General features: G+C 45.3%; 2 protein-coding genes across 11 annotated transcripts in view; both read right to left on the reverse strand.

Moving 5' to 3' along the window:
* Positions 1-936: 936 nt before the first annotated feature.
* Positions 937-40940, reverse strand: Rgs10 (regulator of G protein signaling 10). 4 transcript variants are annotated; one of them, XM_076911326.1, is made up of 7 exons: positions 40668-40940; positions 40295-40469; positions 30166-30226; positions 27383-27501; positions 26197-26283; positions 12945-13088; positions 937-1360 (listed from the first exon to the last, which is right to left on the reverse strand). In XM_076911326.1, exons 2-7 carry the CDS (start codon positions 40370-40372, stop codon positions 1214-1216), a joined length of 636 nt encoding a protein of 211 aa, XP_076767441.1. In that variant the 5' UTR covers positions 40373-40469; positions 40668-40940; the 3' UTR covers positions 937-1213. The 4 variants fall into 4 exon arrangements, with proteins under 4 accessions (XP_076767441.1, XP_034366056.1, XP_034366064.1 ...); XM_034510165.2 differs by lacking the exons at positions 30166-30226; positions 40295-40469; positions 40668-40940 and adding exons at positions 30927-31094; positions 35032-35053; XM_034510173.2 differs by lacking the exons at positions 30166-30226; positions 40295-40469 and having other exon boundaries at positions 40668-40815.
* Positions 40941-64696: 23756 nt separating this feature from the next.
* The window catches only part of Tial1 (TIA1 cytotoxic granule associated RNA binding protein like 1), a 21044-nt gene continuing 13952 nt past the window's right edge, over positions 64697-71788 (reverse strand). For 4 of the 7 annotated variants that reach the window (XM_034499336.2, XM_034499335.2, XM_076911346.1 and 1 more), the window contains 9 exons: positions 71592-71646; positions 71368-71455; positions 69439-69514; positions 68436-68544; positions 67588-67683; positions 67390-67474; positions 67066-67189; positions 66591-66730; positions 64697-65074 (listed from right to left, as the gene is read on the reverse strand). In XM_034499336.2, coding sequence (XP_034355227.1) covers positions 64948-65074; positions 66591-66730; positions 67066-67189; positions 67390-67474; positions 67588-67683; positions 68436-68544; positions 69439-69514; positions 71368-71455; positions 71592-71646 — 900 coding nt within the window. In that variant the 3' untranslated portion in view covers positions 64697-64947. Of the gene's footprint in view, positions 65075-66590; positions 66886-67065; positions 67190-67389; positions 67475-67587; positions 67684-68435; positions 68545-69438; positions 69515-69971; positions 70040-71367; positions 71456-71591; positions 71647-71788 lie in introns of those variants that run through there. The other 3 variants (XM_076911362.1, XM_076911357.1, XM_076911354.1) reach the window with 3 other exon arrangements.

Consider the following 71788-nt stretch of genomic DNA (forward strand, 5'->3'; position numbering starts at 1 on the left):
ACCCTCCTCCCTGCAAAAGGTATTTAACCCCAGGCCTGCCCTGAGAAAGGAGGGTACAGTTTCTCATTTACTTTCCGCCATGACAATATCAGCCTTAAATTGTTTCTCTTTCGTTGGGATCTGCCTCGGGAAGCAATGGAGAAGGGCTTCACCTACAGAGCCGCTGTCTAGTCTTCCTCAGACCTCTCAGCGTTCTCAACCCCAACAAGCTGCCCACGACCAAGTCAAGGATCTCCCTGCGAGGCGCAGCGGGAGCACTCTCCCCCTCTCCCCTTCCGCCCTGGGCCAGTCCAACCCATGGGCCCCACTTGGTTCTCAGCTCTTCCACGGCTTCCAGCAGTGCCTGGGTGCCCAAAAGCCTGAGAACCAGACAGTCCCCAGCCTCCCTGTAGGCCCAAGGATTTTCCCCAAGTTAGCTCTGGCTCCCCAGGGACTTCAGACTGTGCTCCCCCACCCTACCCCGTTAGCTTAGCGTTAGTGGTATCCCTGCAGTGGCTTCTCACAGCCCGTCACCTGCCAGACACCAGAACACAGCACAAGAACACAGTCAAACAAGAACACAGTCAAACTTCTCGAATCCTGCGTCCTGCCTCTCTGAGCAGTGGCCCTAGCCCCATGGCAGGGCAGACACAGGACCCCCCCCCACTCTAATCCAACAACTGGCGCCCAATATGAGGCAAACCCAGCTACAAGTATACCCCCAAGCTAGCAACCCACTTTAACCCAACAAGCAACTGTCAGAGATTTGCTTTGGACGGTACTGAACTTTTCTCAAGAACTATTTAACCCCCAAACAATCCACAAACAACACTCACCACCCCTGTGATTGTCAGACCAACTTGTGCTTCAGATCATTAGCCAAGAGGGTCTGTGGACACACACAACCGAGGCAGGAAGGGCAGGGTAAAGGCTTACAAAGTAGAGGTAACTAAAGGCTTCACTTGTAGCCTCATGAAAACTTTAATCAAGATTTAAAGGCTCTGAGTGTCCAGTGTTGGAGGAATCTCACGTGTTTTGTGAACTGAAACTTCAAGGCTACTTTTGTTTTTAATGGAAGATTAGCATAATGCAGAGATTGCTGTTCAAAGAGTTAATAAAATACATATATCCCGAGGGAAGGTCTTGCACACTCCAGTCCTCAAACACAACAAAGCATTGACACCCTGAACATTGAGAGTCCATTCCTCCGATCCATGGGGGCGAAGGGCTCAGCTTATGTGTTGTAAATTCTGGAAGCTCGCTTGGCTGCGGTTTGAGCGTCTGGAGGATCCTCTTCCTCTTCTTCAGTCCGTTTAGGTTTCAGAAACAAGTCAGACTTCAAGAAGCGGCTGTAGCTGTCATACTTCATGAGATTGAAGATCTAAAGAGGAAAGAGAAGAGTCTGATGGTCACCACCAACACAGACCATAAATCACCCTGTCAAATACCTACCATGAGCCAAAGAATAACACACACAAACACACACACAGAGACACATGCACACGCAAGTGCATGCACATGCGCGCACACACACTAATCCGTGCTGGCTCAGCAAGTAAAAGCACTCACCACACACACCTGATGACCTGAGTTCAATCCCCAGAACCCGCAGTAGAAGGAGAGAGAACGGACTCCCAAAAGTTGTCCTCCAACCTCCACCCACATGCCATAGTATGCACCTACCCACACTGACAGACACGTCACGTGTGCACACACAGATAATAACAATAATGAGAAGAACAACATACAACACTTGGTGTAGGGCTGTGCTGGACAAGGCAGACTTCCTGTATATCATTGATCATTGTGTAATCATCTCAATGGACACTGTAGATTAGAGAATCACATATACAAATGTATCTTTCTCCCCTCACAGGATAGATGCACACAGCCTGAGTCATGCCTTTGCCTCAAATGGTCCTTTAAGAATTTTCTCTGGCTGGGTATTGTGGCACACGACAGTAACTCTAGCACTCAGGAGTTCAAGTTCAGCCTCAGCCACATAGTGAGTCTGAGTCCAGCCTGAGCTACATGAAATATTGTCTCAAAAAAGAAATCTTTTTAACGTGTAATATTTAGACCTAGTCAGGCAGATCTAGTGAGGTAGAGGCCAGCCTGGTCTACACAGCAAGTTCTGGGACAGCCAGGACTACAGAGAGGAACCCTGTCTTGAGAACAAACAAACAAACCCAGTAAACTTGGTATTGCAGAGCTCAAACTTGTTACCAGGCCAAGAGACAAGGAGATGTATCTAATGCAAGGGAGGGTGCACTGAATCTATTAGGAGATACCTTGGGACCAGGGCTCAGTTACAGAGAATGAAGCCAGCAGCAGAGACACCTGCACAGCCAGACAGGTTGAGGTCTCAAGAAAGCAGTAATTTTGAGGTACAGTGGGGCTAAGGAGGACCCCTGATGGAGCCCAAGACCTTGGGACTAGAGAGAGCTGCACCTGCCGGCACATGCTCCAAGGGCTGTCTCACACAGAAGCCTCCTGTCTTTGGGCCACATCCCCTGGATCCTGGGTCCACTCCTGCTCGCTTCCTTACCTTACAACATGGAGGAAGGAAGGAAGGAAGGAAGGAAGGAAGGAAGGAAGGAAGGAAGGAAGGAAGGAAGAAAGAAAGGAAGGGCACACCCCCTCCTGCTGTAGAGAATTATCTTTTCAAGACATAGTCTGTCTCTATGTCACCGTCTCTGTCTCTGTCTTTCCTTCAGATTAAAGGGCCACAAGGCACACCAGGGTGTTTTCCAGTATAGCACTAGCTCATGCCTGGCTGAGTGAAAAGTTCTAAGATGCCACTCACTGTCAGGTGGGGTTGTCACATAGGTGGTAAAATACTGTCATCTTTTAAACATGTTTTCTCCCAACACACACATGGGCTGGGGCCTTGGGACGTTCCTCCAGAAAGGATGGGAGCCTTCCATCTTTCGCCTTCATGTTCTCAAGAGGGCTGCAGGAGAACCAACCACCCATTCTGCAGAGACTACAACCCAGGAAACCTTTGGCACACTGGGCTGCCCATAAATTGTTCAGCCAGTGCCTGCCATGCCCCTGTACCCGCCAGTCCCCTGTGCCCACCATGCCCCTGTGCCCTCCAGTCCCAATGCCCGCCATGCCCCGTGCCCGCCAGTCCCCTGTGCCCACCATGCCCCTGTGCCCACCATGCCCCTGTGCCCGCCAGTCCCCTGTGCCCACCATGCCCCTGTGCCCGCCATGCCCCTGTGCCCACCAGTCCCCTGTGCCCGCCATGCCCCTGTGCCCACCAGTCCCCTGTGCCCACCATACGCCTGTGCCCACCATACGCCTGTGCCCGCCATACCCCTGTGCCTGCCATGCCCCTGTGCCTGCCAGTCCCCTGGGATATTTCCATCTCGACCAAGCTCTGGAGTAGTTACCTATTTTGTATCAATTTTGTAATCTTTAAGAGGTGGGTATAACTTGCTATGGTTTGGACACATCACTTTTTAAGAAAATATAACACCTCTGAAATTTAAAAAAAATATATCAGGAGGAGGGTGAGGAGGGTAAGGGTAAGGATAAGAGATGCTATTCTCCTCACAAGACTTCCCACAAATATGCTAAGCAGGTATCACCCCCCCCTTAGGCATCCTTTAGCCTTTCAAGTACACGGACCCCCCCCCCCGGGATCTTACATGTGTACTCGGACCCCCCCAGGGGATCTTACATGTGTACATGGACACCCCAGGGGATCTTACATGTGCCCACCTGGCTCAGACTCTAGAACAAATGCTCCAGGTGTGACTAGTGGAGCCAGCTCTATGAAGACCTTTCCTGGCATGTAGTCCTGTATCCTCCATCACTACCCCCAGGTCCTTGCATGCAGCCCTATACAACACTCCCACCCACCCCGCCCCATCACTTCCTCAAGTCCGTGGCAAACCCAACCAGCACCAGGAGCAGGGGTAGGGCCTCTCATCTGAAGTCTCTGTGGGTGGGAGTATCCTGTTTGCCTTCTGTGACTCTGAGGCTCACAGCTCAGAGAGAAGAGAAGGGGTGCGCTGGGGCACCCAGGGTAGGAGGAGGTGGGAGACTAAATCTGGATTGCTGCTTCATTGGGAGATGGTACTCAAGCACCACAGAGGCTCTGCTTGCCTCTGCCAACTCAGCTCTTGGATGTAAACTATTTTACTTTTCTTTTAGAAGTATGTATGGAGTGGAGATGGCTCAGCAATTAAGAGCACTTACTGCTCTTGCAGAGGATCCAGGTTCGATTCCTAGCACTCACAATGAAGTGTTTGTCGCATTATTATGGGTTTGGGTGGAGAAGACTTAAGTATGGGCGCACATATACCTACATCAGAGGGCAACTCTAGGGAACTGGTTCTCTTCTTCTACCACAGGATCCAAGGATCCAACATAAGTTTGTGTCACAAATGTTCCAACCCACTGAGTCATCTTGCTGGCCCTGCCACAAAATTTATCAAGGGCACAGAGCCATTCTCTGTGGTATGCAGGTGTGAAATACCCAGCCAGCCCCGAAGTCTTTAGGCTGTGGTTTCGAGATGTCTGGCTCTTGTCAACTCTAGGTGCCAGAGAGACTGGGAAGCAGCTGTGGGCAGCAGGCCCAGGAAGACTTCATCTTCCTGGATGTCCACAGCCCTGTGGCTCTGCTTGAGAACCAGAGAGCAGCTTCCCACGGCTGCTGGCAAATTATGAGCATAAGAGTGTGTGGCCCTGGGAATGTCCACCATAGAGCCCCTCGTGGAAGATGTGCAACAAGGTGTCAGAGAGCATGCACAAACTGACCACGAATCCTTACAAAGCCACAGCCACCATAAGGCAGAAGCCATGGAGGAGCCTAGCATGTTTCCCATGTGTTCTGCAGACATTCAAGCGAGGACCAACATTGCTGAGAGGTCTGTGACCACACACTCCAGGCATCCGATAGAGCATTCTCCCATGACACTATCACAAGGCCCCGGGGACTGTGGTTTCACTGAGGAGGAAAACAGGGCCTTGTGGCTCTTGCTTGCTGGAGAGCAACGGCTGCTCTGCTCTGTCTGACAAAACAGAACCATAGACAACTTTCCCTCATAGTTCTGGAGGCCAGATTCTGAGGTCAAGCTACCAGCGGCCTGATTTCTTCTAAGGTGTCTCTCTTTATCACAAGACCACCCTGTATATGTCTTATAAAAACACATATCGGGGGCCTATAAGATGGCCCAGCAGGTAAAGCTCAGATGAAGGTATTTGTCATGAGAGCCTAGTAACTAGAATTTGATTTCCAGAATTCACATAAACACGGAAGGACAGAAACAACTCCTCAAAGTTGTCCTCTGACCACCACATGCATGTTGTCTCTTTCACACACATACACAACACACACACATGCACCCACACACATGCACACATATATACACAACACACACACACGGAGAGGGGGGGGAGAGAGAGAAGCAGATAAACATAGAGAAATAAGATTTGCAAAGAGTTAAACATAGAAACTTGCCCATAAGCATTAAGTGATTGAATATTTAATTTCAAAATGTACCGAATTTTAACCCATGATCCCGAGTATGTCAGAGGGAAAGGAATAGTCCTCAAGTCTCGCAGCAGGTTGGTAGTGTCTTAAAAAATGTATATCCACCTAGAACCTCAAAATGTGACTTTATTTAGAAACAGATCTAGTGATATCTATCAAAATAAAATCACCCTACAGGGTAGGGGGACCCAGATCCAAAGAGGCAGGACACACAGAGAGATCTGGAAAGAAGGAAGCTGTATGACAACAGTGACAGAGACAGGAATGACATGGACACAGTTTACAAGTTCCCAAAGGTGCCGAGCAAGCAACTGACCAGAAGCTGTAACTACGGCAAGTTCCTCTTCTAGGCACTTCATCAAGACCCCCGACTCTGCCCATGGCTGATTTCAGATTCCTAGTCTCCTAGATAGGCAAGAAGTGCTTGCTGTTTGAAAACGTATGAGATTGACTGACTAGAAAACTGCTAAAACAGAAACACAGACGTGAGCCCCTCAGAGTTCTGAAGACCTGCAGTGCAAGGCCTAGGTACTAGTAAGCCTCAACACAAGAAGAAATGAGCTGGCCCCTAGACCTTAGTCGGTTCTATAAAACCAGGCCTCCGACAGGCAAAGCTGACCTGGACCTAAACAATGTGGTCAGAATCCTAGACGTCCGCAGGAAAGAGGAGAAAATGGAAACAACCCAGGGGGAGGAAGAGGAAGAAGGCCTTTGAACATGAGATTTGTCTTCAGCAGGCGGCAAAGCAGAAAATTTGAGTAGGCAGCTGGGCTGCTTCTGGGCTTTTTTTTTTTTTTTTTTTTTTTCCTTTTTTTGGCCAGGACAGATGTAGCTTAGCAAGGCTCCTGGTTTGCAGACCCCACATCTGCATGCCTACACTATAAACTGTTTAGCTGGTTGCCTGGGATTCCCTGCTGTGGACTGGGAGGAAAAGAGCAGCGATGGCAAACCCTGCGCCTGCGCCTGTGCAACTGTGCCCTGCGCCTTGCTTCCAGGGCAGAGGCCCTACATCAGCCAAACACCCACCATGCTTTCTCAAATCCCGGATGGAGCTTTGATTGGAGCAACAGGGGGAAAACACTTTTGCAGTGCCCAACAGGCTGCTCTAGGGAGGAAAGGACTCCCCTAGAAGCACTCAGCCTCAGAACGATGGCCACTCCAGGTTAATCCACTGCCTCCACCCACTGCATTTGAGCTTGATAAATATTTGATCACTCAGAATCAAGTACATTAGAAGAACTAAATGAAATACACACCTCCCTTTTTTTCTAGGTTACTTCAATTCGCACAAGGAGAAAAAAAAACTTAAATCCTTCAATGTAACATAAAGTGTGGTAATAAGATTTCTCTGACTTGTCATTCTAGAACATTCCCACACACAAACTCTGTGTCTCTGTCTCTCCCCCCGCCCCACTCCCTAGATTACAGAACTGATTACTGGCTGTGTGAATATAGAGCTGAGAGGAAAGGAAGCCCCTCCCTACATCCCTCTCGTGATTAATTGGTTTGGCAAGCTGATTTGCCCACCCTGTGAATGGAGGCCCTTCTCTGTCTTCTGAAGAAGGAGTGGGGTGCACCCAGGAGGTCTGAGAAGAGCTAGCAGACAGTGGGACAGTGACAAACAGAGACTGCAGATCCTGCCCTTAAGCATGAGTGGGCCACTAAAAAGGTTTTGTCGATCTGGACAGCACTTTAGTTCATAGGCAGGCCCACTGGGGATGGTGAATATGCCAAGGGTGGGATCAGAAATCCAAGAAGAGCAGAAATGGAGTCAAAAAGACCCTCTGTATGAGGCAGACTATATCCCCTCAGTGTGGGCTATCCAGTCTTCCCTAGAGTCTGTGAAAGTCAAGTTCAAAGTTCAATGATGCATGTCTGCCATGACTCCAAGTCTAGTGTTTTTCTGGCACTTCTCCACATGCCCCTCCCAGCCTGCCCGCTGTCTTAAAATCATAAGGTCACTCTGAAAGTCCTGCAGAGAGCAGCCTTCATGCCCCATCCTGCCAAAGGTGTCTGACCAGATAGATGTGAGGGAACCTTTTACTTTCATTGGAACAAAAATTCAGCCCTCCCTGGAAACTACTGATTTCTGAACTGGGTTTGACCCTTGGAATTGAATGTAAACAGGTCCTGTAAGCCAGAGATGGGCTCCACCCTGGCTCTGATTGCTAACCGGCAGCCCAGTCAGAGGGACCACAGTGGTGCAGAAAAGCTCATACTGAGGTCCTGTGTGGAGAAACAGGGGAGCTGGGGTGAACCCAGGGTCACACTGAGAAACAGAACCCATGTGGGGTCTGAGGCAGGATGGAACTCTGAGTCCCTACTTCCCTCTTCTGATACCAAGAGCCAATCTACCACACAGTGATCATAACCATGACTCTGAGCCCAACATCCAGGAAGTGACAGGCTGAGACAGGAACGGGGCGGGCGACTGGCACCCAGGCCAAGGGCCAGTGATAGCCATGGTTGGAAAGCCAAGGCCAACAGTTGACCCTCTAGTGATTGAGGTGGCTCCTCACCGAGCCATTTGCTCTCTCTAGCCCAGCTAGGAAAGGTCAGGATAGCCAAGGCTGGGCATCAGAGCCAAGCGGCCCAACTTTCAAGATCAAACCTACTAGTGCAACTGACCTACTTGACAAAAAGCTAAATTTCAGCCAGGCAGTAGTGGCACACACCTGTACTCCCAGCACTCTGGAGACAGAGGCAGGCCAGCCTGGTCCACAGAGTGAGTTCCAGAATAGCCAAGTCTACACAGAGAGACCTTGTCTTAAAAAACAAACAAACAAACAAAAACACACTAAATTTCAACATCCCTCAGTTAAACTGGCACCACAGCCCCAGAATCCAGCAAGCTCCCCTAACCATCACTTAGTAGGGACACTGACCATCCTGACATACAGTAACACCTACTTTTACACTGGCCTCTCCTGGAACACCCTGCCTCCCAGGTCTTCTCTTCCAGCACCTGCTGTCTTCAGGCTCTGCAGGGACCTGGTGAGCCCCAGGAGCCCCTCCCACATGCTCTACATTCATCTCTGGGCTGTTGTGTTTCCTTCTGCGCATTTATCTCTGTCCTTGTGGATGGACAGAAGCTGGTTTCCTTACAGCACAAATAGCTCTTAACATAGCCATTGAAGTGACTGAAAGGAGCCACCTTCCTTCCCGCTTCTGCCTCCCTCGTTGCTTCCCGCACAGCTCAGCCTCCAACTCTAGACTACAGGGCCCAAGAGATGTGCTCAGTACAACCTCCACCCCTCCCGAGTCACCACTGGGCACACAGACGGGCCAAACTTATAAATTAAATCAGGGAATATCTCTCCTCTTATTCCACAGGGGACCTTCCTAGATAAGAAGGATAAGCCCCTAATGCCTCTGGCTTTTGCTAACGTGTGCAGTGCACCCCTCACACACTATACTGACCACCCCTAGCTTTTGCTTGATGTCTTGTGAGTGTTGTTAGCTCACCAATCAAGTTAGCATCCTGTAGTACAGAGAAGCCTATACGGCCGTGTGTGGGAACATAGGCCCCGAGTGTTTCAGCCCCAGATCACTGTGCTGTGGTTAAGTTTCAGTACCATTGTCTGCGCCCTTCCTGGCTGTTAAACCCTGATTTCTGCCATCCAGCCCCTCTGCCAGCACTTCACTTCAAATCTGCTCTGAACCAAAGAACCTGCTAGACCAGTGTATATACCGAGAGTTAGCAGGACCTGAGCAGAGAACCTTGGGGGCTCTTTTAAGGGTGTGAGGATGTGGGGCCATCTAATCTGAGCTCAAGGAGGTTTGCTGTGCTTTCGGCTCCGGCCACTTCCCACGAAAGCCATGCTGCCCCACCAGCTTCCCCTAGAACAGCAGAATAAGGCCACATTATGAGTGGCTGGGCCACTTAAAGCTTTTCTGGTGCTGATGGTGAAGCTGGAGCTGCAAATGGGGCTCAGTCAGTCAGTCAGTGTGGGAACATAGGTCCCGAGTGTTTCAGCCCCAGATCACTGTGCTGTGGTTAAGTTTCAGTACCATTGTCAGACTGCCAGACAAGCATGTGGACCTGAATTCCGATTCCCGGCAACCACATAAGAGTTTGACATGATGACACATGTCTGTAACCCAGCACTGGAGGATCCCCGGCCAGCCAGTCTGGTCAAACCCATGAGCTCTAGGCCAATGAGAGAGACTCTTTGAAAAAAAAAATGAGGTGGGAAGCAATTAGGGAAGGCACACAGTGTCGACCTCTGGCCTCTAAATGCAACACATACACAGGTGTGCACGTGCACACACACACACACACACATACACACACACACACACACAAGTAAGTAAACGAATAAAAACTTTTTAAAAACATCTTGGGGTCTCCATCATGTTTCTCTCTAATTTAACGTCCCTCACTTAAGAAAGCAGGGTCCTCGAAGGAGCTTTGTGGGAGCAAAGACTGCAGGTGATGCTGAACCTCTTGGTGTCTAGGCCCTCCACAGAGGTTTCCAACGTGATGCCAAACCCAAGTGCCTTCACCACTCCCCCACCTCTGGGAAACAAGCAAACACTGCATAAGTAGGCTGTGCTGTGCATCTACAGGGGCAAAAAGCTGAATGTGTACCGAGCTTTCCTTTCCCATCACAATTCCCTAAGAAATATAATGTAACTACAGACAGTGCTCTGTCAGGGCAAGCCACCTATGGAGGAACCTTGTGGGGAGACGTATAGGTTATACACCATCTAACACAACTTGAAGGCTCTTCAGCACATGCTGTGTGTATCAGAAGTGTCTGCATCCAGTCTCCAGGGGTACCAAGGGAGGGAATGGTTGCAATTTTTTTCTCCTCCACCCACCTATACCGTAGGAGGACAGTTTCTGTTTCTCTCTCTCTCTCTCTCTCTCTCTCTCTCTCTCTCTCTCTCTCTCTGAACAGTGCTTCACAACAGGATATAAAAGCACTTCCTTTACAGTCAAGCTCTGAACCGCATTGGTGACGAGTGTGGGTCACATGGGTTATTTATAGACCACGGAAGATGGGCAGGTAGAGACGGAATGCTGCCTAGTGGCTATCTCCAGGTGAAGTCACGGGGGCGAGCCTTCAGTAGATTTTCCGTTTCCAAGAACGTTTTACTACCAGGTAGATTAAAAGTAATTTTAAAACTTTTGTCACTCAGCCAGGTGTGGTGGCACACACCTGTAACCTCAGCATTTGGGAGACAGAGGAATGAAGTTTGAGTTTGAGGCCAGACTATGTCTCAGAATAACAACTATGATGTCACTCAAATAACAAAAACAAAAACCCTCATCCTGTCTCTGTGTGTCTCCTTTCTGTGCCAGCCATCCCTCCACCCCAGCAGACACTTGTCTCGGCTGTGTGCAGACCATAGCAGATGCCTCTGTTTTGATGTCTTGTGAGGATCTTTGGCACTGCATGCAAGCCACTGTGTGAAGTCCTACCAGACTCTCTCAGCTCACTTCCACCTTGGTCTCTGCAAATCCATAGAGCAAGCGTCTGTGTCCAAATGATCCCTCTACTCCCTCTAGCCCAAGGACATCATGGCCTCTGCCCAGCAGAGAAAAATTGCCCTTGAGCAGGAAGGCAGTGAAGGCTATGAGGGATACAGAGTGCCCCTGGTTTTTCTGAATGACTTTAACTAAGGAGCCATCACGACTCCTTGGGCCCTGTTTCTGCTGTCAACAAAACCAGGATAAGACATGCCAAGTGAGACAACAGTTTTCAGGACAGCTCAGCATTGGCCAATGTTACTGCAGATAACCTAGAACCTAGTAGCTGGCCAACTTCTCAACATCAGATGTATTTCAGATCATCCATGGGAGCCTTTTAGAAGATCCTGAGGGCCAGAATAGACAGGTGCTCCCACGTGTCTACAGTCACAAAAACTGCCTTCTTTCTTCCTCTCCCTCCCAAACCTATGCCTATTGCTCAAAATCACCCCTGCAAAGGCCCCTGATAAGTCTCCCCAGAGACCCAGACAGCAGTCCCTCGACACCCAGATTTTATTCAGAATTTACGCGGGATCTACATTCCCTACTGTGTCGGTTGGAAACTGTTCTCAGAATACTTCTGTTCGTGTTTCTGCCTGAGTGTTTTGTTTTCTATCAGATGAGGAGCAAATATGGAGCCTCTTGGATGCTGGGACATCCTGTAGCACAGTGGTTCTCAATCTTCCTAAAGCTGAGACCTTTTAATACAGTTCCCCAGGTTGTGGTGACCTTCAACTATAAAATTATTTCATTGCTACTTCATGATTATAATTCTGCTACTGTTATAAATCATAACATAAATGTCTGATATATAGGATAGCTGATGTGTGATCCCCAAAGGAGTCTTTGCCCAAAGGTTCAGAAGAGCTGTTCTAGGCTCTATGCACCAGGTGATCAAAAAGCCCCTCCACAAAAGCAAAGGCTCCGCCAACACACAGACAGCACAGTCTCCATGGTGTATAGCCTGAGCCCTGAAAAGCCAGCCTTCCCGAAGAAAATGGGGAAGTGTTTCCACACCATGTATGACTTACAGTTCTGAGAAGTTAGCCCTGGGAGTGGGCTAACCATCTGTTTTAACACACCCTTCAAGAGACTGGTTTATTCAAGTTGGAGGGCCTCTGTGTGAGTGGTGTCCTCAGGGCAGGCGGTGAGGAAGATCTTTGGGCATCTGTACAAAAACACGGCCAGTTTTCCTGCTACTTTGAATCCTCACGGCTATTTCTAGAACCTTTTCTTTCTACCTTCAACAGCTGTTCCATGTTGCTTCAACATGGGTCTCTTAGCCTCAGTCTGCCTTCCCAGCAGAGGTGCAAGCTTGACCCAGAGCCTGTCTCACATCTAACAGAGGAGTGCAGATGTGCACACACATTTATAAATTCAGGTCTGAATATCAGGTCATGTCCCTTTGGTCTAGTGACATTTATTGAATATTCCTCATAAGAAATTCTGCCAGAAAACTTAAGGTTTACCTCTTTAACATGTCCGTTTTTAAACCTACCTCTTCTGGTTCTAAGTGGGATATACTGCAAAATTTTCACTTTGTCGTTATGGCTGAGGGGCTACATTTAAATCTGCTTACAGCTTTGGGCCACTGGCAGTAAGGGAGTTGTTTGGTTATTTTAACAAAACCAGTCTTGGATTCCCTGCCAATGTTTGTCGGGCTCCCTAACTGCCCCTCCTTTCATGACTGCCGTGTTTCTTTAACTTGCATCCCTCAGACAGACACAGCCTCTCATCCCATCTGGATGGAAATGGCTGTGAACCCCAGTAGTTCAAATGATGCATAAAATAAGAGTCAACATGGTCCAAATTCAGAACCTGGGGTTCCCCAACCTTCTTCAATCAGAGCTCCTCAGTAAGCTTGGCCTGAACAGCTGGATGAGGTATTTCCTGGGGAATGTGGCATTTCCCTGAAGAATTCCCCCAGGCGTAGAGTGAAGATAGATAGCTTTTCGGATCAAGGCCCAGGCAAGGTCACATTACCTGGTCCTGGAGCTTTTGGAACATCAGAGGGTGTGGTTCTTCCAGAATCTTTTCACTGAGCCGAGACTGCCCCTCCACGTTGACTTGTGAAGAGGCCTTATTGGACAGGAAGGTCATGTAGATCTCCTTGGCCTTTTCCTGCATCTGGAGGAGACAGAGAAGCTGGACCGTTATCCACCAGCACAGCCTTTCCTGGCCTAAAGCCAGCTCCACCCTCCAGCCAGCCCTGGAAGAGCTGCAGCTGGGAGCTATTGCAACCTCCAGAGAAGCCAAGCTCCCAGAGAAGGCCCACAGCAGCCTGGCCTACCCTACACCTAATAATGCAGCTGAGGCCAAATGTTCTGAAACAAAATTGCTACCCTGACCATTCAGAAACAATGAAAGTGGCAATCCAGCATGACTCGGGGTCACCCTGCGACCCCTCCCAATTCGGAGCTCATGGAAATGTTACCCAGTCCTGAGGTAGAATGAAACTCACTGGTCAAAGCTCAAACCTAAATGAGCCTTGGCACTGTTAAGCTACATGAAGAAAACCAGACTCAAGAGGCTGCAAACCGTGTCAAGCTGTTCACGAGAACGTGCAAATTTTGTGGCTGCTCGAGATTGTGGGAGGAGGAAGTGGGGAGAGGATGAGGTGAGCAAGCACAGGGCAGCTGAGCATCCTGGGACTTCGCTCAGCTTGGGATGTGCGCACAGCCTTTTTCCAACAATGCACTGCCAGTCTAGGGCTTTCACCTACACGTTCTATGTGCACATGAGTCCTCTCCTAACAACACACCTAGGGACCTAGGACCGCCACCTGCCTTGAGCTACACAAACAGCTCACTGCAAACAGTGGAATAAATGTCTCCTTCTCTTAATAACCACCAAGCATTATTCATGTTTCCATTCAATCAGACTCCAGTCATAACTAGGGACACTGGTAGGAGGCCAACCTGACCTGAACTGGTTTGGGATGGTTGAGCAATAAGACAAACTGTGTCTTCTAAGTGAATTTTTAGAGTGAATCTCTCTATTTACCATCTTATGCCTATGTGTGTGTGCATGACTGCGTGCATGATTCAAATCAGACACATTGTGGGAAGGGACATATGCACAGTAAAATTTCTATCTTAGACATGTCAGTTAAAATAGAGAATCACCCATGGCCCTTAGTAAACAGCCCCTCCTTCCTCAAGACCCCATCAAAGTAGTCCCAGGCAACAAGCTGGGGCCCCTGAGTAAACCCTCACTCGTGTGGCCTGCTGTCAATCATTGTATGCTTCTAAGATAGGGTCTCACTCCATAGCTCTGGCTGTCCTGGAACTCACTATGTAGACCAGGCTGGCATCAAACTTACAAGGATTCATCTGTTTCTGCTTCCTGAGTGCTGGGATTAAAGGCGTGTGCTATCGTACCTGCCTCTGCTGTCCCTCTTGACAATGACTTTCTTCTGTGCTATACTATGGCTCGGCTTTTGAATACTTTTCCTTGCTTCTCCTTTTTTTTTTTTAAAAAAAAAAAAAGATTTATTTATTTATTTATTTATGTATTTATGAGTACACTGTCGCTGTCTTCAGACACACCAAAAGAGAGCATCAGATTCCATTACAGATGACTGTGAGCCATCATGTAGTTGTTGGGAATTGAACCCAGGACCTCTGGAAGAGAAGTCAGTGCTCTTAACCCAGTAAGTGGTAATGCCTGCACAGCATTGTGAATACACTCAGTGCCATGGAGACACTCCAAACAAAGGTTTTTTATTATGTGTGTTTCACAAAGACAAATAAAGTCCCATGAAACCACACGTATGTGCACCTATCGCCACCAGTGCCTGTTGTGCCGCCGTGGACATGCTAAGCGTGTTCCTGTCCCTTAGCCTCTTGGTCTTTCCCCCTGTTAACGCTGGTTTCCTGGTGAGGACCAGGGCCAGGACAGGTGACACCAGGATTATCTGACTCCAAACTTGAGTCCTACTCTGATCCCACAAGGCACACTGAGCTCTCTAGGATAGATGGCTTATCAGTCTTCCAGAGAAAGTTTTCTGTCAGGTGATCACACAGTGAGTGTAAGTAATGCAGTAAGCCCAAAGTCCCAAGTGCAGCCCCACTGGAAATCTTGGCGACAAGGGCTGACAAGATGTTCACTCACTTGCAATCTCATTACACTGAGGGCTGTGGCAGGGCTGTGACATGCCCTGATGGTAGGAGCAATTAAGAACCGTGACAGGGCTTTGACCTTCCCTGATGGCAGAAGCCAGCTTCATTTAAAGTCTTCAGAGCTGTGGTGGGCAGGGCTGCAGACTCAGCACTCTCCACCAGAATTTCTCTTGAGCCTCCCTCCGTTTCCCTGAAGAGGATGGAGTCTTCTGTGGCAGCAGAGATATCTCCTGTGTGAACCTCAGGTCTCAGGTCTCAGGCCCCCTCCAGCCCCACAGAGCGAGGCCATGGAGAGATGCCTTTCACCTGTAGCACATGGCTGAGGTTTGTGGAGAAGATAGGGGAGGTTAGGAGGCCCTAAGAAAACCCTTTCTCTCCCTGAGAGGCTCTAAGCTTGCAGAGCTTAGCTGAGGGAACACCCGGCTCCAAAAACTTCTGCCCTTATGAAAATCCCTGGAAGTTTTCAATTAGCAGTGCTTGAAAATAGAAGAAAATCAGTTTGTTTCATGCCAGAGACCAGAAGGCAAAAGACCCTATGCGGCGGAGGCCTGACTATCTCTGCTGATATAGGAACAGTGCCCAGAGGGGGTCAGCACTCAAAGCCCTGTGTCTTCTTTTTGACTACAGGAGCAATTAATTAATGTCAAACTCAAAGACATGGGAGCCTCTTAAGATAAATACGACTATTTCTGGGATAGGTCTGGGGACCATCATGAGGCCCGCCCGGAAGAGTAGTTTGGAACTTCATGTCTCTCAAAGACCCACCAGCTCCACAGAGCCATGAGCCTCCTCCCACCACCCCCATTCTGTCAGAAGGGAACATTTTTGGAAACCCACTTCCTGTTTGAAAGTTACTTCATGAAAGTAGAATTTCAGTTGGCCAGATGAGCGAACTGCATGCAACAGTCTGCATGTCTCCTCTCCCAAGACATCCACACGCTCATGAAAGTTCTGCCACGCACACATGCACACACATGGCCCACGTGGATTCAGGCTCTCTTGGGTGGTTTTGAAAGCGAGCAGCTTGAGACTCCATATACAGGGGCAGGTGGCCCAGGGGAGAGGAAGCAGGTACCTGGAGCTGCAGGTATCTAGACCCCAGCTCCCAACCAACCCTCTTGCTTCAGCTGTCCTTCCCCAGCCTCTGGGAACATGGTGCACCCCTGTGCTGACCCAGTGGGTGCAGGAGAATGAGTGAGCAGCTGAGTTTATCTGCACTAGGATAGGAAGTGTGATCGAAAAGGGAAACCCTGAGACAGCTGACCACAGGCCAGTCACGGGAAGGCCTGGTGTCCAGGCTGAGAACACTGAACAGAAAAGAAGAACTGCTCGCTTGAGCTATTCTGGTAGATTTTTCCAGAGTTGTGTTAACCCTGTTCCTGCCGCTGTAAGAATAAGAACGGGGTGTGCGAAAGTGCTAGCATACTCATCTAGCCACTACCTTCGCCACAACTCTTCCTTCCCTGAGACAGACAGATAGACGTATCCGGTCTCTGCTCCTTCCAGGCACAGGTCAGGTTTGCACCAACACTGGGGTAGAAAGTTGGCCTGAAACCCTGCTCCCAGCCAGTGTTGGTTTAAGAGAAGTGAATTCCACCACCCAGACTCCGCCTGTCTGCTCAGAACAGCAAAGCCATCAGGTGTTCAGAGCTCAGGAAGGTGCAGCGTGGTCTCCCCTCCCCCACTCAGGGCCCATGCTGATGCTCTGCCACCAGAAAAGCTTTCATTTCACTTCCTCGTGGCAATCAGCCTCCTCACTCCCAATTTCTACAGACAGTCTCAGGAGTGGATGGGAGTTCCTTCCCCCGCTCTGTTCTCCACCTTCCTAGCTGAATCCTCCAGCCTAGGCCACATTGCCTGGGGGCTCCTGGCTGCTTCTGGTTGCTAAGCCCCTCCAAGGGTCTCTGGCTCCAGTCCTGTGTACTGGAGTCCTGTGTATGGCCCTCTTCCTTCACCCTGCTCCCTCGCCAGAAGAGCCTTGTTCTCTCAAGAGTCCCAGATTCTGTCTTTCTCCCTTAGCAGGCCCGTTGCCCTCCTAGTCACTCCTAAATTTGAGTCCTGCCCTGGATGCTGTAACTACTCTCTATCATGCAGCCCAACAGTCTCCCAAGCTACTGGCTCATGAGTCAACTGACTGTTGGCAACACAGGTAGTGAGTCCCAGAGACACCAAGAGAAGGGAAGGTCACCTCCTGGCCAGTGCTCCTCTAGTCTCTGTTCTAGGAAGGTGGAGCTTCAAGTCCCTGTGACACCTCTCTATATGGCCCATACCCTACCTGCTGCATGCCTGACTCTGGAATACATCTCCCATCAGCCCACGCCTCTCTAGCCTGTTCTCTCCCAAGAGAGAACACATGAAAACAGGACACAATCCATGTATGAACTGCATTCATACATGTTTCACAAAGAGAATAGAACAGAGACATCAAATAAATAGAAGGCATGGGTAACATAGCTCAGCAGGTAACAGCACTTGTTACCAAGCCTGGTGACCTGGGTTTGACCCCACCCATCCTCCCCGCAGAGGAAGGAGAGAGCTGACTTCCACAAGTTGTTCTCTGACCTCCACACTGCACTGAAATAAATGTAACTTTGAAAGTTTTAAATGATACAAGATACTTTCTGAGAACTAGGCCAGGAAAAGGAGAGTAAACAGAGGGGACCATAGCAGGAGGGACAAGCCTGGGCACTCAAGCCAGCCCGGAGAAGGGGTGGAAGAGACGTGTCCAGGAAGAGTGGAAGTCTGCACCTCCGATGAAGTCAAGAGGAGAGAAGCTGTGTTCTCAGCACCCACCCCAACCCTGAGCAGCTTCGTTTCCCCAGCCTTTCCAAGTGGTAGTGGGGTGTGAGAGCATGTTTCTCCCAAAACTTGTCCTCTGATCTCCACACATGTACTGCAGTGCCTGTACATCGAATTCACACACCAACACCCCCACACACACACACACACATATACTCACTCACACAAATAAAATACTTTTTTATAAAATAGTTCTGCAGTTAAGAGCCTCCTGATATCCAGGTGTGGTGGTGGCACACACCTTTAATTCCAACTCTTGGGAGGTAAAGATGGCGGATCTTTGTGAATTCAAGGCCAACCTGGTCTACAAAGTGAGTCCTAGGACAGCCAGGGCTACACCATAAGACCTTCTCACCACCTCACAACACTACCACACACACACACACAAAACCCACAAAAGAGTGTTCCTGGCCCTTCACAGGACTGGAATCTGATCCCAGCACCCATGCTGGGTAGCTCACAAGCACTTGTAACTCAAGCTCCAGGGATCCTCTGGCCTCCATGGCCACACAAACACAAAGCATTAGTCACATAGACACAAATCCACATATGTAAATAAAATTAAATTGTAACCCTACACAGAAGCTCGTAATACATTGTAATGCCTTTTCCAGGGATTTGACATCCTCTCTTGGCTTCCGTGAGCACCAGACATGCACATGGTGCACAAACATACATGTAGACACACACTCATACACATAAAATACAAATAAATAAATCTTTTTTAAAGCCTCCCCTCCTGCTGCTGGAAAGATGCTTCAGCAATTAAGAGCACTGGTTGCTCTTCTACGTTCCATTCCCGTTACCCACAGGGTGGCTGTAACTCCAGTTCCTGAGGAGATCTGATGACCTCTTCTGAACTCCACAGCCAGCAGGCATACACGTGGCTCACATGCATAAGTGGGCACAAAACATTCTCAGATAAAATAAATGAGTAAATTTAATAAAATAATGTTAGCCAGACAGTGGTGGCGCACGCCTTTAATCCCAGCACTTGAGAAGCAGAGGCAGGCGGATTTCTGGGTTCAAGGCTAGCCTGGTCTACAGAGTGAGTTCCAGGACAGACAGGGCTTCAGAGAAACCCTGTCTCGAAAAACAAAACAAAAAACAAAACAAGATAATAATGTTAAAGACTGGATTTGCGGTTTAGCTCACTAATAGAGTGCCTGGGTCCTCAGCTCCAAAATCAATAAATTGATTGATTGGTTGATTGAGGAGGTTTTAGAGCAATGAGAGCAAGAGCCCTAGGATGGGGGTCGCCAAGATGAGTTCTCCAGATCCCTGGCAAAGACTTCCCAGACAGCAGGATGGAAACATGACCAGTTTGTGAACATGTCAGGCTTGGAGCCCACTAGGAAGGGACTGAAAGACCCAACTGTAGAAAAAAACACAAAACCAAGGAAAGTCCAAAACAGCATCTAACGATAAAGTTGGCATCTTTAAAAATAAATAAAAAAAATAAAAGTAGAAACCAAAAGCCAAAGAGATGAAAAGGGAAAAGAGAAAAAGATTACAATTAAGAGCTCAACTCAGGGGAGAGGGGCCATCACAGGAAACACACACACAAACATCCATGCACGCATGCACAGCTGGTTATGGCTGCAGGCATCTGTAGGAAGGAGGATCACTTGAGGCCAAGAGTTCAAGGTTAGCCTGGATGATAGGGCAAGAGCTTATCTTAGGAAGATCGTTGGAACTGGCTGTCTAGTCAGCTGGAGAACGGTGAGCTCCAGGCTCAGCGGGAGCCCCTGTTTCAAAGGAATGAGGTAGAGAGAGACAGACCCAGACACCTGCCTTCTCTGCTGGTCCTACGTATGTGTCATGCACACCACCACCACCACAAGATCCTGTCTCCAGTAGAAGGAAGTGGGGAGGGATGGAGACAGGGCAGCTGATGCTTTATTAAAACACTGACTATGCTCCACCAGGCCTCTACCCAGAAATTCCATCCTGCTACTCACAAAGGGAGACACAGAGGCCTGGGATAGTGAGCACAAAGCCCGAGACCACGGCAGGTTCCTAAGGTTCAGTGTGAATCCTGCCACACCCGTGGTGAAAATGGATTAGATGGATTAAAATTTCATACCACAGGCTGTAGTCAGAAAGACGGTATCCACCCCAGGTGGCACCTGAATTCTGAAGGGATTGGGGTGAAGGCAGTGTGCCTTTCCTGTGTAATCCACTCACTCACAGAGCACAAACTGCTTTGAAGGAATATTTTAAACTGTTTTTAAAAGCACTTTTTAAAAAAATCACCCCCAAATATATCCAGATATGAGATCAAGTTGTAGTGTTAAGTAAATTATACACCCCCATAAAACAATCAATACCATAGACTCATGATGCTAAGCTTTAAAATACTATTAAAATACAAGGTACTATCATATTTAAATGCTGACCCAAAGCTCTCTCAGAGCTGTGAACACTGGAAAGCAGTCCCTACTCCACCCCCTTGTCCAGTTCTTGATGTGGTCTGCACAAATCTGTACAAGAGGCCAAGTTCTTCTCAATGCTTGCCACATAGTAAACAGGCTCAGTGTACATGAGGTGACTGAGGAATGGGAAAATGGATGAGTGAATGTATGAATGAATGAATGAATGAATGAACAAGTGAACTCAGGGTTAGCCAAAAAATAAATACATTGTTGGAGCTTTCTCTGTTCTTTTTTAAGATTCATTTTTATTGGGGCTGGAGAGATGGCTCAGTGGTTAAGAGCACTGACTGCTCTTCCAGAGGTCCTGAGTTCAATTCCCAGCAACCACATGGTGGCTCACAACCATCTGCAATTAGATCTGACGCCCTCTTCTGGCTTGCCTGAAGACAACTACAGTGAACTCATATATGTAAAATAAATAAATAAAATCTTTTTTAAAAAGATTCATTTTTATTTTTATTATCTATATGTGTATGGGGGGATGTGCCCACAGAGGCCAGAGGTATCATATCCCCTATAACTCGGTCGTGAGTCACCTGACAAGGGTGCTGAAAACCAAATTTAAGTCCTTTGGAAGAGCACACAGGGCTTTGAACTGCTGAGCCAGCTCTCCAGCCTGTCTCTGTGGTTTTATAAGGCATAAATGTTGAATTGCCCTAAAAGCTACAAATACCTCACATGATAACTCATAGGGAAAAGGCACATGAGAGAAAGGTTTTAAAACCACAGAGAAATGGAATGTGCTGAGTGCTGACAAAAGGAAGGTATAAGAAACAAGAGGATCTGAGGATAGAAGGCAGGAAGTGTCATTTTCCCTGGTTCCCAAAGTTCCCAGTATTCATTCAATACAAGCAATGTTAGAGCTTCCTAAGCCAGGGCCCTGCTTTGCCCAATAGTCTGCAGAGTCGTAGGACCACATTGAAAGAAAATCAAAACTCAGGGCTGCTCAACCCTTGGGATTCTAAGAATGAAATCCCCAGCAGGCTAGAATATATTCCTATCTTTCAGGCCCATTGTCATGTCCAGGGTTTCAGAAGGTGAGAGTGCAGACTAACTGGAGGGCACACCATCATCCCTCAGAAGGAAAGAAACAAACTGTGCCTGACATGGATCTAGATGTTTGGATACTACGGAGAGGAAGACAGACAATGACGCCTGAACTCATGGGCATAGGAGACAGAAAGACAAACTACAAAAGATGGAGAAGAATGTTATACAAGATACTGAGAGTCAGTGAATGTGAGGTATTCACCGAGGAGAGGCTCAGAGGTAAAGCCATCACCACACAGTGAGCACCAGGATCTGGATCCCTAGAACTTGTCTATGTGGCTTTACCTGCCATCTCAGCCTGGGAAAGAGGAGACAGGCCAAGCTGGCTAGCGAGACTAGCCATATAGATAAGCTCTGGGTTTGATTGAGAGACCCTGTCTCAGTGACTAAAGTGGAAGAGTGATGGAGGATGATATCTTCACATTGGTCTCAGGCCTCCACATGCATGTTCAAACATGTATATAATGAGCATTTTCACACATGTACTCACACACATGCAAAAAACCAAGCACATATGCACAACACAGGCACACATACAACACATATGCACACACCAGGAAAAAAAGAAAAAAGAAAAGAAAACAAATCGACCAGTTGTCCTTAAACTAGCAGAGGTTTGAAAGCCTGATTTGCATCAGGCCCACAGCTGCCTCAATTGACTGCAGAGAGAGATAAAGCCTCCCACGCTCCCTTTGAGACAGATGTGGTAAGTTTGATTGTGAAATTCAGTTAGGTGCTTTCTGCCGGGCCTGCCTCCTCCTCCACTTCTGGAAACTAGTACCTCAGAGCTGACTGCCTAGTTTTACCTTCCCAGCAGCTGGCCCCAGTTGAGCCTGTGGGGCCAGAGGTTGGCTCTGCGTGTTTATGTAACTAACATGCAGTAGCCTAACGTTGGCTGCCGCTGATGTCTCAAATCACACCCCTACATCCGTGCATGGTAGCAGTGTAAAAGCTTGATGCTGTGACCCAGACCAAGACCCAGACATGCCCGTATCACCAATGACTCCGCCCTCCCCAACAGCATTGTGCTGGCTAGTTTTATGTCAACTTGACAGAAGCTAGAATCATCTGAGAGGAGGAAGCCTCTATTGATAAAATGCTTCCATAAGATTAGGCTACAGCTAGCCTTAGTTTTCTTAACTAATGACTGATGTAGGAAGGACCAGTCTATTTATTATGGGTGCTGGTGGTCCTGGGTACTATAAAAATGGGGGCTGAGAAGGCCATGATGAGCAACCCAGTAAGTGGCACTCCATCACAGCCTCTGCATCAGCTTCTGCTTCCAGGTTCCTGCCCTGTTTGAGTTCCTGTCTTAACTTCCTTCAAGAGTAGATTATGATGTGGAAGTATAAACCAAATAAAGCCTTTTCTGTCCAAGTTGCTTTTGTTTCATGAAAGCTGTAGTAACCCTAACTAGCACAGAAATTGGTTCCAGGAGTGAAGAATCTCTATGACATACCTGACCATGTCGCTCTGAGAAGGATTGTAGGAAGCCTTTGGAACTTTGTGTAGAGGGAATCTTTTGTACAGTGTGTGGAAGCTTCGCCTGCCCATAAAGGGCTGTTGGCCTATGAGCTTAGGCAGGAAATAGGGACGTTGAAGTTCCAGTGTAGAGAGAGGAATTCTGGGAGAGAGTCAGAGGCACAGAGGAGTCTCCCTAAAACGTGATGGGGCCAGTTTTGTGACCCTGAGGGGAGGTAACCCCCACATGGCAGGACTTAGAATGGAATAAACAGAATACCTGATTACAAGCTAGTTGAGGAACAAGCCCTAGCTTTTGGCTTAGGCAATTATTCATAATAATTCAATCTCAGAGTCATTATTTCGTGAATTTGGGTGTGGGTGGCAAAGCCCGAGGTTACAACTTTGGGCTATAAAAGCCACTGAGTGCTCAAAGCTTGGTGAACTGGTCTGTCGGAGCTTGGAAGATAAGCACACTGAGAAAAATGCCTAAGATGGAGGTCTAGCTTGTGATGTTCCAAAGGAGAGTTTGAGACAAGCATCTTTGTTCCTTAGACAGAGTAGAGAATCAATGCAGCATTCATTACACTGCTCAGTCTGTTCCAGACTTAAAGACACAAGCCTTCCAGATGCCCTGGGATAGGTGTTAGGCATGGGGGTGAAGAGAGGGGCTGCTGATTCTAGATCTCCACAGGATGTAACAGGGCAGTGCCACCCAATACTACATCTGCCACATAGAACATTAAGGTCCTATAGGGACCTTAAAGGGCCAGGGTGTGAGGTTCCCCTCCATGGCACACACATTCCCAGATTTGGCCACACCTATCCTTAGCATCAAACACATTTCAACGGCTCACTGGCAAGCAGAACCCCCTCACCCTGCTCTTTGCTCTTCCCAAGTTCTGTTGCCACTTCTAGAATCACTGTTTCCCTTCTCCCAAGCACCATTGCAGGTTTCAGGCTACAGCTTACTTCCCAGGAGACCTTAGTGACCTCCAATGCCTGAGTGTTCTCAGGCTCCACACTTCTGTGTCTACACACTTCCGTGTCTACACACTTCCACGTCTGCACACTTCCACGTCTACATGCACCACACCGGCAGAGCTTTGTACTCCAAAGAAGCTCATCAGGTTTGTCCGTGAGGTGGGTGTCTCTGGGGCTTTTCACAATCCCTGGCACTCTGCATGGACTGGGCACTCCAGGGGAACAGACACACACAGGGTAGGTGTGGTGCCGGAAGATGGCTGGGTGCCTCCAGAGCACTGTATAAGCTCAACTCTGCCCAGGACCTCTACTCCCTGTCTGAGCCACAAGGGTAGATTTGTTCTCTTGTGGGTCTTCCCCACCCCTGACCTTCAAAGAACAAGGCAGATGAAGGACGTCCACATGGCCACTTGACTCGGAGATAGACGTTCATGGTGTGACGCTGGTCACACCAGATGCTCAAGGCCAGAATGCAATGGAGGTTCTCCCAGGTCTGGCTTCAGTGCTGGGGACAGAGAATGGTGTATGCTCCTTCCCAGGGGAACTTACCCCTGAATCCTACCTTTCCAGTGCTGGTACAACTTTCCACTCTTCCCCCACTAAGTCCCTTCCCATTCAAGGTACCCTGGGCAGAACATGGCAGAGAGACACGATCATCCCTAGAAGAGCTGGGCCAGCCTTGAAGACTCAAGCCAGAGAAACCCATCTCAGAATCGCTTCTTACCTGCTCCTAAGAGGAAGGCCACAGGCTGCTCCATCCTAGAGAGAGCGCCTTGAAAGAGAGCAGCAAGGTGCACTTTACAGGTTGTTGTCTGCAAATATTTAATGGCTGCTGGCCCCGAAGATTCCAGCGTTTAGAGACAGAACCTCCAAACCTGGAAGTCGGCAAGCAACATCTGCCTGGGGAGATGCTCTGTTTGGAAGCAAGTGTGGTGGTTTGAATAAGAGTGGCCTCCATAAGCTCATTTTGTTTGAATGCCTGGTCTGCAGTTGGTGGGACTGTTTGGGAAGGATTGGGAGGTGTGGTCTTATGGGTTTCAAAAGCCCATGCCAGGACTAGCCTCATATCTACTCATGGTGTTCTCTCTGTCTCTCTGTCTGTCTCTGTCTCTCTGTCTCTCCCTCTCTGTGTATGTGTGTATGTAATCCAGCTCTGTGCCTGCCATCATGCTCCCAGCTGTGATGATCGTATACTAACCCTCTGAAACTGTAAGCAAGCCCCCATTAAATGCTTTTCTTCTTTCATAAGTTGCCTTGATCACAGTGTCTCTTCACAGCAATAGAACAGTAACTAAGACAGAGAGGTTATAAACTAAAATTAGCTCCAATATTGACAAATTAGATGGCTTCACTTTAGAATTACAGGCACAGGCCTGTAATCCCAGCTACTCAGATTCAGTGGCCTGTCAGGAGTGAATTCATGGTCAACCTGGACAATTAGTGAGACCCTGTCTCAAAAGACAGTGCAGGGACGGCAAGGCACAAGCCTCAATAGTAAGGTGCTTGCCTGACATGGACCATACCCTAGATTGAATCCCAAGCAATAAAAGGAATAAAAGAAGAATCCAAATGTCTAATGGGAGAAGGTTCTATAGGAAGAGGGGTCCCCAGGTCCCAGGGACAGAAGTACAAGGGTAGTAAAGCTGAGGCCTAGCACCCTCCTGGAAGTAAGCTGAAGACAGATGTTGTGCACAGGAAGCCTAGCCCTCGGGACCCTCTGTGAGCAGTGCAGGCGCTGGAAACAGGACAGGGCATCATCTGATCAACCCTTTCCCCTCACTTCCAACAACCTTGGCCAGAGTTCACACTCGTTCACAGGACTTATGGCCTTGGAATGACAAGGAGTTAACATCAGAAACCCACCCAGCTCACGTGTCTCACATCCTCCCCACCCCCTTCATTGGCTGCATGGAGACTAATGCCCACCTCTGACAAAAGACAAACACCTTCTGGGAGGAGTTACAAACTCTTCACATAGAACACCTGTCGGCTACTGGGGTCACAGACTCGCTGACTGGCAGTCATGGACACACATATATCTGCTAATCGTGTGGCTCACATCTGACAACACCAGTGTCACACAGAGGAGACACCCCCATGACTTATTTATAAAGAAAACAGTTCACACAATGACAAACTATAAATGAAAAGATGTTTTACGTTTGTTCTGAATATTGGCCTGCTTTAGAAATGGCAAACTTGCTCTCTTTTTTAAAAAATATTAACATTTGGTCAACACAAGGTACTCATTGAAAAATTGAAATCTTCCCTTGAGTCTGGTATAAGTGAGGATGATCTTGGCACTTCCCAAATCTGGGTGACAGGTGTCTGAGGTGGAGTAATGAGAGGGAAAATCCATTAGGAAAGCAGAAAGCAGAGAGGTACCTGCTTCTTGTCCTCCATTTTCTTGAAATCTTCACATGCCAACCAAAACAAGACGTTTTCTTCACTGAATTCCTTCTTCAGAAATTCCTATAGATAAAAATGGGGAGAAAGAATCATATAGTGTTCAACACTGAGAAAAAGATGCATTTCCTTTAGAAGATGACTTGGCAAAAGTGGGCCGAGGAGCCTGGATTAATCAGCCCTTGAAAAAACTCCACCCGGAAAACAAAGAACATGTTTAATGTTGAAGCAAGTATTTCTTACGCATTTCACCTTAATGGTTTTGACATTGCAAGGCACAATAAAAATGAGGCGGGAATCTACTCGCATTTCTGAGCCGACAATAAATTACCAAAAAGTAAATTAAAGTGGAAGATATATCAGCCCCTTCCAGAGACTGTTTAAACAAAGTACATTCCTCCAAAGCCAGGCCCTTTTTTTTTAAACAAAAGAAAAGAAAACATATTAAGCCTGTCCAAATCACAGTGATGGAGACCATTTTAAGTTGGAGGTGTGCTCTCCTGGGACTGCTGGTTGAGGAGTCAGCATGTGGCCAGCTCTCCAGCCACCAGTTCAAACCTCACTGGCCTCTAAACAGTGCTCACAGCTCTGCCTCCCATGGGGCTCCATGGGGACCAGCAACACCTTAAGCCATCACTTAAAAAGCCAAGGTGCAGGGTCAGGATTGAGACTCATGAGTGACTGCTGTGAGCAGCAGCAGTTATGCTGGCAAGAAAGTCATTTCTTGGTGGCATTAGCTCTTTCCTGTCCATCAGCCCTCCATTGGAAGATTCCTTCCCCGGCTTTACTTTGTCACTTATCATCCAACCTCTCTCACCAGTGATGTCTCCAGAGAGGGTCTGAGACTGAAAAGAACAAACCTTTACCCCAAAGATCCAGATCATCCTTGCTAGTCCTGAAAACCCTTCCTCTGGATCCCATTTGGGTAGAGCACCCTTCCTTATCACCCCAATCTCCTCCCCACTATCTATAGGAAAACCAGGGGCAGGCTCCATGTCCCTTAGTGAGAGTCCAAGGTGGCCATGACCGATGAACAGTTCTTAATCTGTAGCTAGGACAGTGAGTATCAAACACCACCCTGGTCCTCACACCCCTATCCGCCATCACACACGTGTCAAAACTTTTCCTATTGCATCTATTCTAATGAACAATAAAAAAGGCGAACCCTAAATCTCTTCACGCCTTCTGGATCTTCCAGAAGATTCTCCAAGGAGGACGCCCACTTGGCTGTGCTCTTGAGGCTCTGGTGGCTGCTGCTTGAGCTCCCATCACTGTCGTGGAAATCTGCAAAACACAGTTCAGACAAGTGTTACCACTCAAGGACTCTGTCCCATGCAGACAGCGCATATGAGGAAATTACTGTAACTCTGCACAGTAAGGTCATCACCACCATTGGCAGCAAACTAACATGACTAACATGTACCCAGTCTACTGAGGTGGGAGTCACTATTCCCTCCATTGTTTGGACAAAAGAAACCCAAAACCCAAAAACCAAAAACCAAACAACAAACAAACAAAACAGAGTGACTTGCCATTTCTATTATGTCCCAGCTTGTCCTTTGGCTCTTAAGTCTCTCTCCAGCCTACCTCCCATCCACTCAGCATCGACTCTTCCCCCTGCCCTTTTGCACTGGTGACTCCATGGATCTGAAAGCCCCTTTAGAACAGCATCTTTAGTCCTTGTGGCACATAAGGAAGAGTGTGAAGCAGGGCCAGGGTGATCTTCCCAAGAGTTGGGAAGATACTCAAACATGGAGATAAATGTCTTCGTGTGATACTATTAACATACAAAGACTCCATAATGGGGCTCAGGGTATGTGGGGAGGAATGCATGTCTAGCATGTGCTGAGCCCTGGGTTCTATCCTGAGTCCTACAATAAAGCTCATGACAAACAAATGCCAGCATTTTAAATAAAGCATCAATGGTCTCCATCTTCACTCTCGTTTGGACCTCCAGTGTGGTTTGCCAACACAGTTACTTATCCAGTTTTTATTTGAACCTCTGTAGTTTCATTTATCGTTTTTTGTTTTTAAACATGTCGTATCCTTTAAAATATAGCCAGGGATGTGGCTCCATTGGGAGAGTGCTTGTCTAGTAACACAGAACCCTGGGTTCCAGCCTCAGAACTGCACAAAAGCAACCATGGTAGCACCTGTCTGGGATCTTAGCACTTGGGAGGTAAGAGATCAGGAGTTCAGTCAACCTTGGCTACACAGGAAGTTCAAAATCAGCTTGAGAAACATGAGATCCTGCCTATGGATGGATGGATGGATGGATGGATGGATGGATAGATGGATGGATGGATAGATGGTGACAGAGTTAAATGTCACTGACTTGATGCTACACAGAGTGAATGGGTGACTGCTCGTGACATCTTACATCAACAGGCTTGATACTTAAAATCGTCTTTACCAAAAAAAAAAAGGGGGGGTGCAGCAGGACTTGGAATATCATGACTGATATGTCACTTTGGTTGAGTCCAAGCTCAAAACCAACTTGTCTTGTTTGAGCTACAAGGTCTTGAGTAAAATCTGTGTGCACACCTGAGGAAAATCCTCTGAGCTGGGGAGTTATCTAAGCATTTAAGATAGAAGTACAAACTATGCATCTCTCCACAGAAGGTAGGAGGATGTTGCATCTTTCCAGCACAAAGAAATAAGAAGACTCTGAAGTGGTAGATATGACAACTACCCTGACCTAATCCTTATATAACATACACTTAAATGTACCCACTATATCTAACAAATATGTATTATCATGTGTCCATCAGGGGACACAATAAGAGGTTCATCCGAGAGCTGACAGCACACTGAGTCTCTCTCCCCTTTTCTACAAAGAATGCCCCACCAAGGGAACCATATTGACAGCTAGTACCTTTTTCCATAATTGACTTTTTTGTCCCAAACACTAAAGACAAGGTTCTATTAAAAAAAAATTGAATCTAGAAGAAAATTAAGAGACCAAAAAGCAAATCATTTTTTAAAGCATGATTGGGAAAAAAAACATATTAATCACTGAAAATATCTAGGAAACCATAAAAGTGAAACATTTTTTAAGGAAAATTTGAATCAAAATGTACCAGACACCCGAGGAGCTGGCTTGGTTGGTCAAGTGCCTTCTGCACAGGCAATGGGGACCCAAGTTTGATTCCCATCACCCAAGTGTGAGCTTAGCTGAACTAAGTGGTAAGCCTCGGGCCACTGAGAGACCCCAGCTCCTAAAACAGCAGATAGCTACTAAGGAACACCCCTTAAAGCTGTCCACTGCTTCAACACATGTGCACACACACTTACAAGCACACCTGTGCACTTGGGCACACATGCACACACGCGCGCGCACACACACACAGGCGGTCTGGACGGAGAGAATAATAGACTTAATAGTTGTCAGCTGATGTCTTTTTGGGGGCAAAACAAAACATCCTAACCTTGATTTTGTTTGGTTTTTTTTTTTTTTTTGAATGTTTTTTTGTCTTTGTTGTTTTGTTTTTGAGAGAGAGGGCCTTACTATGTATCCTATGCTGGCTTAGAACTCATAAACTCACAATCTTCTTTCTTAGCCTTTCCAGGGCTGGAATTGCCTGTCTGTACCACCACACCCAGATTAACCTCTTACTCTTCTGGAATCCTTTTCCTGCAGCTCTATGAAACAGACCCACATCAGAAACCTAGGGACTGTGCATCGGTGCTCTCCAGTGACAGAGTATGGGAGAGAGAATTTGTGGGAGTGCCATTCCTCTTGGCAAAGCAAGCTCCCTAGAACAATTGACTACCTGACCCTGCTGGCCTTCCAAAGTGACTCTCCAGCTCATGGGTAAGAAATGAGTTCCTGGCCCCTCATCTGCCATGGAATGTCTGTCTATCCCTGGACAAAGAGCTTCTCCACAAATATCAGGATTTAAAAATCATTACAAGAGGCTCCTTCCCCCAAACACCCCTCCCACTCACCTTCTGTCCTCTGTGTGGAGAACACAGTTTGACCATTTACTCCACTGCCCCGGCAGACCCTCTGAAGTAAATAAACAGCAGGGCACAAGCTCAGTTCTGGGAACCTCGGGCAGCCACGCGCTCCCTTCCACGTTTTCAGCCTTAGTCTGAAAGGATGCCGAAATTCTTGGCACTCTTAAATAATCAACCATACCACGCCAGGGTTTCATTGCCCTGCTCTCTGGCAAATAAATGCACATGGTGGGTTGCACTCAGGCAGCTGAGAGCTGGCTCCACTGCTGGGGACATGCACACCACCCCCTTGACTACTAATCTGTGGATTAACTTTTTGTGGCAGCTTTCAGTTGAACAAGCGGTGAGCTGGCCCCTTTGGTACCTCAGGTCCATTCTTAGCACCCACACACAAAGCCAGGAGGAGCAGTACCTATGTAATCCCAGTGCTGAAAAGGCAGAGGCAGGAGGATTCCTGGGGCTCACTGACAAGGTGGTCTAACCGAATCACAGAATCCCAGGTTCAGTGAGACCATGTTCCAAATTATCAAGGTGGGAATGGCTGAGGAAAATGCCTGACAGCAATCTCTAGCTTCCACACGTGTTATGCTCATGCACAAACACACACACACACACCCACACACAAAACCACACACACACACTCACAGTTACACAATTCCAGATCTACTATCTAAACTGCCTCCTTAGACTGGAAAGCAGTCTAAGAAAACTGCCTCCTTAGACTGGAAAAGTCCAAGAAAATGACTTACCTTGGGTGACAGGCCTAAGGAATCGCCACATAGAACCAGTAAAACCTATTTGTCCCATCAGGATTGCCTCCACAGGACTCCAGGGTCCATGGAACACAGAAAGTGGTAGTCCCTCGTGGGTATATTCCAGGGCTCCCATCTCCGTTGCATCAGAAAATAAAAATGATACTGTGTGATTCAGGGGAGGGATTCACAAAAGCTTTGGTTACTGGTGTTTTGACTTTGGAGCTCTTAAGTGTGTGTTTTATTACAAGTGTGTGTGTGTGTGTGTGTGTGTGTGTGTGTGTGTGTGTGTGTGTGTGTGGTGGGGGTATGTGCTGATGAGTGCCTGAGGAGGCCAGAAGAGAAGGGCATCAGAGTTGGGTTTCCAGGTGGGTGTGAGCTGCAGTACCAGCTAGCTGAGAACCAAACTCCAAGTCTCCAGGGACCACCAGTATGCACTCTTAGCTGCTGAGCCAGGTTTGGGACTTTAGTTCTCCTGAGTAAAGCCTTCCCTTTTGGCCATTTCTGCCACTGTAACTTTCCCACAGGATTCTCCTGCTGGCTCCTGTCATGTGTTTTCTCTTTCCTTGGATATTGGTTTGGATCTTTTCCAAGACTTCAGATTGACTTTAAGGGTTTTTGTTGTTTGTTTTTCAATACTGATGATTGACTGCAGGACCCTGCACATGCTAGGCAAGTGCTCTACCGCTGTGTTCCTGTCTGCCACTTCCTCCTCCCCCTCTTCTCCCCTTCTTCATTCTGAAAATTAAGACTTTTGTTGTTGTTCTTACAACAAACAGAACTTCCTGGAGCAACATCTGCAAACACAACTCACTTAATGGCATCTATATTTTCTCTGTTTTTTATTTCTATAACAGCATATCTGAGGCAAGCTACTTTATAAAGCAAGAGGTTTGTTTTGGCTCATTGATTCAGCTCCCAAAGGCCGCAACTCTAAACAATATATCTAAATTAAAAAAAAAAAGTTTCTTCCATATTCCTAATACCTCACAATGGAAACTGCATTTCACACAGGGGTTTTGAGACACAGTAAACCTCACCCAGGTCGCAGCAAGTGGACATCTCCAGGCTCCCATGAAATGGATCACTAGCCGGCTCCATCTGGCACTGCCCTACAAGTCGCCCTGAATTCAGAAAACGTAATCTATTCTTTGATATAGACTAAGTGATCCTACATTATCTCAGTTCACTTTAAACATGATTTTTGCCTAGTAATATGTAAGAGAAAGAATAACTTTTATCAATAGCAAGCAAGCTTACCTCTAAACTTAAAAACATGGTGGCACATATCTGTAATCTCATACATGGAGGCAGTATCAAGAAGATACTGAGAGTTCAAGGCCAGACCAATCCATATGGGGAGTCCTGACCAGCCAGGCCTGTATATGGGGAGATCCTCTCAAAACACTACCATAATTAGTACTAACAATGATAATAAAAACATTTATAAAAAAACACCAAGATTTCACCGCTGCCCAAACCTTACCCAAGAGTCTCCCAAATTCAGATATTTTCTCACTCTTGTGCATAGGTACATGTGTGTATGCATACACATGTGCATATATAGGCCAGAGGTCAATTTCCAAGGTCTTTCTCAGCCACTCTCCACCTTGGTTTTGCAGGCTGAGTTTCTCACTTTTATCCAGAACTGGCTGGTTCTGCCAGGCTGGCTGGCCCTGAGCCCCAGGGATCCTCCTTTCCTGGCCTCTCTAGCACTGGGATTACAATCACAAAGTAAAATGGCTTCTTCTACCTGAGCCCAGGGATCAGACTCAGGGCCTCTCACATTCAGGGCAAGCACTTCACTGCCTGAGCCAGCTCCCCAGCCTGCTCATCCGTTTTCATCGACAAGTTTCCATTTTTTTGGTGAATAGACAAGAAAGCAGGCTTAAAATGCCCAGGTGGGAAAAATACACTGAACATGTTTTTCTAGGAGCTTTAAGACTTCTCGGGCTATAAGAAGCAATTTGGAGTGGTATTAGTTTGTCTCAATTTTGTCTGCTTATGTTTTGCTTTTTTATTTCAACTCTGAAAGGTTATGGCGAAGAAACGGGGTTCTACCGTTGCTTGGCTGTTTCTTGCCTTGTTTTGCTTTGTTTTCCAATTGATTTCTAGCTCTTCAAAAAAATTATTTTCTCATGCCTGGGCCTAATTTTTCAGTAAATTTATCTTTAGCTGATGATAAAACTATTTACGACTTGTTCTCTGGGTGTGAGGTTGTGCGCCATACTTTCCTGTGGGTTGAAAGCACTCTCGTGTGACATTTATAACGTCCCTGTTTTCCAGGTGAGGAAGCCGAGGAGATGTGAGACATGCAAAGAAAGGAAATCTTGGTCCGAGGCCAGTGGTCTGGCACCCGGAGAACTGTTCTTCCTCACAAGGCTCCATTGCTGCTTAATTTTGATTTCTGCTCATCTTTACAGTGAGAGGTCAGAAAGGAGCAGCTATGAAGAGGCTAACAACTGCAGGGCGTGGCTGTGGACACCTTTAGTCCCAGCACTTGCAGGGCAGATACAGGCACATCTCTGAGTCCGAGGCCAGCCTAGTCTATACAGAGAGAGTTATGTGGTAAGATCCTGGAGAGAGAGAGAGAAGGGGTGAGGAGGGGTGAAGGAACACAAGACTGACTAATAACAATTACATTGTTACAGTGTGGGTAAAGACAGAAATGGGGGGTGGGGTGGGGGGGGTGAATTCCACACTGGGGAAGTTGGGTTAAGAGTCCTGTAAGACTAAGCTGGGAGCATCAAGCACACAGACAATGTGCAGACAGTTTCATTTCCATCTGTGCTGTTCCGTGTGGTTTCTGACTTCAGTTAAAGCCTATCTTCGAAGATGCGTGCAGCATTGCCATACAGATGGTTGGAGCCTTTTGCTTGTGATCCATTTCGTAATACATTATTTATATTAGCTATGATGTCACAGCTAATCGAGACTTTCTCCAGACAGGAATTCCCTAGAAATCCATACTCAAAAGGCATCTGGGGCAGTCATCAGACCTGAATGCTTACAGCTTAGATTTCTGCTATGACTCTGTAGGGAGAGCCATGTAAGGACCCTGCATAGTAGACCATTTCCCCAATCCAAATAATATTTTAATAAGCTCTCAACATCCAACTTCCTCAATAGCAGAGGCAACGTACATTCTCACAGGCTTGACTCTAAGTACCCATAAATCCATAGCACATTGATGGAGACAAAGGAGACATTCATACCCAGGAAAAGGCAGAGATGTTAGCCCCAAATTCCAAAGCAGTTAGACAGAACACCCCACCTTCCTTTCAAGCCCTCTCCTTTGAGCCTGGTGTAGTGGCTCTCATGTGTAATCCAGTATTTAGAAGGGTAAGAGGTAGGAGGACCAGGCCAGCCTCTGCTACATAGCAGAGTCCTGAGACCAATGTGAGCTCCATGAGACCCTGGCCCATAAAACTAAGAAAGAAAGAAAGAAAGAAAGAAAGAAAGAAAGAAAGAAAGAAAGAAAGAAAGAAAGAAAGAGGAAGAAAGGGGAAAAGGAACAAGAAAAAACAAACAATACTCTCCTTTGCTTGTTGTTTCAAGGGAAAGCCATACCCATAAAACTTATTCAGTTCATATCACCTACACCACATCAAGCATAATACATTTAAAAAAAAAAAAAGTTACATCCCAATATAGAAGCAGAGAATCCGTTTGTTTTAACTGGTGATCTACTTAAGTCTCCACAGAAACTGGGTCATGGAAATTCTGTATCTAAATATTACTTTACGTATTTATCACTAGTATCTAGCCCCTGAGAATGACCTTACAGGCGTGCAAGGCCCCAACTGAGGATGTGGAAATTCACTACAGTTAGAAAAAGAAAAAAAAAAAAGGATGAAGTTTAAAAGTTTTAAAACAGCCCTACTAAGAAGTGGCAGGTAAGACAAGAACAGGAAAACAGGCCGGGCCGTAGAGGGCGGCACAGCTCTGAAGGTGCACAGTGACACTTTGATCATAGAGCTCAGGACTCAGCAGCCCCTCAGATGTCACAGTGCGCCTGTCTCAACACAACACCCTCCTCCCTAGGCCCTCTTCGCCCGCCCCCAAGCTGAGAATGTGTTCTGAAGGGGAAGGTAGTCCTTACGTTCCATGGTCTGGTCCACCTAGACGATCCAGCAGACCAAGGCTCGCCGCCTTCTCAGAGCTGATTTGTAGAACAACAGGGGATCAGGGTTCCCTGACGCTCTTGGGCCCAAACAGAAAACTTGCCTCAACATCCTCTTTTGGGTGGACTAAACAACAGATGGCCACAGTTTCCAGCATTGACTAGGGGAAGGAAATAAGGATGCCAGACTGTTGTTTGTTCCCTCCTAAGAATCCCCACTTTCTAGGTGGTCAGAGACCCAGAAAAACAATAATGGCCCCCAAGACCCTGAAAAATGACCACAGTGGCCCCAAGTCCCCGTCACTGCCTTCCCTTGTCTCCAGGAATGGGTTTGACATTTATGTATAAAGTACCCTTCCTCCCACACTCCTTGTCTCTAGTCACTTCAAGATAAAGGACTTCTGGGCTAGGGGTGTGGCTCAGTGGTAGAGCACTTACCCAACACACATAGGCCCTGGGCTAATCCCAAATCCTGTAAGCACAGTTTGTCGGATCGGTCATGCTGTCTTTGTGTGGGAGAGGGAGGCAGTTTTAAGGCAGGGTCTTCCTATGTAGCTCTGGCTGGTCTCAAACTCCCAGCAAATCCCAGCCCCAGCCTCCCAAGTTCACTATTATTCATGAATTAACCCATACATTTGCTTGCTTGGTTTTGGTGGTGGGAGGGTGGGCTGGTTTTTGTGAGTGTTGGTATATAGGGGCGTGTGTGTGTGTGTGTGTGTGTGTGTGTGTGTGTGTGTGTTGTGAAGGGGCACATGTACTCTGATTGGCCTTGACTTGCTATGAAGTCAAGGATGATCCTGAATTTCTGATCCTCCTACCTCTCTGGTGCTAAAATCCACCATGGCCAATTTTGTGTTGTCTTAAGGATTGAATTCAGAGAGTCATGCCTGCTAAATAAGCACTCTCTTAATTGAGCTACACCCCAGCCCCAGCCCCAGCCCACAGACTTCTTTGTGTGTCTGTCCCTGTGTGTGCTTGTGGACATACGTGCTGGGTGTGTGTGCTGATGGACGTGTGTGCTGGTGGACATATGTGCTGGTGGACACATATGCTGGTGCATGGCACAAGTACCTGTGAAGACCTGTGTGTCTCTTCTCAGCCACTGTCCATCTTGTCTTTTGAAGGAAGCTCTCACCAGCCTGGGAGTGTTAAATAGGCTAGACCCACTGGCCAGTGAGTTTCAGGGACCCATGAGTCTCCACTTCCCAGTGCTGGGATAACCACCCTCAGGGTTCTGGAGATCCAGCCCAGGTCCTAATGTTGAACAAACAGCTCTTCGCCAACCATGCTCTCTCTCCACACTCCCTCAGGTGCATTCCTTGAGAACAAAGGCAGTGTGTTCCTCAGGGTCAACCTCACATCTGGTACTCCGGAATATAGCTTATAATCATCAATAGTTTCTGAGAAATGAGCTAAGCTAAGCACCTGATCAAGAGGTGCTGAAAGGGGAAAAGGGAGCCACTGAAAAGAGGTGACAATCGCTGAGAATGTACAGCAACCCACCAAGGAAATAGAGCAGGGAGAAGTGAATGAAGCTCGCGACTCAACAGAGGAGACCGGCTTCTGTCATCACAGAATGGCTGGCTGAGGAAGCTGGGAAGGAAAGGGGACTGTAAGATTCAAAAGGAAAGCTTTTAGTCATGGGTTTACAATGAATTGAGTGGGGGGAAAAAGACTAGGAATTCCGGGACAGGAGGAGAAGGACACGGGCAAAGCTGTCACCTCCATATTTATTATTCATTAACTAACAAGGTGGCTGAGTAGATGTATGTCCAGGTAGCTCCGGAGGAGGGTCTAAGACAGGTTAATCTTGTCTGCTTCTTTGGAGATGAGTAGCCCTGAAGTAGTCCCCATTCCTGGGGACCCAACTTCTGAGACAAACTACTGTCGGGCACAGAGGACCAGTCAGGCCTGGAAGAAGGACACCGTCAAGGAGTCGGGGATACCTAATACCTCTGCAGGCCAATCGAGGGGTTGAAAAGAAGGATCAGGTGGAGAGCCAGCAAGGCGGCCCTGAGCACTCAGCATGGCCCTCAAGAAATGGGAGGCAGGTCCAAAGAGAAGTTTGTCCCTGAAAGTCTGCACAGACTGTTTCACGTAATAGACGCCTCCTGACAGCGCTTATCAAGGGGCTGCTGCTATTGCCTGCCCGAGGCCTCTCTTCTCTCGCTGCCAGACTGCTGCAGTGGACAGCTATCTGGGGGAAGCAGAAGCAACCACAATAAATTTAGTACCATCTAAAGGAGTCCTCAGAAGCCAGCATTAGGGGACTCAGGGACGGAAGTGCCTGGTTTCCCATGAAAGCTCTAGGAAATGGCCAGCCTGGATCCTGCCTGGGCATCCTATGAAACGAAAGACAAAATACAGACGAGTGACAGCAACTGAAGCCACATTGCACCTCCTGTCCACCCATGTCATCTGGACAAAAAGGCCATCTCATCCTGGCCTTTCTACACGTGGAGGCTAGCCCTGCTCTCTTCCAAGCCCCAGGCCCGGTCCATGAGTTTCTACAGAGGAAAGTTTCCCCAACTGCCAAGACGCTCCACTGTAAAACTGTTAAGAACATATTTGTTAAATTTCTGTACAGACTGAAAACATAAGCCCAGCAGTAACTCTGAAACCGTTGCCAAGGTTTATTAGGATAAGGTAAAGAGGACTTCTCTGACGGGCCCCCCAGCAGTCTGGCTGTAGGGGTGTGGCTTTTACTTTGGTTCTGAGGTAGGATCTTGCCAATTATTAGCAGTGTGGGTTGTGGGTAGAGGCCAGGGCCCTCTGAGGGTTCCTCAGACTTCAGCATAAAAAGCATTTGGGGTAGTTGCTAAAAACAAAGCTCCGACTCTTCCTGCTCCCCTTTGCTCCCCAAGAGCTCCTCTACCCCCATCCCCTGCTTCCCCTACCTGATAGGCAGAACATAGAGCCTCCAACAAAGGCCTCCATCTGTGAACCTTAGAAACAGGTGAAGCTTCCAGCTCAGCTTACGGATACCATCTATGATGAGATTTAGGTCTTTCAGCCTCACATAAAATGCTCTGGGGAGACAGGCTTGCAGTCAACCCAAAGCCTAGGCTCTTTCAGAGGTGCACTGAGCTTTGGTGGGGCTTCAGTTACATATTCTGGAAAACCTCTTTAAAAGTGAAGTTCAGGTGGGGGTGTCACTCTGGAGAAGGCTACTTGCCTGCGTGTGCAAGACCTTGAAAACACCCCTAGAAGCACATGAAAAAAATAAGCAAAATTACCCTCTCCCAAATCCTTAACTGTCCTGTGGATGGCTTGCCTGCTGCTCTGTAAGAAGCCCTCACCTTCCCCTCCCTCCTTTCTCATTTGGCTTCTTCATTTCTTGATGTTGGGTGGTGATGACAGTGACCAAACTGGCAGGGGGTCGTGTCCTTTGACAGGGCAGCAGGCCTTATACCCACAGATTTCAAGGAAACTGGGTTCTTGACATGCAGATATCCAACACCAACCACTACTGTTTAACCACTGGCCTTCCTATAGCTGGTGTGGGCAAGCTTCGTCTGAGTTAGTCTGATGCCCTAGAACAGATACATGGTACCAATGATCATGAAACTGCCTTTCAATTTGGAATTGCAATCTGGCCATATGCAAAACATCCTAAATCCAGGTACCTGTCATGATTCAGTAGTTATATTTGTATTATATTCAGGCCAAATATAATTCTAAGCAACAAGCAACCTATGCAGGGCTAGACATGACTCTTCTACATAGTAAGAAAAAGAAAGAAAGGAAAACTAGTAAGCCCCACACCTTTTAATCATGTATCCAACGTTGCACTTGGGGCTTCTAATGTTTAACTGCTTATGCTACTATGAGTAACGTGATCGTATATTTATCAGAATTAAAATCTGGTTCACTGGTAAGGATACTTACTTCCAAGCCTGATGGCTTGATTTTGATTACTGGGATCAAAATCAAGAAGAGAACTGATTTCCATAAGTCATTCTCTAACCTCCACATGCAAGCCCTAGCATGCACACGCATGTGCGCGCGCGCGCGTGCGTGCGCGCACACACACACGCACATATGTATGCACATACGAACACATACACATGCATGCACGCACACAGGCACGTGCACATGTGCACATGCACACACACACATACGCTCGCACTTGCATACATACGGACATGCACACACACGCATACTTGCCCGAGCACGCGTGTGCACGCACACACACACATGATAAATGTAATCTAAAATAAAAAGTATGTAACTAAGTCCACAGCTTTCTGAAATCCACTGCTCACCAGGCCTTGATGTCTGACATAGGTTGATATGTCCAACACAGTTCATTTCAGTCCACCTATGGCATAGCAACCAGTTCCCAGATGCCCCGAACAATTGGTTCTAGCAAGCTACACTGAGCCAGCACCAGTACGGCTCTGCGGCACAGAAAGGTCCAAGGACATTCATTATTCAGTGTGGCAGAGTGGCAGAGTCAAGGTTGGAGTTTAACTCTGGTGCCTAGAATCTGACCACTACTCGGTGTCAGCCACCAGAATTACAAGGGAATGTGACCCCTCGGGTATCACTAATGGAGCATTTCAACGCATATTAAGACAACAGTGCCAACTCTTTACAATAACTCTATGGAATCTGACTTTAGTGGGGTTGTCTTAAATATTTAATGAAACGATTTGCATGAGGTTGATGGGTGGAGGAGAGGCTCTAATTAAGCACTTAAAGCTGCACTTTGCACTTCCCTGGTCACAAAGAAGTTGCACAGCTGGTGAGGGGTGGCAGTGGGATTGGGTCTACGTCTGATTGCAGTCGCCTAACCGCGTTTGATATTTACGTGAAAAGAGGAAACCAACTAACGCAGAGTGAATCTCCGGACGACAGAAAAGCAAGCCTTTGAACCCCCGAACCAGAGTCAAGCAAACTAAACTACGTTTAAAAGCTCCATCAGCTAAGAGTAGAGCAGGTTACCCAATACCCTGGCTTTAGAGCCCCACCCCTCCGACGCGGTCCTTCTAATGGTGAAGACACGAGAAAGCACAGAGGGTGTCAACAAGGCTCCTGGCCACAACATAAGCCATCAAAGAGTGTTAGGTGTTGTTAAGAACAAAAAGGATGGCACGATTCAAATCACCATTTCTGCACCGTGGGTTCTTTGTCTTGCCAAGTTGCCCCAAACTGTGGGTCGGGCAGGTTCAGGGGGAAAAAGAAAGTGACTCCCCCACCGTGTCACACAAGTTCTTCCCCCGCCCTGGTGTGCAGCCACCTTGGGACTCCACTTTTTTGGCGCCGCGGGGCCGGGCCACTCCGGGGATGCAGAGGTCCGGCGAAGCATCCTTCCCATTCCGCCCGAGGAGGAGGCTGCACTCAGGAGGGGAGCCTGGCTTCCCACGCTGCCTCGGAGTGTGGGGCTGTTAATGTGTCTCCCGTGGCTCCCAGACCTCTAGAAAGAAAGCTGCCGTGACTCCAGCTTCAAGCCCAACTTCCTCCCCGGGCGGCTCCCCAGCTCTGCGCTCCCGCCGCGGCTGGGACAGAGCAAGCGGGGAGGAGCGCGGCTGCTGTCCGGGCGGCAAGGCGAGCCGCGCCAGGGGACCCGGCGACCCGGTCCTTCCCGCGCCCCAGCGCCCGCAACCGCTTACCAGACGGCGGCCGCTTCCTGCTCAGTCGACTCACGGCGCGGGTGAACATCGCCGCGGGCGTCCAGAGGACGGAGCAGCCGGGCAGCGCGGCGGCTGAGCCCGAAGAGGGCAAGGAGGAGGAGGAGCCCGCGCGACGCCGCCCCTCCAGGCTCCGCCCGCCGCCTCCTCCCCGCCGCTCTCCCCTCTCCCTGCCCACCCGCGCCCGTGGGCACTGGGTCCAGCCCCCAGTTACCCGCGCAGGGCAGGGCACGGTGGCCCCGGGTGACCCTCAGCTCCCGCGCACATCTCGGTCACTCCCATCGCGGCCTGGAGACGTACGGCGTTCGGTGTCGCTGCCAGGCCCAAGTCACCTCCCAGATCGCCCCCGGGTCTACCCGATTCCGTGGGCGCGCGGCCTGCTCACGCCGCGAATGCCCGGGAGGCGTCACCAGAGTCCCGACCCAAGCCGCCGCGAGTGGGCGCCCACACTGGCCCACGCCACGCCTGTGCCGGGCTTCCAAGCTCCGGGACAGACCTCGGAGAACGCTGCCTGAACCTATGCTGTTCCAGAGTGGATCGGAGCGCGCCGGCACATTTTTTAACTTGGACAACACTTGGGTGCAGTCTCAGGAGGACCTTTGCGCTCAACTACCGGAATCCTGTAGATTCTAGCGCCGGGCTCAACGCTCCTTTCCTGGTGCTTGTCACCTGCTCAGCGCCGCGCTCCACGCTCATCTAGTTTCCCATTTCTTATTACCAAACAGCCCAAGAGGGGGGTGTCGTTAGCCCCGTTTTCTTGAGCATTTGGTTTGCAAGGAATTGTCTTTCTGGCGAGTTTTATTTTTCTCCTTGTGGGTCTGGCTTTGTCTCGAAATTGGTCTTTATTTTTAGCTGTGCTAATTGCTATTTTTCTAAACCATTCCCCAGTCGTCGTCCCCCCCCCCCCCACAACCCCCTCGCGCGTTCTTTCGCAGGATTTTCACTAGTTGGCACTTTCCTTTATATCTTCTATTCTGAGCTCCCCATTTTGGTCTATTTTCCTCCCTTTTTGTCCACCCTGCAGTCCCAACGCCACCTCAGCTCTGGCCCTCTGAGGTTATTCTCCATCTCTCAGCCTACCCTTTCCCACTCCATCATTTCCAAACACGGCTGTTTGTGCTATCCAAAGAGGATGTTCTGTCCCCTGAAGGCAGCAGAGGTCTTCAGCTGCGGCTTGCAGGTGAGCACCATCAGAGAGCCTGGCTTCCAAGCGGGGCTTTCTAAATGTTTCCAGGGGCTATTGGCCCACCCCCCTGGGACAAGCTTCCTGACCATTGAAATAGCTCTTAGGCCATAGGCTCTGTAAAAGCTGAGCCGAAACCGACAAAGTCGTAATGGTGCACTACTTTAATCCCAGCAACTCCAGCACTCCGGAGGCAGAAGCAGGAAGATTCTTTGAGTTAGAGGACACCCTGATATATACAGTGTCTAGGGCAGTCAGGGTTACATAGAGTCAGAAGGAAGGAGGGAAGGGTAAAAGGGAGGGAAGAAGGGAGGGAGGGAGGGAGGAGTCAGAAGGAAGGGAGGCAGAGAGGGAAGAAGGGAAGGAGGGAGGGAAAGGAACGAAGGAAGGAAGGAAAGAGAGAAAGAAGAGTCGAACCATCCCAATGAGATCACTGCATTCTGAGAACAGTAACAGAATTTTCCCTGCCTACCTCCATTGAAAGCATCCCCAGAGGCTGATCACAGGAAAGGAGGAGACTCCAGCACAGTGGAGTAGAAGTTAGACACAGGCAGCCAAACCCAGCACTAGCAGTCAGGTTCTCCTCACCAAGCCCTCAGCAAGCCTGGTATGGCTTATGATACGCTCTGAGGCCTTACTGAGCTAAGAGCTCCAAGCTTCTTAGACAATGGGAAATAACGGGAAGGTTAACAGCTTTAGATTCCTTTCTCTGTCCTGTGAGCTTGTCGAACGGCAAGGGTTAAGAGTGAGTAAACAATGTAATTTTCTTTTTTGTTTGATTCATGAAATTGGTACTGGGGCTGGAGAGATGGCTCAGTGGTTAAGAGCACTTGTTCTTGAGGAGGACCAGTGTTCAATTCCCAGCACCCACATGTCATCTCACAGTCACCTGTAACTCCAGTTCCAGGGGATCTGATGTCCTCCTCTGATGTCTGCAAGCACCAGACACACATACGGTACACATACATAAATGCAGACAAGACGCTCATACACATAATGTCCAACCATCCAAGAGCCAACATTCACATGTACAGAAAACCCAGAATAAAAGTAAAAGGCCTATGGTGAGAGACACCTTTGATCCCAGCGTTTGGGGTGGAGGCAGAGGCTGCTGGATCTCTGTGAGTTTGAGGCCAGACTGATTCTACATAGAGAGCTCCAGAATAGCCAGGGCTACATAGTGAGACCCTGTCTCAAAACAAAAATAAAACAAGGGAGGTGGGAGGGGAAAACCACCTCAAACTGTCAGAGCAGGCTCCCCTTTTCACACAGGCATGTTCTGGGCACAGTCTCTGCCCCAAGTGAAGACACACACCCTCCAGGGGATCCTCCAAGGCACCCTCCCCCACCCACACCCCCACCCCGCTGCTTCTCTCATTTACACCTTCAAAAGAAATGATGCCAGCTGATTGGCCAAAAAGGCAAATAAATTAGGCCCCATCTCCCATTGCTGGCTTTACATTTAGATCAAGGACCAGCTATCACAGCAGACACAAAGCAGTGGCCCTGGAGTGGTTCTTCCGGTGGGTTGGAATTTACAGGAAAGGAGCTTTATAGGTCAGTTGATTTATTCTACCCAGATGAGGATGGGAGAGACAGCTCGGTAGGTACCAGAATCCACATGGTGGAAAGAGAGAACTGACTCCTGCAAGTTGTCCTCTGACTCCCACGTCCACACCATGGCATGTGCACTCACATTTTACTTTGCTTGTTGAAATAGGGTCTTTCTATGTAGCCCTGCCTGGCTCTCTTAGAACTCACTACGTAGACCAGGCTAGCCTTGAAATTTACAGAGATCCACCTGCCTCTGCCTTCCTAGTGCTAGGATTAAAGACATGTGCCACTACACCCAGCCTAATATGTATACTCTTATACACTTATACAATGTGGGGACTGGAGAGGTATGTCCATGAAGAACACTTGTTGCACTTGCAGAGGACCTGGGCTCAATTCTCAGAAGCCACATCGTTATTCACAACCACTTGTGACCCCAGTTCCAGAGGATCTAACAAGCATGCATGTGGCATACATACATGCGTGCAAGGAAAGCATTCATACACATAAAGTAATGTAAAAATATCTAAATAAATAAATACATGTAGTAAAACTTTGGTAAGTCTGGCTGATGCTGTAGTTCAGTTGCTAGGCAAGCACCAAGCTGTGGTTTGTGGGTTACATTTGTAACACTAGCACTCAGGAGTAGGCGTAGGGGATCTGAAACTTAAGATCACCCCTGACTTCATAGTGAATTTTAAGCTAGTCTATGCTACATGAAACTCAGTCTCAGCCGGGCAGTGGTGGCGCACGCCTTTAATCCCAGCACTTGGCAGAGGCAGAGGCAAAGGCAGGTGGATTTCTGAGTTTGAGGCCAGCCTGGTCTACAGAGTGAGTTCTAGGACAGCCAGGGCTACACAGAAAAACCCTGTCTCGAAAAACAAAAAAAACAAAAACAAAAACAAAAAAAAAGAAAGAGAAGAAACTCAGTTGAGAAAGAGAAAGAGAGAGAACTGCAAAGCTGTGAATAATTGTCTTCATTTTATGACATACATATATAATCATATGTAATATATATATATTTACATGTGAAAAAGTATGTAAAACCCTTTGAGGTAGGGTTGAATACACAAATGGATCAATGCTAGGCTCCATGTCAAGTGACCTGGTACCAGTCTTGATGGTGCAAACTAACCAGCACTCTCTCCTCACATATCACAGCCTCATGGATAGGATAACACCTACATTCTGAAGGTGTGGTTTCAGCAGTAATAAATACAAAAAGCACCTGGCATGGTGCCTGGCACATGTAGGAGCACAAAGAAATCACTGGAATCTAGACCACTCACACGCCCATTGCAAGCTGTTTCCACAAATAGTAGACTGCAGCCTACACACAAGGCGGACAGCTTTTGGGAATGATTGCTTTACTTATGTGTGGTGCTGGGGATGAAACCCAGAGCCTTGCACATGCTAAGCAAGCTCTCTCTACTACTGAGCTAGACCTCAGTCCTGGATTTTTTTTTAATTAAAGGAAGTTGACACGGCAGTAATGGTGTGATGCACGCAAGGTAATAATTACTAATAGTAACTCTTGCAAGATGTAAGGGGAGAGCAAGCCCCTTACAGCTACTTAGTTGCTCAAGGAGGCAGACACAGTAAGATGCTATTTGGCATTGTATATGGGAGTCTTTGAGATATTTATGTCCATTGAGCTGGTAAATAATTTAACAACCAGTCATTTTTGCCAATAATAATAATCAGTGCAATTATTACATGTATCATTGCATGTTTCTTCTTGGTGCTATTTATGGTAGATAAAAATGCCCATTCAGAAGATGACCAAGCTATAGCACATTCCTATGATGGACTATTTAACCGTTGTAAAAGACCATGTGCTAGAAAGAACTGTGACTAAGTTGGTAGAGCACTTGCCTAGCATGCAGGAAGCCCTGGATTCTACCCCCAGCAACACATAAGCTGGGTGGTGTAGTGGATAGTTTTAATCCTGGCACTCAAGAGGTGGAGGCAGGCAATCAGGAATTCAAGGTCATTGTTGACCATGTGCTGAATTTGAGGTCAGCCTAGACTAAATGAGATCTTGCCTAAAAAAAAAAAAAAAAAAAAAAAAAAAAAAACAACGACAAAACCAAACAAACAAAAGACCAAATGAAGCTCATGTAATGTTGCACAAGCAAACTCTCACAAAAGAATGGGATCCCCTGGACCCACAAAATGGAGCAAGAGAACTGACTTCCTGCAAGCTGTCCACTAACCATGCACATACACAATAAATAAGTAGATAGATGGATAGATAGACAGACAGACAGACAGATAAATAGATAATTAAATACTTTGATAAGCCTGGCTGGGATATACTTCAGTTGGTAAAGTCACATATGTATGCTATGGAACAAGCACAACCAAACACATATACAAGGAAGGAAGGAAGGAAGGAAGGAAGGAAGGAAGGAAGGAAGGAAGGAAGGAAGGAAGGAAGGAAATAAGAGTTTTATAAGCCTGGCAGGGCATATAGCTCAGTTGGTAGAGTCAGCCCTCAGCTTTTGAATGGATGAGGCCAGTGTTTATGTTATATATTAATGTTTTGAAAGATGGCTGTTGCTTCTATACTTTTTCTTTTTTTTTTTTTTTTTGAGATAGGGTCTCACTGTAGGTAGCCCTGACTGGCCTGAAATTCACAGAAATTCATCTGCCTCTACCAGAGAGTCAGAAATCAGAAATTGGAAACTAACTGGAAGCTCCATTGGGTTTAATGATACAAATATGTAAGACTCTGGTTTGATAAAATTTTACCTAATTTTAGTGAACATTCAAACTAATGTGTCATACAGAAATTATGTAACGTAATGGCTTCCTTATGACGTCTTTGTACTTACGTAGCATTACACTTGACTAACACCCTGTCGTTGTCTTCTTCTTCACAGTTGCCATTTTTACCTCTTTGGTTTTTCTTTCTTAAAACTCTCAATTTCCCATGGAAGCATCAGGCAGACAGAGTCTGCTGTTCCCAGCTTCGATCTCTCTTGAACATCACAGCATGCAATCACACCATGCCAGAGCTCAGAGATCCTTGGAGGTCAGCATCTCGAACTGCAAAACAGGAAGCTTAAGGCCAGACAGCAGCTGAACCTGGTTTGGCTATTTTCAGCGAATGGATGTTGGAAGTGCCCTCCCTAGGGTTACTGGGAGCACCCTCCTCAGGCTACATTGCATCCATGGAGAGAAAGCTGAAGGTTCTGGATAGCATTTCAGCTGAACAGGTAGATTAGCAGGGCATGTTAGCTCAAGTCTATAATCCCAGAAGTACAGAGGTCAAATTAGGAATTGAAGCCAACCTGGACTACAATGAGTTCTAGGTTAGGCTAGACTATAGTGAGATACTATCTCAAGAAAAAAAAAATCAAAAAATAAAAATCAGGCTGATTAATTCTGTCACTTTGCAGCCTGGCTTGTGTTTCTCCAATCTCAAATTCAAAACAGTCCTGAGAAGAAAAGAAGGAAATCCTGCTATTTCTGACAAGCTGGGGGAACTTGAAGGACATTGTGTTGGTGAAATAGGTCAGATATAGAAAACTGAATGGCGTAAGTCCCCACAACACAAGGAATCTGCAGTAGCTGTATCTGTGCAGCCTCCAAGGAGAATGGTGGTTGCCAGGGGTCAGGGGCATGAGGAAGACGGGAGCTGGGGATCAAAAGGTACAAATTCCAGTTATGTGCGTGCCTCCTGTAGGAGTGTGCACATGAATCAGGGGCCCAGGGAGACCAGAGGAGGATGTTGAATTCCCTAGAGCTGGAGTTATAGGCAGCCGTGAGCCACCCAGTGTGGGTACTGGGAACTAAACTCCTCTTCGAGAGTAGTCTACATTCTTAACCGCTGAGCCATCTCTCTAGTCCCCCATTTAAATTTTATTTTGAAATAAGCTAATACTAAATTAAACTTCTCTCTCTAATGTAGTAGAGGTGTGTATCTATAATCCTAGCAATGGGGATGCTGAAACAAGAAAATCCTAAGTTCGAGACCAGCCTGGGCTACATAGGAAAACATGTCTTAAAAAATGTGTCTTATTCTATTTGCCCAATTTCATCATAGCATTTTTCAACAAAATACCTCCAATGGACCCTCCTTCACTGTCCCTGGGCCCCTCTCCTCCTAGTCTCCCAGCCCTTTCTAGTCCATTACCTATCTCTACCAATGAGAAGATTCACAGTCAGCCCTCTGTCTGTATCACTTGACTCTCTCAATAGTCCACGACTGGTCCCTCCCTCCGACCCCGTTGCTTCTTGCCATCACATCACTGTCTGTCCCACAGTCACCTCTGGCAACAGTGCACCACAGGCCTGATCCTCAGAGCTGGCTCATGCCCACTCATTCTCCTCTTTGCTATTCCATCAAGTTTCATGGCTCAGAATAGCATTTTCTTAAAAAAAAAAAAAAAAAATCAAGTTTATTTTGTGGAAAAATTTTAGGTTTACAGAAAAATTAAACCAAGCTTTGCTATTCTCCCAGACCTGCACATGGGCAGCCTCCCACACCACAGAGGCATCTGTGGTCCTGTGATTGGAGCTACACTGACTTGCCATTGTTACCCAGAGTTTATATCAAGTGTGCTTTCCAGATCCAGGCCTTGTGTCTTCAGCCCCACGCACCTCCTCGACTTCTCCTTGGGCAGTCTAGTAAGACGTTTCAAACGCAGTGTTTCTAGAACAAATGCTTCCTTCCCACCACGGCTCTATCCCAGCTAAAGGCAACAGTACCTCATTAGCCACTCGGACAAGTATCTGCCAGCCATGGTTCCCATCTGTGTCACGTCTGCCTGGAAGTCTTTTAAAATCCAGAATTTGATACTCCTTGCTCTTGCATTCCATCCAACCCACCAGTCTGCCAGCTGATACGCCTCCTCCCAGGCTGCTTCCTCTTCACTGGGACCCATTGCATGGCATGCAAGGGAAATCTTCCATCCAGGTGGGTCTGATCATGCCAAAACTCTGACACTCTGTGGCAGTGTTTCATGTCACCCTGAGAGGAAGCCCTATGTCACATAGAGACCTGTGAGGCTCCTGGTGACCAGTTTGACCTCCTCAGGACTTGTGCCTTGTGCCTTGTATGTAGAGCACTCTTCCCTGGTATGAGTACAACTCAGTGCCATTTCTAGGTCCTCTCGCTCTCTCAGTCAGTTCCTCATACAGCCAAAGTTAGCAGTAGCCAATCACAAGAAAACCGTGCCCTAACCCAGAGACACAGGGAACACCCGCTTCTCCAATACAAAAGCCATACGGGCAAGGATTGATGACATGTAAGAAATGCCAAAGAAAGTTGGAGAGACACAGACACAGGGACACAGAGAGACTAAAAGAAGTTGGGGCTGGAGAGATGGCTCAGCAGCTAAGAGCATTGGCTACTCTTCCAGAGGACCCGAGTTAAATCCCAGCACCCACGTGACAGCTCCCACCTACCTGTAGTTCAGTTCCAAGTGATCTGACATCCTCATACATACAGACCTGAGGACAAAACTCCAATGCATATAAGATAAAAATAATTTTAAAAAAGAAGTTGGAATGTATAAACTAAAGTGGAAACAACGCATTTCAGCAATGGAGTTGGACATTGCGGTCAAACGCTCCTAAAAATCAGATGAGCGAAAGAACAAAGGTTAGTGAGCCAATCCAAGGTAAGTAAGTCCAAACTATCACAGCGAGAGTGCCAAAGAGGACATCAAAGATACATTGCGAGAAAATGTCCCAGGCTGAAGAAAATTTATTTCCAAATGGAAAGAGCCTACAAGGGATGCAATGACAGCCCTGCACAAAGAATGCCAGTGTGAAACCTCAAAATACAAAAATAATTTCAGGAAAACTCACCAAGAACATCCTGGTGGGGGGGGGGGCAGGGCAGCGCACCAATTTGCTGGTGGGACACAGCACTCATATACATTAAATAAATAAATAAATAAATAAATAAATAAATAAATCTTTTTTAAATAGAAGGTGTCTTCTTCCCTCTCATTACCCCCTTTCTATGATCTTCCTTAGCGTATTTTGAAATTAAAATACAATTACAAGCTGGGCGGTGGTGGTGCATGCCTTAATCCCAGCACTTGGAAGGCAGAGGCAGGTGGATTTCTGAGTTCAAGGCCAGCCTGGTCTAGAGAGTGAGTTCCAGGATAGCCAGGGCTACACGGAGAAACCCTGTCTCGGAAAAAAACAAAACAAACAAAACAATTTTATTTATTTATTTATTTATTTATTTATTTATTATTTGTGTCACTTCCCCCTTCATTTCCCCTCTCCAGCCTTTTCTGTATATCCCTCCCTGTTCCTTCTCAAATTCATGACCTCCTTTTCTTTGTTATTGTTGCATATATGTATAAATGTATAAATAGGTAAATAGTTCAACAACAACAGAACCCTTCAACATATACCTCTGTTGGAGGCCTCAGCCTGTCATGCCAGCATGCCAGGCAGAGGCTAGAGGAGGGAGTTCTGGACCAGCCTGGGCTGTATAACAGCAATCAGGCTTGACACACTGAGGGATGGGATGCAGCTCATCTGGTAGTGTTTGCCAGCATGCACAAGGCTCTGGTTCAGTCCCCAGCACCACAAGAGGCAGGTGTGTCAGTGCATGGCTGTCATGCAAGTTAGTACTCACAGAGTAGGAGCAGAAGGATCAGAAGTTCAACGTCATCCTTAGCTACAGTGAGTTTGAGGCCAGCACTGGTACATGAGAGGTCACTTTCTTTAAAAAGGCAATCAAATAAATACATGTCTATTGTATAATCCAAACATTCCACAGAAAAATGGAAGCATGTAGCCAGCAAGATGGCTCAGCATGTAAAGACACTTACTGCCAAGCCTAGTGGCCTGAGCTCAGTCCCTGGGCCCCATATGGTGAAAGGAGAGAACCAACTCCTGAAAGTTGTCCTCAGACCTCCACACACTGCGCCACACATGCATACATACACACACACACACACACACACACACACACACAAATTGAAAATATAATAAAAATTTTAAATGGAAGTGTATGTAAAAGCTGAATACAAAATGTCCACAGCTGCTTTACTTGAAATAGCACTAATTGGAAACACCAAATGCCCATCAACTGTTGACTGGAAGGGGAAATCCTGGTGGGTGGTTATAATGGAATACTTCTTGTCAACTAAAACAGAATGAACCCCCCTCCCGCCCTTAAATGTTGACTACCATAGGTTCTGGGAGAGAGTGAGCTGGTTTTAGTTGTGAACCCAGTGAGTAAATCACTAGAAATGGCCAAGAAGTAAAACCTATGGTCCTTGAGGAGAAAGCCCTGAAGACCAGAAAGGAAGGTGGTATTTTCTAAACACTATTGATAGTGTCTGTTTTATCCCACTACTATAGCATGCATATATCATTCACTAAAAATAAAAATCCATTTTGAAAATCCCACTGATCTCACTTGCCTAGTCCACAGCAAGACTTGGTAATGGCACCAGTACTATTGACTAAGTCTTTCTAAGAGCTTGGCACTGCAGAAAGTGTGGTTTTAAATACTGTTCTCATATAACACCCTTTGCTATCACACAGCCTCTAATGGTTATCTGGGCTACGTGATGCTTGGGTTTCTTAGAAACTTCTCCTTGGGAATGTGTCAGTCTCCTAAGTGTTTCTGGAGAAGTAGTTTATGGCTCTACGGCTCTCACTGGCTTTTGGAAACTGCCAAAAGCTCTTTGGTGACAGTGAACAGAGAAGTCAATGTGGGGAGTAGGGTACTGCCGGGGAGAAGCTGGGCCAGTGTACCAGAGCATTTCCAAGTACCGGAAGTGAGTTCCTGAGACCCACCGTGGGGAAAATGACAGGTGATGGCTTTCAGAAACTTGGGACATTGTTGTGTGATGGACTTCTGGGAAGATGCAACACACACACATCTAGAGGGGCCTAGTGAATATGATCAGTTTCAGGGACTTCCTAAAGTTATTTTGAGTTGTTTGTTTCCTGTTGCTTTTTTTCTGCCCTTTTATTGAAAATAGATTTTTTTCTCACACAATTTATCTTGACTACAGTTTCTCCTCCCTGTACTCCTCCCAGTTCCTTCCCACCCTCCTCCCATCTGGATCACTCCCTTTCTGTATCTCATTAAAAAATAAACAGACTTCTAAGGAATAATAAAAAATAATAATAATAAATAATAATAAAACAAAAACTAACACATTGGAATTGGACAAAACAAAGAAACAAAAGGAAAAGAGCCCAAGAAAAGGCACATGAAATTGTTTGTACATTCAGAAATCCATAAGAATGCTAAATTTGACAGGTGGTGGTAGCACACGCCTTTAATCCTGCACTTGAGAGGTGTAGGCAATCAAATTTCTGTGAGTTTGAGGTCAGCCTGGTCTACAGAGCTAGTTTCAGAACAGCTAGGGCTACACAGAGAAACCCTACATCAACAAAGCAGACAAACAGAAATGGAATACTAGACCAGAAGCCATAATATACACAGGAAGAACCTGGTGCAGACCAGCACAGGCCCTGCGTGTGCTGCCGCCTCAGTCTCTGAGTTCACATGTGCTTTGATCAGGTTGAATTACAGGCCTTGTTTCCCTGGTGTCCTCCATCCCCTCTGGCTGTTACTCTTTCTGCCTCTTCTTCTACAGAGTACCCTGAACCCTAAGGCAAGGGATTTGATAGACACATCCAGTTTAGGATTGAGTATTCCAAGGTCCCTTATTCTCTGCACGATGTCTGGCTGTGGATTTCTGTATTTGTTCCCACCTGCTGCAGATTCCCATGGGACCCCTTTGGCCAACAACTCAATTGGATGTAAAGCCAGTCCTGGTGCTGAAAGCTTCATTTGGTGGCAAGAGATGGCCAGTTAGGGGCTCTGTCCCCCTCATTATTTGGTGATTTTATCTAGATCATCTTCATATATATATATATATATATATATATATATATATATATATTAGTAAGCTCTCACTGTATTAGGTTTCCATACTAGCCCTCAAATGGCTCTTAAGTTTAGCCGTCTCTTGCCATATTCTCTCCCTCATCCCCTTCTTTCCTTCCCTTCTGCTCTTGGTCCTTCCATCTCAGCCCCACCCTTCATTTATCCATAACTATCTGTTCTATTTCCCTTCCTAACAAGATCTATATGTCCCCCAGCCCCAGTCCCTTACTCTACACCTAACCTCAGTGATTCTATGGATCGTAGCTTGGTTATCACTGACTTACCAGCTAAAATCCACACATGAGTAGATGCATACCATGTTTGTCTGTCTGGCTCTGCGATGCCTCATCAAGGATGATTTTTTTTTTTAGTTCTATTCATTTACCTGAGAATTTCATTTTTTTAACAGCTGAGTAATACTCCATTGTGTAAATATACCACATTTTCTTTATACATCCTTCTGTCGAGGAGTACATGGGTTGTTTCCAATTTCTGGCTATTATAAATAGGACAGAGATGGATATGGCTGAGTCCATGTCACTGTAGTAGGATGAAGTGTCCTTTGGCATAGGCCCAAGAGTGGTATAGTTGCATCTTGAGGTAGATTGATTCGCATCTTCCTAAGGAAGTGCCACAGTGGCTGTACAAGTTCTCAGTACCCCCAGCAATGAATGCGAGCTCCCCTTCCATCCTCACTGGCATGAGCTGACACTTGTGGCATCTGAGGCATACACCCTGTGTCCATTACGTCCTGCAGGCATCTAGAGCCCAAAAAAATGACTGAGATTATTTCTACAGATATATTTTATGCCATTTGGCTTTAAATGCCAGCAGATTAAAGCTACCTCATAACAGTTTGAGGCAAAAGGCAACCCATTAATAAGCCAATAGTTAGCTGGATTCTTTTTTCTTTTTTCCCCTTTTCTCCCCACCTTGGCAATTTCATACATATGTAAATGTGTTGGGTCATTTTCACCACCTGTTGCCCTTGCTCATCCCTCATCCCTCATCCCTCATCCCTCATTCATCTCCCGCTGAAACCTTTTTTTTCCTAACAAATGCCCCCTCCCCCAGCACACACTTTTGTGCATAGAGAGAATATCTTGTGTCTGTGTGGATATGGCACCTATCAATAATAAATCTGATGGCCTTTAGCTTAGGCAAGAATTAGGAGGTGGGACATCCAGGAGGGAGAAAAGATTCTGGGATACTGCCAGGCGGGAAATTCACCTTGGAAGATGTGACAAGAGGGATGCATGGTCCTTCGAGCACAAGTAACCAGCCATGTGGCAGAATGTAGATAAGAATAAATGGGTTATTTTAAGTTATGATCTAGTCAGAGAAAAGCATAGCTATATGGCCAAGGTATTTGTAAATATATGTTTGAGTCTGAGTCCCTTTTCTGGGAGGGAGAACCACCTAGCATCAATGTTCATGTCCATTTTTGTGTACGTGACCTGCTGAGATGAATTAGGCCTGCTTGTATGTGTGCATGGATGGCCTCTCCTACAACCACTAACTGTGCATAGCTCCTCAAGGAAGGGGCCTCTCTCCACTCATGACGGAATGTCAGTGAGCCCAGTCTTGTGCAGTTGTGCAGATAATCATAGGGACTGTGAGCTGACAGGAGCAGCAGAGCTGTCATGTCCAGGAGACAGTAAGCCTCCTCTCCCCTGGTTTTTTACCTTCTTCCCACACCTGCATCGGTAACATCTCCTGAGCCTTGAGGGTGCTGATATCAATATTCTCTCTGGGGCTGAGTACCCGATGGTCGTTTACTCTCTGCGTCTTTACTGGTTACGAATCTCTACATTACCCAGCACCCACTGCAAGAAGAAGCTTCTCTAGGGGCTGGAGAGATGGCTCAGTGATTAAGAGCACCGGATGCTCTTCCAGAGGACTCCAAGCCCCCACACCACACACACACACACACACACACACACACACACACACACACATAGTGGCTCACAACTGTCTGTAATTCCAATTCCAGGGGTTCTGACACTCTCTTCTGGCCTCTGTGGGTACAAGGCACACAGGTGAAGGATGCACAGACATACATGCAGGCAAAACACCCATACACATAAAATTCAATGGAAAACAAACTGAAACAGCACTATGCTCCACCCTGCACCTAGTTTAGATGTTCAACTCAATGGCTTTGAACAGATTCCACATTACAAAAGAGTTCTCTAGAATTTTCTAGCTTGTCGATCTGATATTCTACCTATTAACTAGCTTCACCCCTTCCCTTTCACCGTGAACAGTCTAGTCTAGGTATTTTAAATTTGATAACCTTAATTAATGATGAAAGCAAAATCATATTGCTTGTCTCTAGCTTACTTCATTTAGCAAAATGTCTTCATGGTTCCTCTATGCTGTGGAAGCTGACAACTTCAGTTCCTCCCTCCAGTCTTCGTCTCCATTTCTTCTTCCCTCCCGCCCCCCCCCCCCCCCCCCGCCCCGCCGCCCTTCTCCACTTTTATAAGACTAGGTCTCAATATGTAGCCCAGGCTGGCTGCCAAGTTAAGGCCTCCCTTGTCTTAGTCTCCCGAGTCCTGGGATTACAGGTGAACATCCACCCAACTTAATTTCAATTCAAGGCTGAACAATATTCCATTGTGTATAGACCCATTTTGTTTTTCTATTCATATCTGAGTGTGAACCTTTAGGCTCCTCCACCTCTGGCAATTGTGAATGGTGTTGTTACAAACTGAGACATGCAAATCTCAGGAAATCTGCTTTCAGTTCTTTTGGGTATACACCCAGAAGTGGGGCTACGGTCACATGGCAATTCTTAGAAGCCTCCGCACTGCCGACCATAGTGGTTCTACTAGCTAATATCCCACTAACAACAGTTCACAAGCATTCCAGTTTTCCACAGTCTTGTCAATGCTTTGATCAAAATCATTATTTTGTGACAGGGTTTTGCTCTGCAGCTCAGGCTGGCCCGGAGTCACTCTGGAGCCCACACTTCATAGGCAATCCTTCCACCCGAGCTCACTGACTACTGTGGTAACAGGTGTAAGCCACCACACTTGGCATCTGATTAAAATGAAACACTTTTAATGCCCACAGTAAAGTTGTCGGTGTATGCTACTGAAAGGTAGATTTAAAATATGGAAAAAATATGTAAACGTTTTGAGTATGAGACATGGAAGTTGGGGCCATCAAGATGTCTCAGTGGGTAAAGGCAAAAACTACCAAACTTGACAATCTGAATTCTATACATGGGGCCCACAGGATGGGAAGCTGCCCTTGGACCTCCGTGTGTACACTGTGGTACTTGTCCCCTTTCCACTAATGCACAGAATAAAGGATTGATTCTTACATGCAGTGAAGCCAGTAAGGTGGCTCAGCAGGCAGACACTTCTACACAGGCCTGATGCTGGGTCCCACAAGGTGGCAGGAGAGACCCAGTGTTCTCTCCCCTATGTCCTAGCCTATGCACCTGCTCTCTCTCTCTCTCTCTCTCTCTCTCTCTCTCTCTCTCTCTCTCTCTCTCTCTCTTTCTCCTTCCTTCCCTCCCTCCCTCCCTTCTCTCTCTCCCTTCCCTCCTCCCTCTCTCCCCATCTACATTTTTAAATGTAATTAGTTAGATCACGATTCCCAGGATATGAACATTTTGTATTATTTCAAATCCTTCATTAAGCTTAGATTTCCACTTCTTTTACACATCCTTTCTTTATTCTTGTTCCTGAGAAGCTGGCAGATATTACACCCAGTGACAAGTCACCGGGGAGCCTAGGGGGCAGAATAAGCACTCATCAGATGCACACAGTGAGCAACTTGACCTGGGAACACAGGGGTGTGCATGCCTGGGATGAAGGTAAGAGTGTACACCCAGCCTGGCTTTGCTCTTGGAAATTCCACTCTTATATGCACACAAGCACCGCCACAAGCCCCACTGGGAACACCTTAAAGGAAACCAACCTCTGGCGAACATCATTAAGCAAAGAATTATACAGATACACAGAACAGCCATTACAAGAGCTATAAAAAACTTGAGATGACAGGACAGAGGAAAGGCTGAATTTCCTATTTGTATATAAAATATTGTAGCTTTATTGTCATATAAAGAGCTAGAGGTAACATAATCAAAAACACTGTGGAGAGGGGAGAGTGCATTGAGCTATAAATTAAAATATTATGTTTGGCCAGTGAGATGGCAGCAGGTAACAGTGCTGGCTCCCAAGCCTGAAACCTGAGTTGCACCTTCAGGATCAACAAGGTAGGAGAATCAAACCAGCAGTTTTCCTGACATCTATCTGCTCATACTTCATGGCTTGTATGTGCATACACATGTACAGACACAAAATAAACAGTGAAGAAGCAATTGAAAATGCAACTGGAAAAAATGAATGTGTATGTACTTATGTGTGCTGGTGTATGGAGGCCAGAGGATGTCAGGGCCACCCTCAAGACACCACCCGCTTCCTTTTAAAGTCTCTCATTGACCTGGACTCACTCTTCTGGATTCCATGAGCATCAAGCATGCATGTGGTGCATAGACATACATGCAGGCAAGACACCCGCACACATAACTTTAATTAAAAAGTACTCTGTGAGTTCAAGACTAGCCTGGTCTCAAAAATGAAAAAAAAAAAAAAAATGAAAAAAAAAAAAGTACCTGTTTCCCTGCTTCTGGAAGCTCCTTCTCATGGAAGAAGACTGACTCAACCAAGTGAAGCAACCAGGGAATAAGGTCACATACATATACATGTGTGTGTGTGTGTGTGTGTGTGTGTGTACACATATGTATGTATACACATTTACATGTATACTTGTGTGTGTGTCCCATATATCCCTCCTTGGGTATAACACATTACATAAAGAATTTAAAAGGACTTTCCTTTCATTGCAAATGCCCAAATAAAGTTATTTTCAACCAGTAACATTTGCCTAATACACATGTCGAATTCACTTAACTATAAATATATCTTTGTAGAAACTGAAGCTACCAGAGCCATGTATTGGTCTGGTGGTGAACCTGGAGGAACCAGTATCTTGCTCTTTAGCCCTGGCTGCCCTGAAACTTGGTTCAACCAGGCTGGCTTGAAATTTGTGAATCTTCTGCTTCTTGCTGAGATTATAAGCACGTGTCACCATGCTCAGCCTTGTTATTCTTGATAGCATGTACACCCTTAAACCAATGACACATTACATATCAACAGCCACACAGCATAAGCCACACCATACTAGTGCCTGGCCAAACACAATTAAAATGCTTCTACAGCTTACTCCTTGCTTTAAAAGGAAGCAAACTAAGATTGAATAGGTGTGTGTGTGTGTGTGTGTGTGTGTGTGTGTGTGTGTGTGTGGTCTCCTATGCATCTGTTTTAAGGGGTTGGGTTTTTTGGGGGGGGGGTTTTTTTGGTTTTTTTTGTTTTTGTTTTTGTTTTTTTGTTTGTTTGTTTGTTTTTTGTTTTTTGTTTTTTTTGTTTTTAGAGACAGAGTTTCTCTGTGTAGCCCTGGCTGTCCTGGAACTCACTCTGTAGACCAGGCTGGCCTTGAACTCAGAAATCCACCTGCCTCTGCCTCCCAGGTGCTGGGATTAAAGGTGTGCGCCACCACTGCCTGGATGTTTTATGTTTTTTGAAATTGTTATTGTGTGAACAATGTGTCCTGGAGTATATATGTTCCATAGTGTGTGTTCAGAAGATAACTTTCAGGAGTTAATTTTTCCCTTCACCATCTCACCAACCCATTTTACTTTTTAAAAATTAGATTTATACATTTTGTGAGTTTGCTGCCATGTTATGTGTGTGCATCATGTGCGTGCTTGATGCACATGGAGGTCAGAAGAGGTATCAAATACCCTGGAACTAGGGTTATGAATGCTTGTGAATCACCATGTGGGTGCTGGGAATCAAGCCCAGAACTTCTTTGGGAGCAATAAATACTCTTAGCCACCAAACCCATTTTACTTTAAAAAGAAAAGCAAATATTAAATTTATGTGCATGTATGTGTGCTTGCATGTGGAGGCCAAAGGTCAAACTCAGGTGTTGTTCCTCACGAGCTCTCATCCTGGTTTTTGAAACAGGGTCTCTCATCGGGAGTTGGGGCTCCTAGATTGGGCTAGGCTGATTGGTCAAAGAACCCCCAGCCTCTCTCTTCCCATCTCCAGGACTGGGATTACAGCCATGGATCCCCATATCCAACTTTATCATGGGTTCTTCATTGCCCACAAGGCAAGTGTATGGACTAAGCTATCTCCCCAGCCCTAACTTGAGGGGTTTATTCTTTTTTGTGTATGGATGTTTTGCCTGCGTGTGTATATGCACCATATGTGTACCTGGTACCTGCAGAGGCCAGAAAAGGGCTTTACATTCCTTGGAACTGGAGTCACAGATGGCTGTGAACTATCTGTATGTGGATGCTGGGAATCAAAGCTGGCCCCTACGGGAGAGCAGTCAGTGTTTGTAACCACTGGGGGATTGCTCCAGCTGGCTTAGCTTTAGTTTCTAATCAGTTTATTGAATATGAAAATCTGGAATGTACACATATCAATTATCAGCACAATATTGCATAGAGCTCCTTCTTGCCATTTTGCTTGAATAAGTTTGAATTTCTGTTTACTGGCATACTCAAATTTAATCATGTCTTTAAAATTGAGGAATAGGGAAATTCAGTTTATCTTTAAAATGACTCAATTCTACAGTGCCACTTAATGACCAGAAATTGTACAAAATTCCTTAGTGGGAAGATTGAAGGCATAGTGAGGTCCACAGGTAAGCAGAGCCCAACTTCAAGTTTAATGACTACCTTAACCAGAAGCCGTTGCTTTCCACACAGGACTGCCTAGCTGTCCTCCAAATGCACTAGCATTCGTTGTTTTGTGAATTAGTGACTTCAAAACATCACATATGAAACCAGCCAAGTAGTGGTTTAAACCTGCAATCCCAACTACTCTAGAGGCTATAGCCAGAGGATTCCTTGGGTCTACTAGTTGGAGGACAGCCCAGGCAGCCTTGCAATACCCTAACTCAATAAAGGGGGTGGGGGGGGGGAGCGGTTGCTGGGGAAATAGCTCAGCAGCACTAGCTGCTTTTCCAGAGGACCTGGGTTCTATTACCAGACCCCATGATGGCTCACAACCATCTTTTAACTCCAGTTTTAGGGGCTCAGGCAGCCCTCTTCTGTCCCTGTAGACAGCAGGCACTCATTTGGTGCACAGACATAAGTGCTGGCAAAACATTCATAACACAACAAATTTTAAAGAAACAAAAGGTGAGTGAAGTGTAATGCACCGAGAGGCTACCACTCAGAATCCCCAGGTGTACACTCCTGCACAAAAACAAAACTAAACCACAGTTCATCCCTCCCCCCAATTAAACAAGTCAAATTCTACTAAAGAAGGAATTGCTATCAGTAACTGGTGGCTCCCTGCACTGTGGAGTATACTCATATACGTGAGTGGTGGCTCCCTGCACTGTGGAGTATACTCATATACGTGTGAGTGGTGCCTCCCTGCACTGTGGAGTATACTCATATACGTGTGAGTGGTGGCTCCCTGCACTGTGGAGTATACTCATATACGTGTGAGTGGTGCCTCCCTGCACTGTGGAGTATACTCATATACGTGTGAGTGGTGCCTCCCTGCACTGTGGAGTATACTCATATACGTGTGAGTGGTGCCTCCCTGCACTGTGGAGTATACTCATATACGTGTGAGTGGTGCCTCCCTGCACTGTGGAGTATACTCATATACGTGTGAGTGGTGCCTCCCTGCACTGTGGAGTATACTCATATACGTGTGAGTGGTGCCTCCCTGCACTGTGGAGTATACTCATATACGTGTGAGTGGTGCCTCCCTGCACTGTGGAGTATACTCATATACGTGTGAGTGGTGCCTCCCTGCACTGTGGAGTATACTCATATACGTGTGAGTGGTGCCTCCCTGCACTGTGGAGTATACTCATATACGTGTGAGTGGTGCCTCCCTGCACTGTGGAATCACTCATATACGTGTGAGTTCATCACATTTGGGCCAGCATATGGTAGGGTTGACATTGGATGTCTTTCTCAAGAGCTGCTTCACTTCTTTTTAAATGTGCTGTATTTACTTAGTGTCTGTGTACCTGGGTGGGGACACATGTGGAGAGATGAGAAAGAACCTGCACAAGTCAATTTGGTCCACACTATGAATGCCTGGGATAGAGCTCAGGTCATCAGGCTTGATGGCAAGCATCTGCTAGTGGGGCCATCTCACCAGACCAACACCTTTTCTGACAGTCTCTCACTGTAATCTAAACACCTTATTTCGTCTAAACTGGCTGAGCAGTGAGCTCCCAGGATCTGCCTGTCTCTGTCCCAACGATGGGTGCTAGGTATGCAACTCAAGTCTTCATATTTGAAGAGCTCTTACCAACTGAGCCACCTTCCTGGCTCCCCCACTTTTTTCCCTTGTAGAAATGTTTTAAAAAAATAACAAGTGGGGACTGGAGAGATGGCTCAGAGGTTAAGAGCACTGACTGCTTTTCCAGAGGTCTGAGTTCAATTCCCAGCAACTACATGGTGGCTCACAATCATCTGTAATGGGATCTGATGCCCTCTTCTGGTGTCTGAAGACAGCAACAGTGTACTCAGATACATAAATATCTTTTATTTAAAAAAGTGTATATTCCTTCTACTGCTAACCATAATCCCAAAATGTTTTCATATTTAGGTTCTTAGTCAATTGTGCCTTAACAGAGGTATTTGCACAAAGTACCTTAAGAATTATAATACCTACCCTAGCTTGTCTTTCAAGCCCTACTTTGATAGACAACAGGAACCAACTTTATTAGCAAGGCATTCAAACAGTGTGTGGTGTGGTGGTACACACATGTAATCCCAGCACTAGAGAGGCTAAGGCAGGAAGATCATGAGTTCTATGCCTGTCTGAGCTGCATAGAGAGATGCTGTTTCAAGCTCTCTTCATCAAATGGAGGTCTCCTAAGAGTTTAGCTTCATGGTAGTAGAGCATGGCACAGGGTTCTATCCCTAGCATACTGATCAACCTGCTCCCCCAGTCATCAATCTTCACTATAGGAACATAATTACTAGGGTACTGTTTCACTAAGCATTGGAGAGCATGCTTTTAAATGTACGCTCCACTGGGCAATACAAGGATTGTTCTTGGGGGAGTGTGTTAAGGCATGGTTTCTGCTATAGAGCTTGGGTTGGTCTAGAACTTGACATTCTGCTCAGCATCTGGAGAACTGAGATTACAAGGTGTGTACCACCATACCCAGTAGAGTGAAGGCTTTTTTTTAAAATTGGAGAAAGATAAAGTTTTGCATTTTTGAAATAAACACAAGTGAGTTTAGTTTGGGGATAGCTAGAACAATAGTTGTCTAGCGTTTCTGTTTCTGAATAATCTTTAATCAAAGATACTTCTACCAAATTTTTACCTCCCCCCCCCCCAAAAAAAAACATGGTAAAAAATAAGTTTATGGAACTCAAAATAACAGAAGTTTTACTGTATAACAGAATACACTTTTTAGGATGAAATTTTCTTTTTAAAAGTTGTATTATTTGTCAGGTGTGATAATGTATACCTTTAATTACAGCACTTTGAAGGCAGAGGCTAGATTTCTGTGAGTAGCCTGCCTGGTCTGCATAGAGGCCCTGTCGCCATTAAAAAAAAAAAAAAAAAAAAAAAAAAAAGGGAGTATACAAAAAACCTACAGTGTGCATGGAAGTCAGGAGTCAGTTAACTTTCACCACTTGGTTTCCTGGGAACAGGACTCAAATTCAGGCGTGGCAGCAAACACTTTTACCCATTGAGTCATCTTACTGACCCCATGAGTTCAAATTCTTGTCCCTCCATATTCAGACCTTGATTTAATGCAAAGAACCTAAGCATGTCTTACTCCTCCCTGATAGCGCCAATCTGCATACTCCATGCAGACTGGAACAGTTACACAATGAACAACAGTAAGAGAAAGCCACTTACAGAGACTAGTCTTTATTGAAAGACTTACTTCAACTGTGGTTTACAGCTTTGGCTTTAGTTGGCCTCTCACTGGCAGCAAACAAAGATCAGACGGACTGGCACCAAGGAAATGCTAGTAGAAAGGATTCAAGCACAGACGATGGCAGGCAAACACACCAAGATAAAGCTCAAGAAACGATGGAGAGACATCTCCTTGCATGCCAAAGAGTCTCTCTGCTGTTCTTGATGAACACAGGAAAGAAAAGGCAACAGTTCTTAGGCTTAAAGTGGACGGAGGGCATGAACTCAAATCTGCATTGTAAGACAGTTGGACCTGTGCTAGCTGATCGTCCCATTTCTTAAAATGATGCATTTCATTTGCACATGTCCTTTCTATCTTAAAATTATTTGCTGTGAAATGACTGTGACTGACCAAAAAACATTTTTCTCATCCAAATTAAGACAAAAGATATGTCAGTCACATACTTACTATGGCAATGTAACTAGTCTGGATAATTTTATTAACTCATATAAAACAGAAAAGACTACAGTTAGATAGAGTTAGCCATTAGTTATCTCAATAAGCCACGTAATTTACTGGCAGAGGAAAAAACGGGAAACTGAAATTTTAATTTAATAAGCTTTTATCAATTTATCAACTTAAGTCTTTAGGTTGTTCGAGTTTCACAAAGTTTAATGAAAATCTTAACTCAAGGACAGAATATAGCTTCCTGTTTTCTTCTTATAAAATATAAAATAACTTTTCCAAAAACATTCCCCAAAGGTATGACCAAAAACCCCCCATGGGTATATTTAGTCATTAACGGTGTAACACAGGGTTAGTTGTGGTTTAAAAACAAAACAACAACAACAAAAAACTAAGGTACATAAAGATTTTGGCTCAAAAACGAACTTCAGACCCTGTAAATTTTTATGCTGAATACATTTGGCTGTATTTCTAAGTGAAGGAGAGAATAAATTCCAGAATCTTTGTGGTCACCAATATAAAAAAACAAAAACAAAAAAACAAAAACCAAAACCACATTATCTTAATCTTTAGACTTCAACGGCTTAGTGTGGATGCCAGGTGCATCTTACCCATCTTACCTCAAAAAGGTTAGGTTAGGGTTTTTTGCTCTTGTGCATACACAGGCCAACAGGTTTAACACACTATTAAAATATTTGCATCCCCAGCTGTCACAATTGAAACACATAGGATTTTATCTAGTTCACATTCTCATTTTATAGAATTATGAGGCAGACTGTATCCATATAGACTGAAAGATACTGTGGGAGCATGTCTGGAACTCCCACATCTTCCCAAAGATTCAATTACAACTGCACACATACAACTCAGGCCTATTCAGATCTGTCACCACACACTCCCAAGGGGAAAAAAAAACAAATTAGAATAAAAGTCACAACTTTGTGTAAGACTCTGATTGGTTATCAGATTACAAACTGGTACATCAAGTTGTCTAAGTAACCTATTTTAGCAATCTTGTTAAAAAAAAAATTCTTGGGGAAAATATTCTAATTTTTAAAAACATCCCAAGATTTTCTTTTAAAAAAATTTGTGCTATACAACTTATAGGAACCCTGAAATCACTTCACTGGGTTTTGATCAAGGTATTTATGAACCAAAATAAAGCAAAACAAAGAGAGAAGAAAAAAAAAAGGGGGGGGGAAAGCCCAAATCTAACTTCCACTTAAAATTTAGAATATACTAATGCATCAAAGGTTTGTATGAAATTAAGGCTTCTTCTGTGTAGTCATTTGTGTCATTTTCATTTTACATGGCCAACCGTGAAGACGTGAAGACGTCAGTGTTAACACTGCTCCCGAGCACTGCACTCGCAGCCAGCATGTTGTCACCTCCAATTACATTGCTGCTACTTCTATGTTGAAGCATGCTTTTGAAACACTGTAGTTCTCAATATTTACAATGTTTATCATTTAAACTCCATGTAAAAGCACAAGTATGACCATCTGATTTTAATATAAACACCATACTTGGAATTTTCCCCCAAAATGAAATGTAATATACATTTTTGATAACCAACACTTTTAAAGTTTTAAAAATATGTCTTAATATGGACCATCAACAATTTTGTTCAAGAAACTCCTATGATGCTGGTCCTTATTCAGGCTGCAAGCTTTCAGTCTGGCTTCATTTTCTTTAACATAAGAGAATAACGTATTTCTTCCACAGCGATTCCCACATCATGTACTTCTTCTGAAATCACACTTTTCCTGCTGACTTCTATGTGGTCCACCTCAGGGATGGGAGGGGAGTATCAGAATTCTGGATGAACTGATGTGATTCTCAGTTTTTCACGATACTCCCTTTTTTGCTCTTTTAAAAACACAGTGAGTTAAAATACTGAACAGCAAGATAAAAACGGAATAGTGTCTAAGGATCAAAGTGTATCACCCATTTCTCCTAGTATATCAAAATTTATAGTCAGAATTGTCTTTATTGACTTTATTTTAGTTTTTTGTACACAAAGAAAAATCATGTTCATATCCATCATGAACAAAAACTTAAAAAGGCAGAACTAGAAGACATGTGTCCTTCACCAAGCAAAGCTGTGCTAAAGGGTCCAAACATTTCAATTTTTAAAATAAATATTTCCATTTTCCGATGTTTACTTTTCATGTCTTCAGTGTCACAGGAGATTGCAGCCTGTGGTGATTTATAATTGTGTTTAGAGTCCCAGCTCACTGTGTTGGGAAACTTGCCATTCCATACCCAGCTTGGTTTGGAGGAGGTATTACAGGGGGAGGGGCTTGTCCTTGAGGAGGCTGAGCACCAAATCCACCCATCCAAGCAGCAGAAGGTGATTGACTTGGAAGAAAGGGGGAAAACATTTTCAGCAAACATGAGAAAAAGATCATCTATACAGATATATAAAATCAGACAGAGTCTAATCATAGAACACATGACAAACCACAAATCTACAACACAACACATGCAGAACACATACACTACCATTAAGTCTTAAAGCTGTTCTTCATTGCTGTGCTTGGGGATCAAACCCCGGACCTTCTTTACATGATACAATGCCCTACAACCCAGCTCGTTTTGTTAAGATAATCATAACTTACCTCCAGTCTGCAGACTACCTGAAAGCTGCTTTTTTTTTTCCTTCTCTTTTTTTTTCCAAGACAGGCTTTCTCTGTGTATCTCTGGCTGTCCTGGAACTCACTCTGTAGACCAGGCTGGCCTCGAACTCAGAAATCCGCCTGCCTCTGCCTCCCAAGTGCTGGGATCAAAGGCGTGCGCCACCACTGCCTGGCTTTTTTTTTTTTTTTTAAATAATAAGGGCTGGGCATGATGGCACACACCTTTGATCCCAGCATTTGGGAGGCAGAAGCAGGTGGATCTTTTTGAGTTTGAAGGCAAACTGGTCTATATAATTACAGGCTAACCAGGGCTTATACTGAGACCATCTCAAAAACATAGACATCCAGGACAGCCAGGGCTACAGAGAGACCCTGTCCTTCTCAAAAATAAAATATAATAGTAACAACAGTAACAGAGCCAGGTATAAGGCCTCCTATCTGTAATCCCTGTGCCTGAAAGGTTGGGACAGGACTGCTGCTATGAGTCTAGGTCTGAGGTCAGCCTGGGATACCAAGTGAGATCTAGGCCATTCTGGGCTACAATGAAGACACTGTCTTACAAAGTAAAAATAAATTACTTAGTAGGCAGTACTCTTGTTACAGCCCTTGAGTTTTGCAGTATTCTCAATAAAACTGTGAAAATAAAGGTCTAGCTCAGCCTAGAAGAGAAAGTAAAGCAACAAACCCACTCTATCATCATCACAGAAAGCAAACTGCTGTCATATAGCTTGCGAAGATGTCCTATAAAGACAAAATATAAGAACATCATGTTTCGCCGGGCAGTGGTGGCGCACGCCTTTAATCCCAGCACTTGGGAGGCAGTGGCAGGTGGATTTCTGAGTTCAAGGCCAGCCTGGTCTACAGAGTGAGTTCCAGGACAGCCAAGGCTACACAGAGAAAGCCTGTCTTGGAAAAAAAAAAAAAGAGAAGAAAAAAAAAAAATCACGTTTCTAAGCATATTCTAGACAAAGATCTTTTATACACACAAAATTAAATGAAAATGCCACTGTAGATAAGTCAAATTCTACCAACTGTTTATAGAGAGGTCACATTGCATTCCCCATCTCTGTAATTAAAAGCATTACAAACCATATTTCCTGAGATTTGTTACTGTAACATCTATAACCCAAATACCTTAACGTATAACCATTTCAATAGACTCTCCCCTAGAAGAGCACAGGTTTCTCTTTTACCAGAAGTTCATCTGTTTCTATAATGAAAAAAACAAAACAACTCACTCTACTCCAAATCCTTGCTGGTTCCAAGGCTGCCCATATACTCCATAGGGAGGTACTTGCCACCCGTTTGCCATATACTGTCCGTACTGTTGTGGACTGCCATACACTTGGCTCCACTGGCCCCACTGACTGTAGTCAACCTAGGAAAAAGCAAATAACTGTTTTAGGGAAAAAGAACAAAACACCGTATTTGAAGAAAGAGTGGGAGACAAGGAAGAGAAAAACTAAGTAAGCACCCTTATGTGAATAGGACTCTGTTATTTATCATTGTCTAAGTTTATTGGGGTGGTGACACCTGTAAAAAGAAAGTATTAAGATTCAGTTAATACCGCAAAACAATTTTGAAATAGCATTTTACATAATTAACTGAAAGCAGCTATATGCTTTATTTTACTGTTTATTTTACAATTTCCAAAGATCCTACATAGGTATGTAAAACGGAAACCTTAAAAGACGCTAAGAAAAATCGAATTACCTGTTGGAAGTTTTTAGTCATATCAGGAGATTCTTTACCCCAATAGCATTTAACCACATGTCCTTCGATTGTAGTACCGTTCACAGAAACAATGGCATGGGCTGCACTTTCATGAGTTGAAAATCTAGAAGGAGAAAACAGTGAGGTTTTGCCCTCAATCTTTAAGAACATGGACAAACTCATTAATTAGCCACCTTTTAGTTGTCATTTTTCTCACATTATATATTCCATAGGTAAACTGACATCTAGTAAGGATCCAATACTGTAAGTGAAAGGAATGAAGAGGATGCAGGAGGACTAATTATCTCAGAGCTTGAACAGTACCTGACAAACGAATAGCCCTTCTCTGGAAAAACTCTTATTTCCATAATTTGTCCAAATGGTGAAAATGTTTGTCTCATAAGTTGATCTATACAAATAAAAGCATATAAAGAAAATATTTAAAGCTCATGCTAACCATAGAATTTATACTAATAGCGTTGGCATAGCAACAGAGGGCGATTAGGAAACCAAGCACTGTACCTGTCAGGCCCGAAGCGATCCCTCCACAGTACACAGTACAGTTTTTTGGACTTGACTGGTTTACTACATCTTCAAATCTCAACTGCTTAGTGTTAGCTATAAGAAGAAAACAAACAAACAAAAAAAAAATGAAATCTGGATTGTTATACAGTATTATAAAACTCCTTTTTCAGCTAAGGTTATAGCTAAGTGGTAGAACACTGGTCTCGCATGTGCAAGGTCCTACCAGCACCATACATATACACAATCTTCTGTTCTTACATAATTTTTAAATCTCTGTTTTAGAGACAGGGGCCCTCTATGTAGCCCTGGCCATCCCGGACCTATGTGGACTAGGCTGGACTCTGCTTCTAAGTACTGGGACTAAAGGCATGCTCCACCATTCCTGGCTATGCACTGTTAAGATATATCCCAGTGGGAGGGAATAAATTTTTTTTCTCAATGTTATGATTTAACACATTGGGGGTGGGGTCTCAAGTATCCCAGGCTAAGCTTGAACTCATTATGATACTGAAGAGGACTCTGAACTTTTGTTTCTGCCTCCATTCCCCAGGTGCTAGAATTATACACATGCGCAGCCACACCTGGTTGTATGATGCTAGGAATCAAACCCAGGGGCCTTGTGCATCTTAGGCAAGCACAACTTCTACCAACTCAGCGATGGCCTTAGCTTTAAATATATATCTTATCTATACATAAACCAGTTGGTTCTCAACTTATATCTAAAGCTCTTATAATGAAATACAAGGTTAGGTCTTACACTAATGTAAATACTAAGAAAATAAGACATAATGCTACCTGATGTGATCCCAGTCTATACTTGCAATAGGTACACAGCTGTAACTTACTCTCTTGTGTACTTTTAGGAGCAGGTGGTTTGCGTGTGGCCCAATTGGTTCTGATTTGTCGACCTCCCAACCACTGACCCCCCATATGCACAATTGCATTCTCTGCATCCTATGGAGAAAAAGAAAACATTTTTTAAAAGGGCAACCAGAAACAAAGGACAAAACTAAAACCTAGTAAGACAAATGAAAGCTGCACTGCTGCGTCCAATGCATGCCATCATCTGGGAGTCCACTAAGCATCAGTAACAACTGTGTCACCAATAAACAAGGTGAACCATAAAAGTTGTTTTTTACTTAATGGGTTTGAAAATACTAATATAACACTTAAGTTCAAGAATTATGTTGCATTGATTAACCAAAAATCATTTTTTCTCAAATACACACAAATGTGTCAAAAGAAAAATAGGAGGATTTCTGAGTTTGAGGCCAGCCTGGTCTACAGAGTGAGTTTCAGGACAGCCAGGACTACACAGAGAAACCTTGTCTTGAAAAACCAAAAAAAGAAAGAAAAAGAAAAACAGGCATTTCACAAGGTCACTTCAGAGTGCCTTGACTTTATGGCTTCTTTGTAATATACCATTTACCGAAGAAAATGTAAAAAAGAGGCTAACATACATCACTGCTGTAACAATACTCACTGTAAAAATAGAATTTGGGTGAAATGATTAAAAATCGGACTTCCCTGGTTAAAACTGAACATGATTCTCATAACTGGTTTGCTTCTACTAGTCTTGGGCTTGACTTCTACCTCACTGTGCCTTCACCAATTCACAAATGTGTTTTAGTAATCTTCCTTCACTGTGTGATCACCCTAGCCTTTTCTAGGTACTTTCAAGTTAACGAAAGAATGAGTTATCTTCTATTACTAATATGCTGAAAGAAATTATATAAAAGTTTTATTTCTAAGTTAACATTCTATCACATTAAATTTCAATCATTAATTTTAATGAAGCAACTAATTCAGAACTGAAGATTTTGAATTGAGTTAACTGAAAGAACGTACCAGTTTGTTATAAAAAGATACAAAGCCATAGCCTTTGGACTTTCCAGTTGCCATATCTTTAACTACCCGGGCATCCCTGTGAAAAGAAGCACAGCTAAATGAGGGAAGTAAAAGTCACCCTCCAAATAAAAACTAAAAGGAACCACACACACTGTATTGTGAGCATTTTAAAAATAAACTCCAGTTAGCCCTAATTAACTACAGCCATTCCTGAACTCTCCCTAATGCTTCTTTACCTGTTAGAAAAAAGCAGTAGGACAAAACCATGTAATAAACATGCAACCTAATCACATAACCTGTGCTTTCTAACTACACACTCAGATCTGAAGACTAATAGGAGCAACAGTTTCCTTTCTAATATTCTATCTGCTAGTGTCCTCTAAGATTTACTGATTCTATAAATTACTGTAACAATGCTAACTACTTTACCATGCAATATCTAAATAGTTAAATGTCTTCTGCCTAGTGATACAAAATATATGAAATATTAAAAAATTGAAAAAGAGGAAAAAATAGGAATTAAAAAGGCATACATGGCCTGTTAACAGATTTCTTTATTTTTCTTGGTCAATTCTCTATCATCATTTTGGAGTTTGGGCAGCTGTAAATTTTGAAAAATTGACATTTTCAGAAATTTAAGAAAGGAGAATAAAAAACTAACAACAACGCTAAGCACACCAGTACGAAAACAACAAATTTACACAGAAATTTTAGTGAGTAAGTTAAAATGATTGGAAATATAGAACTCCACTGAATATAGAATGTTAAAATGTAAATACTAAAATATGTATATATAAATAATGTATAATAAGAATAAATAGAAATGAGAAAAAAAATCTACAACTGAGTTCCAGTGTGCACAGTTCCTTGCAGTTAGCCTTCAAGATCCTGTCCATTCTTATGAGCAATTCTGCAAAATAACCAGAATGCTATTACTTTTAATTGTGACTTGGACTGTAGAAAAACTGCAGGTCTCAGGTATAAATAAAGATCAAAAACAGCAACCTGTATCATTTTACACTAATTTTACAACAATACTACTTACCACATTTAGATTAAAAAGCAAAGCAAATATCAAAATAGAAAATTAAGAATTAAATCTTTCTTACAAATAAGTTAAATCTATAGAACAACAAGTTATAAATTAATAAAAAAGTTGTTCTTAAAACATTTCTGTAGTTATACATTTAATTTAAATCAACAAATATATAACCAATTCATTTTAATCAAAATCAAGACATTTTATAGAACTTGTAACCACCTTTAATTTTCCAATATATTTAATCAAATAACAAAACTTGAGCATATATTTTTAAAAATCAACCCATACTTGTCCCCTCACTAGCAAAATCAAATATCACTAACAAAAGTCAATTTAATCTCATATTTATTATCTAGACATGAAAACATTTTAATATTGCAATGGTATTACATATTCTCAAAGCTAAATATTAAAACACATTTATCATTATATTTAAACATGAACATTTCCAATTTAACCATAAAATACAAAGATTTGCCTAGATTTCCCCCCCCCACTTAAAAACTCCTTCAATAACAGTTTAATGCACAATAAAGAACACATTTAGTTTTCATTAACCCAATATTCTTAACCATCAATATTCGAAAACATTTGACAAAGAACTAGAAGTTTTACCATCTAAATATTTGCTTTAAATATAACAAACAGAATCACTTAAAAATTTTAAACATATTATACACAAGGTTATCTGAAAACAAGACCCCAAACATTGAAATGACATCAACATTTGCAACAACATCTACTCAAAAACAAAACAAACCAAAAGAAGAAAAGTAAAAACAAAAGAAAAACACACTAACTAGAGAAAGAAATCCTTGATTCTAATACATGTTAATCATACAGTTCTGCCTATCACTACTGAGTCTGATACTGATTATGATACTTACGATATTTTACCAAAGGGGGCAAATGCTGATTTGATATCTTCTGTTGTAATTTCTGGACTCAAATCCCCCACAAAGACATGGAAGTGATCTGAAATCAAAGCATTTGGTAATCAAATACTTAAGAAGTCAGGCAACACTAAAGGTGGGAAAGAACCTTAGGTAAGCTGGTAATGCTGCCAGGATAATGTCACTCTTCCACAGTAACATGCAGCACAAGTACTTACTGGAAGTATCTTTTTTCTGGCTACTTGGTGTTGTTGCCCAGTTTACTTTGACCTCCTAAAAACAAAGATTATATTTAATACAATTATTAGGCATGTCATTACGAACTGTTAACACTTACCACTTAATAAACCATCTATCAAGTTGAATTGTTTGTGCAAAGGGACTAGGCTGAATAGAGATCACTCAGTAGCCGACT

The sequence above is a fragment of the Arvicanthis niloticus genome, chromosome 1 (assembly GCF_011762505.2).
Source record: "Arvicanthis niloticus isolate mArvNil1 chromosome 1, mArvNil1.pat.X, whole genome shotgun sequence".
Classification (NCBI taxonomy): Eukaryota; Metazoa; Chordata; class Mammalia; order Rodentia; family Muridae; genus Arvicanthis; species Arvicanthis niloticus.

Coding starts and splice junctions, on each gene's coding strand:
- Rgs10 (XM_034510165.2), bottom strand. Junction 27,502..30,926: donor CCTTAGGCCTGTCACCCAAG/GTAAGTCATTTT, acceptor TGTGTTTTGCAG/ATTTCCACGACAGTGATGGG. Junction 26,284..27,382: donor AAGGCGTGAAGAGATTTAGG/GTTCGCCTTTTT, acceptor TTTTATCTATAG/GAATTTCTGAAGAAGGAATT.